General features: G+C 40.2%; 1 protein-coding gene across 1 annotated transcript; it reads right to left on the bottom strand.

The window, feature by feature from the left end:
• Window positions 1-26,654: 26,654 nt before the first annotated feature.
• On the bottom strand, window positions 26,655-31,406 carry ID4 (inhibitor of DNA binding 4). Its single transcript, XM_053602792.1, has 3 exons — window positions 30,577-31,406; window positions 30,141-30,199; window positions 26,655-29,600 (listed from the first exon to the last, which is right to left on the bottom strand). The coding sequence occupies exons 1-2, from the start codon at window positions 31,015-31,017 to the stop codon at window positions 30,155-30,157; spliced, it is 486 nt and encodes a 161-aa protein (XP_053458767.1). The 5' UTR covers window positions 31,018-31,406; the 3' UTR covers window positions 26,655-29,600; window positions 30,141-30,154.
• Between the last annotated feature and the right edge of the window lie 40,683 nt (window positions 31,407-72,089).

A 72,089-nucleotide genomic window follows, 5' to 3' on the forward strand; every position in this document is an offset into this window, starting at 1 on the left:
TTTATTCTTTTCCTCTTCCTCTTCTGTCTTTAAAAATATATATATAATCACATTATTTATTTAAGAAATAATGTCTATTATGTCTACAGCCTGCCAGACCAAGGATGGCTGGTACCTGGAGGCTCCATACTGTCCTCGGACTGCCAGGTGGGGCAGGCCACCTGGGCAGATGCAGCAGCAGGAGATGGGGGTGAGCAGAGGAGGCTGGTGGCTGGATGTGTCAGGAGTGCCAACATCAGATCCCCGACTTGACTCAGAGTTAGGAATCTAGTCCCCTACAGAGAGCAGGACTGGATGGGACCAGTCCTCAACTGGCTGAGACCCCAGCTCTTTGCCAAGGACAGGAAAGCCCCTGCTGTTGATGCTACTGCTCACTGTCCAGCAGGGTGATTGATCAGCGCTATCTCAGCTTCTGGCCTCTGCTCCTGACATTGCAGTTGGTCTGCGAAAAGAACTGGCCTCTAGCCTTCAGGGGTCCAGCATCCAAATGTATCTTCGTGCTAAAGTTAGAAGAGGATAGAGGGTTTCGACAAAATAGGAAATAGAAAGAAGAATGCAGGTGGCCTGTGATTCTCAGAACTCTGCTACCTAGCTCACCTGTGTCCCTGCAAAAGGGTGCTCGGATTATCCTGTGTGAGTGCGTGGACGTGCATGTACGTGGAGGTAGCTCGGGCTTGATGGCTTTTCTGATGCCACTGAAGACTCACAACATAGCCATTCTCTGCATCAGGGGGCCGTGGCTGGGCTTCAGGGAGTCTGTGAGTCTCTGACATTGTAAGCACTAGAGCATGTTTTTTTTGTTTTTTAGCAAAGAGGGGTCCACAGCATTCTTTAGATGCCCGAACAACTTATGACCCATGGAGCTTGAGAATAGCCCCAGAAAGAGAAATAAGACTCTGGGAGCCAGCTGTGTGACAGAGGGAGGCCTTTCTTCATGTCACCTCCTGCCTTAACTTCAGTTTCCGCTCTTTTCTTAAAGCTCTCTTCTCGCATTTTCTCCCTTCTATTCTCTCAGAAATCCATTATAGAACACAGAGAAGTCAATAACACAGGGCCTGACATGACTCAAACAACTTTGGGGACTAGTATATACCATGCCAATGATTTTCATTTACACTATCTTAATTTTCATAACCAGGCTAGGAGGAAGGTCTTAGTCCTCCCTTCTCACTGACACAAAACAAAACAAAATAAATTGAGGCTCAGAGAGGTAAAGTGACTTGTCCAAAGACATACAGCAAGTAAACATCACAGCTGGAGCACAAAACCTTTCCCCCTGATGCCGGGGACAGCAAGCTCTCTTTCTACTCCCTCATAGTCCTGCCAGGCTGGAACCTGCAGACACAGACCACAATGACCAGAGATTTACCCAGGATGTTTTCAATACTGCTGATAATTCTTCATTAGCCACAGAAGTTACCACATCTTACATTGTTGCTTCTTTAAAATATACAGAAACTGAGGCCATTATCAATAATGTCTACAAGTACAGGTGACGGGATTTCTTGATCTTTGTTTCTCCTGAGGCCTTTAAACAAATGACAAGGATGAAGAACAGCTATTTAAAAATTAAAATCCAGTGTACGAAAATCTGTGTTGATAATCTTGGAATTTGTCTGTGTCTCGCTGGTTTAGCCGGTATCCAAATCCCGCATGAAGGGAGGGTCTACCCCCGCTGAGAATTGAGGGTGTTATCTGATCCTTCAAGGTGAAAAAAACACTATGGCTTCTCTCACCTGGAGACTTCAGGCATTTTGCTTTTCTTGAGAGGTTGCTTTGGTCTGACTTATCTGAATAGTCTTCTCATTCTGAGCCTTGTTTTGAATGGTGTTATTCTGATCATAAAGGAGCTGATATTTCTGCAGCACAGCCATTTACGAATTTTATGGAAATAGTGCTATAAAAAACAATTTTCAGCAGGGCAAAGCCTCCTTCCGTTCAATGGGCTCCTCAAACACACACTTTTCTTTTTCTTTTTTTTTTTTTCTGTGTGCAGAGCACCTTTATTTTACTTCTCGCCTCTCCTCTTCCTTCACCTTCTGCAGGAATGCTGTATAATAGAAACAGAGATCTAGTTTAGGATCAGAGAATTTTGCCCCATTCAGTGATCTTCCCGTCTCTTTTTCGCTCCCTTCCCACCCGGCATTTCTTTTCTGCTGTGCAGGGCTGCTAAAAGCCCCAACAAACATCTGAAGAGCTGTGATACCTCCAGTAAGTCCTCGTTCTGTTATGAGCTCGCAAGACACACAATGCCGGTGCCGCTCAGTAATCTCCCTGTCAAGCCGCCTCTCTCCCTTCCCATCCTCATTCCAGGAGCCTATTAAATTAATGAGATAGAAGTCAGTGCTTCAGCGGGCGACATGTTATTGGTGTACAGCGCGGGTGCTGTTACCGTGTGCCTGTTTTCTCTCCTGGGACATTTAATTTCCGCTTCTCAAATGAGCTGCGAAGCTGTGAGGCCTGGCAGTGTTCGTTCTCGGCACTCTGTGATGCAGATAATGAGGGTACTGATAGGTGCCTAGGAGACTTCAGCGGTTCCAAGCGCAGCCATGGTCTGATAATGCTTTATGCCAGCAGTGTCACAGCGGAGCCACTATCATCCCTCAAGGAATGGTTCATCTTTATGTGTAATACAGCAGCTGTCACCTAAATGGCTAATGGGGAAGCAAAGTAGAACCTTAGTGCTAGTAATCTTTGTCACTTAATAATTTTAAAGGTATCAGACTTCGGAGGCTCCTGCAAGTTCTAGTAAAAGTGCACTTGCCAATTTTATGTTGTTTGTGGTGGATTAAATGTAAATTGAGAAATCCGTGGTGCTGTTCTGTGCAAATCTGATTTAGTATAATTTGAATAGCCAAGTAATTAAAATGTATTATAGGTATAAGATGCTGGGATGGTGGAGTGCCTGCGTTTAAGAGGAAGATTTATTGGGCTCGCAGCATCCACAGTGAACCTTCCACAACCACATTAGCTAACATCTGTTGGAAAATGTCGAGATGCAGGGCAGAAGACATGCACACGAAATAGATACTTTCTAGAGTTGGAACGACAAACCGGAAATGTGGTGCAGCCCTTGCAAGTTAAATTACTCAGTAATGGGTCTAGCGTCTGCAAGGCACATGTGTGCACACAAGAGGGGTATGTGAGTATATGAAGGGGCATGTGTGTGTACACACAGGTACATACCAACATGCATCCTTTCTAATTAACATCCAACCCTGCACAGTGGGAATTGAAGATTGATTGGATGGAAGGAGCATGGCAATAATAATAGGGCAGCTAATACAGACGATGTCTGTGTTGACATGGCACCATTAGTGTTTCCTGGCAGATTATTTTGTTTGCTTTGCCTAAGTGCACAAGATTATAGGAGGTGATTTGGTAGGCTAGGGCACTGGATTCTGAAGGGAAGCCAAGCTAATTTCAATCACACCTACAATCAGACTGTTAATCTTTGGGGAGTTACTGCACCTGTGCTGGCAAAGGTTAAGAGGCAAGAGATTCTAGAAGGCATACATAGAGCAATTGTCCAGAGGAAGGGGTAGTGATGGAAGGGATCCATAATTCCCTTAGGGGATAAATCAAAGGACATTTGGAAATTTGAAAAATGTCGTTATAGGTAAGTGCAAGATATACTGCCCAGACAAACATAAAACATATTACAAGCAAATATTGGGTGTAGACAGTCAAGAGTATTCAGATGCATGGGAACCATGGGGAGGGAGAGTACACATCGCAGTCTTCTTTCTTCATGGTTGAGTGGCTTGGGACTATTGCCAAATGCAGGTGCTACTACGTGAAACAGAACTATATGGCGAAGAGGCACTGGGGCTCTTGGATGCTATGTGACATTTGCCCCTCCTGTTTGACTCTGGACTGTTCTGCTTTGCCTTTCCTGAAACTTTGGTCCTATGGAGCAAACCTAATGAGAAGTTTCAACCACATAATCACCTTTCCTTAAAAGACTAATCCTATCCGGCTGAACTCACTTACCGGGGAGCCCTAGCTTACTAAGCATTAGGGGTCCACTGGTAGAAACGTTTTGTTTAGAATCCTTAAGCCTCCATATTATTCACAGCACATCTCAAAAGGATGCAATGATAGCTGACTGTTTTGAATAAATATGTAGATTTTAAATAAGGTTTTTAACAGCACCCTCTGGTTTGTGATGTCTGAGCCAAATACAGGTATTGACACAAGTGCTGGAAACATTTACTAACACCTGCAGGCTGTCTCCTCCGTCATTGTCTCTCAAGTAAGAGAAGAAACACAAATACAACAGTGTCATCAAAAGACATTAGCCTGGTAATGCAAACATCGTCAACGGTTGCTTTCGTCTAATATAATAATAACATGATATTCAAGGGACATTAAAGTTGGTCACATTTCTTTGGTATTCATTAGAAAAGTATTAATCACCAAGAGCTCTCTGGGGGATGCTTTTGGATGTAATTCATAAGCTCTATGAAAAATCCATTTGAATTCAGCATTCATTGAAGTCCACTTAATATAAAATGTTATATTTTAGGTCAGATCTTCATTTCTTTGCCATTTCAATAGGAGGCACTCTATTTGTACTTTGAAAATCATTGAAAAGATGGTTTTTCTGAGGTGGGAGCTTGAAAGTCAATATTGTCAGCGTGATAAAAAAAAAAAAAAAGGAAGCTAACATATCAAATGTCTGAGTCCTTCTCTGATTTATTCAAACCAAAGGTTTTGCCACACATGGAGAGCAGAGGTAATGACCGTGCATCTGTTGCTGTAATACACTGAGCAGGGAAGAACTAGCTATGTGCAATTCAATAAAGTATATTTAGCATATTTTCATTGCACCAAATATCAGCTGATCCACCTCTTATTAGTATAAATGGCATAGATTAGTGTCAGGCATTTTCAACAGTGAAGAAATTACAGGAGTCTGCAAGGCTCATTAAGTTCTGGCTGCATGTTAACGAGGGGCCAGGCCTTATTAATAAGAAGAGGAAAAGATAAAACTAAGCTGTGAGGGAAAAAAAGGAACAAAACACTCCTTTAAAAATTCTCGAATATTTAAAAATGGAGACGACTGCCCTGGGAGATTCATTTCTTTCCTAATCTCCTAGGCATTTGTGAAGATGTCTATTTGCCTATATTGTTATTATTTTTTGCCACGTGTAAACAATGTTTCAGTTCATGTCAAATACATACGGAGCCCATGCTATTTTGAATGGGCGATATGGTTGCCAACTTTAGCTTTTGAACAGCTGATCTGAAGCAGAGTTCAGATGTTATGTTTATAGCTTCTTTTTTCTCATCACCATCAGTTCATGAAGGGAGGTAAACCTGCCTGCCTCAGCCTGGAGAAATGAAAGGATTTGTGTCTTTTACCTGCTTGCACATCTGGCTATGTTGGACAATCTGGGAGGCAGTCGCCACAGAACCATACTTCCTTGGGAAGAAAGGTCAGAAAGAGATTTTCTGTGATAGTCCACCTGAGCAAGGCAGAGGAGGACTTTCTCTGTGAGCCTAAAGGTCAGTGTGATAAATTCTGATTGAAAACAAAAATATAACTCTGTTATTAGCATTTTCTGACCAATTAAAATGCTCAGAAATAAATCAATAGAGCCTCACATCAGAGCACAGAGAAAAAGTGAGAGCCACATGGAGCGCTGTAGAAACAAGGGTCCTGGCTAGAAGCTGTGCTGATTTGAAACCTTGTTGGAGGGCAAAGGAGAGCAAAGGGAAGCTCTCCTGGCTCAATACATGCTAGGTGCTTTTGAAAAAAAGAGAAGAAAAAATAGTTATTTGTTACTGAGTCTTTAAAAACTATGTATATCCTGTGTGTGTGTGTCCATGGAGCAATTTTATTGCCAAGACTTTAAAAGCAACACCAGAATGTAAATGTAAATTGGTGGCTCTTAATGCAAAAATTAAAACTGTTCATGTTTTGCATTTCTGCAGAGTCTTTTAGCCCAGGATTTTTCAATGTTTCTTTTAGGCTGCGTTGTTAAAAAATGGTACGTTTTACATGAAAGGAAAGATAAATGTGCTAAAGTAATAGTCCATTGTTGAACAGTCAACAGTAATTAATTTAGAATTTCAGGTTGTTTTGAGTCATCCTTCATTATGTTTATAATATAATTCCCAAAGCTTAGAAATTGCATTTCTTTTACCCTCATTCTGATTCACCTATTGATTTCTCCCACTGTGCTCAAAATGAAAGTTAAATGAACTTGACTCGAGGTTTGTTTTGAACCACCAGGATCAGGAGCATCCTTACAGTTCCAGAAGCACTGCCATTTTTGGTAGATGGCAATAGCCAGGGGAGCTGGACAGGTCTAAGCACCAGACCCATTTGGTGACTGCAACATGTCTGTATCAAGTGCACCAGCAGGGAAATGCTTGGATTCTGGGCTGAAAAGTGATAGGTATTTAAGGCCCTTTGAATTATGCTTTGTCTCAAACTGTTTGGATGATGGAGACAAGGGTGATTGTCATCCTATATCTGTGTTAATAGCAACAACAACAAGACTTTCTTTCCTTTCTCTACTTCAGCTAGGCTGTCTTCACATACCAATAATTTGTTGCAAGTTATTATAGATATACAATAATACGTGTAGAAGTGTTTCCTCTAATAAATATGGTGTGTATACACACACCCACACATATTGGAATATATTCTTATATAGGCACTGTGGGTTTTAGGCATTGGATAAGGCATTTTCTAAGATAGTTAAATTTCTGAGATAGCAATTTTAAAAATAAGAATTATAAGAATGTATCTGTTTTAACCATATCAGTTTCATGGAGGCAACTTCTGTGAAACAACGGCACCCAAGTTTCTCACAGAGTCAATTTGAAGAGAGCAATCGTTTCTCTTTTCTTTTTTATCTTTAATAGGGAGACATAGAAATATTTTCTGGTCATCACCTTTCAAAGGAGTCACTAGTAGAATTGGAATCTGTCTCAGGAATCTTTGCAAAGCTCAAACCTCCAAAATTCCCATCCTGAAAGATCGTGTGTATTACTTGGTTTTCAAAAGTGACAAGACGTACATTAAAAAAATATTTCTCTTATTGTTACATTTCAGGCACGTTTACTGTTAGCTGCTTGGCTTCATTATGTACCATAGTCTGAATCTACAAATCAAGTATAATTAGACTTAGCGAACTGATTGGATTTCTAATTAAGCTACATTGGAAACAATGCACAATCAGTAAATATTCTGACTAGGTACATTTTAAAGAGCAACTCTTGGGCTTTTTGCTGATGACTAGACACCAGTGTCATTAAATTTGTTGGTGGCAAGCAAATTTTAAAGCTAAAATAGAGGCAATTAGTAAAGATCTTGAAATATTTAATCACGTTTGTCCAATTAGTGTGCAATTAGGCAGTGGTGTGGCGTGGGACAGGCATTCTGCTTCAATGCTTGGTGCAGAAGGATCCCTTTGAAATTTTGCTGTTTAGTTTATTGATATATAAAAAGGAAGTTATGGTTGTAATTTCCAATTTAAAAAAAATACTGTGCAGATGGTCTGACTATATATTTAACAATGTTAAACAAATCCAAACAAGGGAAGCATGTTACCTGAAATTACACAGCTGTGATCTGTGAATAAGCTCTGGATCATGGTAGATTACAGCTGTGCTTATCTCGATCATTGAAACCGCCAGGCATTTTATACTGGAGGAATTGGGAACCTGATAAGCTTGCCCAACAGGTCTTAAAATGATTGGCAGCTTCTTACTTCCCCAAGTGTGTGCTTCCTGGTGGTTAGCTAGGCTCCTCTGAATTCCAGTGGTTTTGATTTTAAGCAGAAGGGGAGATGGCAAGAGATCCTGTAAAAAGTTGATTTGGGGAGGTGGGTAAGCTGCCCAGCAACACGACCTGGTGTTCTCACTGCAAACCGACTGCTCCTGTCTACTGAGTGGGAGTCTAAGGGAGAAAGAATGTCTTTTATTTTCAACACTTAACTGGATTTTCCCAGTTGTAAAGACAGTGGGCCACTCTTTTTACTCGGCTGGAAAGCAAAGGGTATTTTCCTGATATTTTTCTTTAGATGATCTTCAGAAAGGCACTATCATTCCACTTGAAGAGGGCTGTGGAAGAGCCACAGCACCCCCTGTGTCTCCGCCAAAGGTCAGACCCAGAGCTAAATGACCTTTAAGATGCCCAGGAAAGTGTCATTCCTGGAGTCATTGGATGAGGCTGAACAGGGGAGAGAGCCTGAGAGGAACCTGATGTGTGTACCCAGGTAATCTGTGAAAGAAATGTTCCCATTTTCTTCTGGGGTATTGACTTCATTCTCAGCTCAATTGAAATATCTCAATACATCATTTTAACTGGTTCATAAGTTTAAAAGATGTCATAAGTAAACTTGTTTTTCTAGACCTTGGTAACCTAGTAGGTTGAAGGGTATTGGATCTCAGGAGTCTAAGGAGGATTTCCGGATGTGGAGCCAGTTCTCCCAGGTAGATTGGCATTTCACACTACCAGATGTAAGCATGTTCTGTTTGGATAACTTCTAGAAATCACTGAGAGGAAATCCCCTAGGTATCTACAGAGGCAGAAGACAAAAGAAAAGTGAAATTTTAAATGTCCTTGAAAAACTGACAGGTGAATTTATGTGGAGGATGGGGCTGAGGGTTCAAAAGAATATAATACCTTATGATAGGGTTACTGGGAATTTAGTTTAACAAGGCTTCATCATATGTATCTTCCTATCACTTTTTCCCCTTAATTTTAAAGGCATTTTTTTCCCTACCTAACTTACTAGAAGCAGTTTAAGCCAGACATTTTGAAATCCTAGAGTAGAATTAAATTCTGTATCAAGATTTAATTAAATTCTTAACTAAATCCTGTATTTAGAATTTTTATAAATTTTCATTCCTAAATAGAGCAAATTATAAGTTTAAAAAGTTATAATATTAGTGAGCAAGTTAGTCATGGATTACACCTCTACCTAGTTCTTACTGGATCAGGAATCTGATTCTAGACTGAAGCAGTCTCATGCTGGGGATGGTCATGGTAGAGTCTGGAGGAAGTCCAGCCACCAGTGCCTTCTGCCATCTAAGCTGGTAGGAGGGGAAACTCTGTTGACTCCTAGTATATATGGCAGAATGAAAACTTAGATGAGTTTGGTAAGTCAAATAATTTTGTGTTGGGCACAGTCATGCTGTGCTTTGTGGTCTTTTCCAGTATTCCTGATGCCGCCCCCTCGGGGTCTCCACCTCCCTGTGCCTTTTCCATGCTCCACTCCTACAACCTGATCTCAGGAAGTCTTGTGGACAGAACTGGCTAGACTAGGCAAGTCTAAAATACAGGATACTTAGTTAAAATTGAATTTCAGATAAGGTTAAGAATACTTTTTAAATATATATATATATATCTCCCAAATATTGCATGGGACATATAAGACAGACATATACTAAAAATTGTTGTTTATCTGGAATTCAAACTTACCTGGGCATCCTGTATTTAATCTAGCAACTGTATTTCTGAAACACATTCACACTAAGATATAGGTAATTGAGAAAAGCATCATCTTTCTCTCTCAAAAGCATCTTTGTGTCAATCAGAAACTTAGGTGAAAGGTGTATAGACTGATCTTCAGATTTCAGGTATCCTTTAAGATACTGGCTTTCTGTCTTAGCTGCATAGTGGAATAACCTGGGGAGTTTTTAAACCTCTCCCTGGCCAGGCCAAAACCCAGCCTAATTAAATCAAACTCTCCAGGGGTGAGACCTAGGCATCTGTGTTGTTTAAAGCTCTCTGGTGATTCCAATATGGAGACAAGTTTATGAACCCCTGAACTAAGGAGGAGTTCTCAACTATGGCTGCACATTAGAGCCACCTAGGGAATTAGAAGACATACTCATGTCTGGACCCCAAACCAAGAGGTTCTGAATTAATTGATCTGGATGGGAGCCTGGCATCCATAATTTTTAAACCTCCCTGCGTGATGAAGAACCACTGAGTTAGAGAATACACAGAAGGGTCTTTTGAAGACCGACGGGTCATCCTTGCACTCTATAAAATTACACCAGAGTCCTATCTGCCACACATAAAGCCATTCGTGATGCTCCATTGCTGCAAAAGAGGTCTCATCTTCCCCTAAGGGCTCAAACTTATCTTCTGCCCAGTGAAAATCAGGGCCTTACATTTCAAGGATGCTTTGGATGCCCATAACAGTTGCCTCAACAACAACAAAAAAAGGTGACTGTGTGATATTGAAGCTAATTTTTAAAAAAGAATAAAGTGTATCTTACTTGGCTAGATGTGTAATCAGTCAGGGAATTGCCATGAAATAAATGATTATTAGGCGATCCAGAAGACTTGAAGGTTGAACTTGAGAAAAATGGTCAAGGGAAAACAATTCCACAAAATGTTTGAGTGGGATGGCAATGAAGAATTAAGAAGGAGCAAGAGTGAGACCTCATCTCTACTAAAAGTAGAAAAAATTATCCAGGTGTGATAGTGCCCACCAGTAGTCCCAGCCATCCAGGAGGCTGAGGCAGGAGGATGCCCTGAGTCCAGGAGTCTGAGTTTGCAGTGACTACAATGACATCGCTGCACTGTAGCCTGGGTGAGACTGTGTCTCAAATATATATAGGTGTGTGTGTATATACGTATATACTCACGTATACATATATGTGTGGGTGTACATATGTGTGTGTGTGTGTACATATGTACAATCCAGTGGAACCCCAATTAAGCTTATTTTGGCAGGAGACTTTTTCTTGGCCATAAACTGAAGCAAACCCTAAGAATTTGACATGTGTGGGTGACAGGCAGCAACTCCAGCGCAGCCGGCTGCACATCATACTGACAAATGCTGTTGAGTAAACTGACGTGAGACGGCTGATAGACATCAGCTCCACAGCGTTTTGTGCCCCGTGTGCCCCTACAGCAAAACGTATTTGTCCATCTGTCAGAGATCGTGTGGTTTAGAAAATGGGAGTCCCTTCAAGGCCCCAGCTGTGACAAGAGTCAGGAAGTAAAAACAGTGTTGGTGGAGGTCAGCTGCTGGGGCGGCCATAGAACAGGTACCAAAGCCCCATCCAAGGGTGGGAACAGACTAGGAGCCGGGCAAAGGTCAAGGACTGATTGAAAGAAGGTGCTAAGCCCTGATGTGTGTGAATGTGTGTGTGTGCCCGTGTGTGCCCATGTGTGCTTGTGTGTGCTTGTGTGTGTCCATGTGTCCCTGTGTCCCTGTGTGTCCTTGTGTGCATGTGCCCATGTGTGCCTATGTATCCATGTGCATGCATGTGTGTGTCCATGTGTGTTTGTGCATGCATGCGTGCATCTGTGTGCATGTGTGTCCATGTGCTTGCAGGTGCATATGTGTGTGCATCCATGTGTGTCCGTGTGTGCATGTGTGTGCATATGTGTGTGTGTGTATGTGTGTTGAGGATGATCTGGGAACTGGGTAAGCAGGAGTCAAGCAGCAGGTAAAATAAGAAAAGCTGAGAAATGCGCATTGAAGCTCCACCTTCTACCTTCTCCTAGGCAGAGATGAATCTAGAAGTAAACCAGGCCCCTTTGCAGTGCCTGCTCACCCAGAATCTCTGGTCATGGCTGCCTTGCTCAGAGCCCATTACATAGCGAGGGAAGGGCAGAAAACCCTCAGACCAGACAGTGCCCCTGAGCCTGTTCAGAAGAAGACAAGCTGAACCAATCAGATTTTCTCCTGGAAATATGAACTAAAACATTCTAAGTCACGTATTCAGATGGTTGGGAAGGGGACTGCTCCTGGCAGACCTGGGGCAGGAGGCCATGGTACGTTGTTTAAGGGAATTGGAGACTGTGATGAAACAAAGGCAGCCAATTACAGAAAAAAGAGAAAATGGCAGAGATATGCTGAGAAATGAAAAGATGCGGAAAGAAAAAGATAAAGCGCCTGTGAGAGGAAGAGCAGCTGATCCCTAGAGCTGCCTGGATTCCTAAAGAGCTTAGCTGTTCCTGGTCCAGCGCCAGCCTGTGAGTGTCCCTGCAATATTCAGAGCCTTTGTGTTTGTATTCTGAGTGGAACCCTCTTGCTTTAACCATAGCACCTGACTAAAACAGAAGGACAAGGCAGTTTACAGTTCCCAGTGTGTAGAGTTGATAGTCAAGGAGCACGTGAGAAAATCCCCTCTTTTTCAACATCCTTAGTGGATCCCCCAGAGACAGAAGTACTGTAATGGGGCTCTGGGCCGCTTCTCAGGGCTATTTGTTCTCCAGCTCTTCAGAGTTCCCTCCACCCCACCACACCCACTATTTTCCTGACTTGTAAATGTCCTATCAGCTCTCCAGCTATAGGTTGCTACAATTTATAATCTTACAATCATATTTATTTTAAAGCCTTTGTTGATTTAAGACCCAATCCCAAGTAGAATGCCTACTCAGATGGCCTCGGACAGTGACTCAGGTATCTGCAGGGCTGACTCTTGGGTTTATAGAAGAAGAGAGGTTTATGTCATCTTGGACTTACCCTCTGCGTCTAACCTTTAAAACATGGATGGCAACTATAACTGTGGGGAATGAAATGAATTGACAAATGCAAAGCAATTGGAAGGGTGCCCAGTAATTGGGGAATTGTAAGCCCTCCTGGTATGTGAGCCTATGTTACACATCACCTTCTATTCTCAGGGTCTACTATTCTTTGCATAAATAACACTCCCCCAAACTCAGTTACCAATTAAAGGAGAAGGTGTCCCTTTTGGGTTTGCTTAAGGTCTGTGACCTGATGCCCTCATTGTGCTTCAGCCCTTCAAAGAGGGAAACAACTTCTTCCTTCCAGTGCTGAAGCTTGGCTTGCATTATGTCTCTTGTCTGGAAGACAGTGTTCTCATAGAGGTTTCCATTTTATTTTTGACTTATTAGGAACAGCGTCCCAGCTTTGTTACCCAAACCATTTGGAATTCTGACGAAGGGATGTTCAGGCTACACCGAGTGAGATTATCTTGGGAATTCTACACTTGAAATGGAGAAAGACTATCAGCCTCCCTCTTTTAACCTAATGGTAAATTTGGGCAGCTTGGCCATTCTGTGGAGCTCAGAATGAAGCCATACTGAATGATGTATGCCTTGGTTATCCTCTGGACCACTAGAAAGAGCAAAAGCCAAACAAAAGAAAATGACCCATCACAGCAATAGTATCAGCAAAATAATGACCACTTAGCATGTACACCAACCCAAAGCAAGGCAGTATGTTGACTGCTTTATGAAAATGATCTTTAATCTTTCAACGAATCTGTTTGGTGTATGTTTTCAAATTTATTTTTATTGATGAGGAAACCAAAGGCTCAAGAATTTAAATGACTTTTCTAAGCTGAATAGTTAGTAAGTAACAAAGCAGAGGCCTGATCCCATGTCTGTCTGCCGACGAAGCCCAGGCTCTCTGCTTCCACTCTGCGTCGGACCTGATAACGCACAGGTTCATGGTTTGGTGGTTGTGTAGAAGTTTTAGGCTACAGACGTGCAAGCCCCATTCTAGAGCCTGAGACAGAACCACAACAAAGAGGGAAACAGACTTTAGGAATAAACAGAGGTACATTGAATTCATTTTTGCTCCCCGCTTTTTTAGTGTTCCGTTTTAAGGAGAGTGATAAGCAAGGGCTGGGCACGGTGGCTCTGGCCTGTAATCCCAGCACTCTGGGAGGCCAAGGTGGGTGGATTGCCTGAGCCTGGGAGTTGGAGACCAGCCTGAGCAAGAGTGAGACCCTGGCTGCATTAAAAATAGAAAAAGTAGCCCAGTGCTGTGGCAGGTGCCTGTAGTCCTAGCTACTTGGGAGTCGGAGGCAGGTGGATAGCTTACGCCCAAGAGTTTGAGGTTTCTGTGAACTATGACACCACCACAGCACTCTAGACCCAGGGTGACAGAATGAGACCCTTTCTCAAAGAAGAAAAAAAAAGGGACAATGATAAACAATTGAGCAAGTTCTTCTTTTTAGACAAACTGATTCTAAATGAAATAATCAAGCTTATATTTGGAAAATCTGAAAGCGTCACAACAGACATTTAAAAACAAAGCAAGTCATTAATGAGAAATATATTTAGATGCAGTTTGTGTGAATTTTGCTTGTCTTTGAGAATTCTCTGTGTTTCCTGAGGCCCCTTCAAGTAAATGATGGCTCTCTGGAGGGTGGAGAAAGTTGAGCAGGAATCTTTGCATCTCCTCCCCACCTCCCCTCTTCTCTCCCCATCCCATATTCCTGCATTTTTGTTACACGCTTTTGGAAAGGAGAGAGTGGTCACATGATTCAGCTTAAATCTGATTTGTGGAAGCGTGTAGTTAAGAGGGAGAGGGGAAATCACTTTCTTTCTAAAAGACAGATGCTTGACGTAGCTCTGTGGTTTGGTCACCGGGCTTCCTCGGTGTGACCTTTCCAGGACACTGAACACAGTGCCCGTAAGTGTCACGGGTTCTGCTGGTCCAGACTTTTTTGTGGGAGATATTTGTACATCAAAGCTGATCTCTCATTCAGCCATGGCTGAATCTGGTGTGGCACTCGCGGGCGACTTTGATAAGAAAGGGGAGAGAAGATGGCTTTCTCCTTCCCCCTCCCCCTGCCCCAGTCCCCCACTTCCTGGCACTGCTGCCACCCCCTCCCATGTTGTACGAAACCATGTGGATTTGCTGAACAGGTCTGTAAAATTAATTATACCGTGAGTGCTTGGTAACCAATGAATTGTAAATTGTACATTATTAAAACAGCATCAGAGCTCTGACTGATCTATTATTCTTCAGGGAATGAATGAAGATAAGAGCCTTTATGCATTTTAGAGGTCTTTCTTGCCACCATGCAGCAGTCATGGAGAGAAAATATGGAGTAGTTTTTATGTGTTTTGTTTTGTTTTTCTGCAAGTAGGATCAAATAGAAAGAGTATCATTTTTTTTCCCTGTTATTAAATTGTTATATGTGCTCTCACACGCCTGTTTGTAGCATCTAATAGGGTTCTGGACACTCAATAAATGTTATTCCGCAGTGACTGTGATAATATGTATCCATATATGCTCATCCACAAACCCAGCGCCATGTCAAGCTAATGCGAACAGGAGATCTATGATGTGACATGGCACCATCATAAAATAAATTGTGTTGATGTAGAGCTTCTCTGCAAAAGCTCAGGGAGAAATTCAGAGTAAACAGTAGGAAACATAAAAAAACATTGGCTGAGTATGTACCAGGGGCCAGTGTGGCTTCAGTTGAAACAGAAGAATCTGGAAGAAATGGTTTTTCTTGTCTCTTCCTCCTAGACACAACAGGATCACCCCTGGGAGTTGCTTATGAACCTCTCTTTTTACTCAACTATCTTCCCTGTGCAGAATTTGTCAGCATCTTGCTACCTGCCATGATGATTCCTTCCAGGCACATCACACAGTTCTCCATGGAAACTTCCTTTTTCTATAACTGACCAAGCCTGCAGTCCCCGGGACTGTAACTGCCAGTCAGCCAGGCAGCATTGCCCTTAGAAGCAGGCTTTCTAGTTAAGAGAACCCAAACAGAGATACCAGGCAAATCGCATACCAGTCTACCTCCAAAACAAACAAACAGTTAAAATGCACCGCTGCAGTGGGAACTAGGATACCCCTGGGTTATCCCTTGGTGTTGGAGAGGACGAGCTACATAATTGTGGGGCCTGTGCAAGAAGAAAAGGCAGGTCTCTTTTAAAAAAATTATTACAAATTTCAAGACAGTAGTAGCAGAGCATTAAATTAAGAGCCGGCCTGTCTGTGTGCAGGACTTTGTTCACATGCTCAGGTTGTACACCTAGGACGCTGGTTGTTGGGCAGAGGGACATTTGCCCAGTGGTTTGTGAGGGCTTCTGTATTTTGGTACATTTTATGTTACCTGATTGACCCATAAGACAATTTCAGTGCTGCTTCTGTTGGGAGAAGGGCAGTACCATCCATCCCTTTTCCCGCTAGGAGCTACAGTGAGATCACCCCTCCCTCTCCATGGCCAGGGGACAGCTATTTGCAATATGGGACCACAAGGGCAAAGAGGCTGAGGTGGAGTGATATTTTATGATCTTGTCTGAAAAGGCTATGAGGGGTGGGATGGTGCACAAAGAAGCCTGTGGGAGACAGGCACACAGACCAAGAGATGGACATCACAAAACCAGAAATCAGTTTCCTGATAGGACTTATTCTCAGCTGTAGCCATTGCATGACTTCTCCCAGCACTATGTTGTTGCGGCCTCCTTGCCCTCCAGATGATTTCCATGATGTTGGGGAAAAGATAGTGATGGTGTCTTTTTATTTGTGAGAACCTCTTCTTTCATGTATTCATTAGGTACAAGGAAACAGGAGAGGAGATGTTCAGGGGGCTTGAGGATTGGAGGTGGATGTCATCAACTAAGGGGTGTGGGGAGAAGGGTTGGGGAAAGAGCCATTGTGCTTCTGAACATTGGAGAATGAACCCATCTCAGCAGAGAGCAGCTGGTGGAGTGTTCAGCAGGAGGGCTGAGGCTGGATGAAAGCTGTGTGAACGAGCTGTGCCCAGCTTGGCACACTTCACTTCCTGCAATGGTTTCCCACGTGCCTGAGACCCTGGCACACCTTTGAGAACCTCAACCTTTCTGTTGTCCTGGAAGGATGGACATGTTGCACTGGACTGGCTCACAGAATCGATTCTAGCATGTTTCTTTCGTTCAAGATCTTTAGCAGCAGAATTTTGTATGTGGGCACTTTAGGGGAATGAATAGATCAGCCCTAGGGGTCAATCATTTATGTGATACATTTGGTTAAGATAAGAAGAAATTATTCACAATAGCCAAGATATGGAAACAATGTAAATGTCCATCCACAGATAAGTGAATAAATAAAAGGTGGTCTAGGGCAGCACCCGTAGCTCAGTGGGTAGGGCGCTGGTCACATACACCCAGGCTGGCAGGTTCAAAGCTGGTCTGGGCCAGCTAAAACAACAATGACAATTGCAACAACAAAAAATAGCTGGGCATTGTGGCGGGCGCCTGTAGTCCCAGCTATTTGGGAGGCTGAGGCAAGAGAATTACTTACGTTCAAGAGTTTGTTGTTGCTGTGAGCTGTGATGCCGTGGGACTCTACTCAGGGCAACAGCTTGAGACTCTGTCTCAAAAAATAAAATAAAATAAAATAAATAAATAAAATAAAAGGTGGTCTAAACACACAATGGAATACTATTCAGCCTTTAAAAAAGAAGGACATCTTGTCATCTGTGACAACATGGATGAACCTGGAGGACATTGTGTAAAGTGAAATAAGCCAGACACACAAAAATAAATTGTGTGTGACCTTCTAGATGTGGAATCTAGAAAAGGAGAACTCAGAACAGTGGAGATTAGAAGGGTGGTTGGGGGGATGGGGGGGAAGGGTGAGATTTTGGTCAAAAGGATGCAGAGTCTCAGTTACGTGGGATGAATAAGTTCTGGAGAGCCAACGTCCAGCCTGATGATATAGTAATGACGCTATACTGCGTACTTGACATTTGCTAAGAGGGTAGATCTTCAGTGTTCTTACCAGACACACAAATCACACACACACAGTAAGGAAGCAAGGTGCTGACATGTTAGTTTGATTGTGATAATCATCTCACAATGTGTTCATGTATCAACGCATCAAGCCATATACCTTAAATATATACAATTTGGATGTGTCAATTTACTTCAATAAAGCTGAAAAAAGAAAAGAAAAAGTAACAGCATGTCTTATACTTCCTCTACTATTTTAGAGCTGAGTTTTGCTTTTGCAAAACCACCGAGAAAGTAGTACTCCAAAAGGGAGTCAAAGTACTATTCTAGCAGGCGCTGGATTAGCCAGATGGTAAAAGCGGCCCCCAGACAAGGAAAGGAGGCTGTCTTCAGGCAACAGGCCCTGCGTGTGAGTGCAGTGTGTCCGAAAATTCAAAAGAGGGCAGCAGATAACTTGCACTGCCTGTAGGACCAGGCAAGCGTGTAACCTGAGGAATGTCGGCAGGAAAATTTGCTGGGTTTTCAAAACTCCCGTCCTGCCAGGGTTAGCTGAACCAGATATTCGTGTTTCTAGAGCTGTGTGTTTAAATGCAAAAGCAAATATTTGATTAATGGGACCTAATGAGCTTTGGTGATGTTGAGGAGCAAGTGTGGGCAGATTGCCTATGGCAGCCTCATGCCACGTTATTTAGTGATCTAAAACCCTGAGATGGTGGTGTCAGTCACGTTAGGGCCGAGTGAGTATGTGGGAAATAGCCACGGAGTGGGAGGCAAAGAGGATGCCTATCTGAGTTTACAGATTCTCTGCAATGAGCCAGAACTCTCGTCACAAAGTGTAGGCAGATTCTTTTCTACCTGGTACCTTTTTCAGGAAAAAGTAGGAAGTGATTCTCTTTGAGTTTTTCCAGTGCTTCTAGAAGAAAGTTTGTGTTGGGAAGGACAAGTCCTAGCTCCTTGGGGATTCAGGGAGTTTGAGGATAGAGAAGAGGCCTGAATCTCTTGGGTTAAAAACACCAACTGTAACCTGCTCCTGCAGTGTGTTGGGATTTCATCCTGAGAATCACCTTTGAGACTTCATGATCCATTTTCCTGAAAAGGTAATAGTAGGCTGTGGACCCCAAACACAGCTTCACAAAGTTCTTTTGGCAGGGGAGGAACAGAGAACAGAATGTCATCTCATTTTTAAAATAAATCTTGAAATGATGTTGCAAAGCATATGAGATCTGTGGTAGTCTTTTTTATTTAGCCTACTTTTAAGTAATGACTTTAATTCTTTTTTTTAACTAAAAAAAGCATTTTAGAATTGTTTTTACCTATCAAGTAAGTATCAAACCACATATGCAGTCTAAAAGATGTTGCCCCTAAAAGTTGAACCCTCTGTTTATTGGGAACACATTTTTGATTTCTAGAAAGAATTAAAAATGTTTTTTACTCCATAAATAAGTTTGATTACTTAAATTGTGAAGAGATTCTACAGTGCTAAAACTTGGGAAAATGCACATTACCTTTAATTTTACAACTTTGAAATTAACACATACTATGCTATGGAGATACACACCTGATACGAGATAAAGGGTTTCTAAAAAACGTACCCTAAAATTTTGGACTCATTTAATATTAAACAATTACTACACAGCTGAGTTAATAAGCCCCTTAATAGACTTTGGCAAACAGAGGATTCTCTTCATATGTATAATAATAAAAACCAGACTTGGCAAGAGCTCACGGGTCTACAGTGATTGTGTATTTCTTTGTATTCTCTAAAATATTGAGGCAGGAGATTATTTTTTACTGGTGTTTCTCATGCCATGAAATTAGAACTACAAATTGATAAACAAATTGATAGGGTCTCTAGTGCCTGTAGGATCATTTGGGACTTCTGGGGCTTTTGTAGGTAAGTATCTTGGAGTCTCCTTGTAGAATAATGTAGCCCTGAGTGATCACCTCAAAATAACTAGATGAAAAGACACATTTCTCTTTCCAGAATAGTCTCTAGAGTTTCAAAAAAATAGTTTTATTCCCTTAAGAACGTAGCCCTCTCAGGAATAATTCTAGTCGAATTACAAATAGAAAAAGAATGGCTGTGTTTACAGAATTTTTAGGAGAGGAAAATGATCTATAAGAGAAAAGACACATATGCATCAGAGCAAATAGGAATTTTTAAAAAGAAACAACTCTTAAAATAAATGCTACAAAAAAGAACCACGTGATAAAAATAAATGATTCTATGATCTAGTGAACTTAATAAAGTCTCCTTGAATGCAATTTGGAAGGCCCGAGTTTTGCTGGCCGCTCTGCCCCAATCTTAAGTCATCTGACACAAGGCACATTTTAAAATGTCACAGCCTTAATTTCATTTTCAGTAAAATGAAGGAATTCCATTGTACTTCAAAATTCTATTATTTTCTGATTCACTGAAGTATTGCAGTGGACACAGTGAATTCCCAAATACTGTTATCTCTACCCTGTTGAATTAATGCCAGCTTTAGTTTTATAGGGAAGTATAGCAACCAGAAATTATAAGTATAAATTACAAAAGGTTCCTTTTCTAAACCAGGTAGAAATGTGCAAATGTTATGCTGTTTTCAACCTTAATCTGACTCTTAATTACCACCTGGTATACTGCGTATCACCCTGGTAATAGATATTTGGCATAAAATTGTTGCTCTACCAGGAGAATACGATTAGGGTAGCCAGATGACTTGGCCCTGAACGTGAGCATTTATGTGTATAGTTGTTCCCTCCATTTCCGTCCTCAGCCTCTATCTCAGTTCTGTAGCACTTAGCTGTATATCAGAAAATAGATCAAAAAGCAAAGAAGCATCCTGCGTGTCCCTGCTAACAGCAAAATCAACAGATATAAGGCCCCTTTTTAGTTTCCTGTAAACCATCACTGGTTTCCTTCTGCCTTCTTGCTACTACAGTTGTTTCTTGCTCAAGACTCTCGTCTTCCCCCAAAGCCTCCTTCTTTCATCAACATTTATGTCATTTGTGTCTTTGGTGTGTGGAGAACTTCAGGGTTATTCTAGAGAGAAATAAATGAAACAGGAAATAGCTTCTCCACTGGGAAGTGTTTGTGCATTGTTGAAATCTTTGTCCACCTTGTGGAGTGAGAACACACACACATATGCCCTGCCCCTCCGTTCTCCTTAACCCCATTTTCCTACTGGGTGACACATTGCCTACGGGGAAGTACATTTAATCATTCCTGACCCTATGCAGAAAGCATGTGACTTGCTGAAACCCTATCTCCTTGATGCAATAAGATGATTGGGGAGGGACAGGAATAATTCCAGGAGAGGAGCTAACAAATGGTGAAGAGCTCATTTGCCTGATACTCTGTCCTATTGTAAGAGAAAGTTTAAATAAGGCTCAGAGAGGTCACAAAACTTGCCTGAGGCCACACAGTAAGTGTCAGAGCTCAAACTCCATTTCTACAAACTTACTGTTTTTTTTTCTTTTTATAAAATATCTTATTCAATTTTAGATGAATTGAAGCTATTCTTTTCTTCATTGTTTTTCAATTCATAAAAATTATATACAATTCCACCAAGATAAAATGTGTTATATGAAATTAAGGTACAATTGTACCATATCCTAATCTTGCATGTATTTGGCATTTTAGTGTTGGATGGCCATGAATTAGTGCAGTTCTAAGGCAAACACAACAGTTGGGGGTAATGCCATTTAGCCTATTTTTCTACATTGTGTTATAGGCAATCCCTTAGAAGCATATAATATACTAGGGGAAATGAAATATTATTTTCTCAATTTGCTTTTCCAGAAGAATACCATTAAAGCAATCCTGCTCATGGCTGCCTGCACAAGCATTCCTTCTCCAAACACTTTTTAGGTCATCACAGAGATGTAATGAGAGGAATGATTTGGAATGACAGATAAGGATGTGGAAAATTTCTTTATTTTAGATAAAGAAAATTATTTATAATATGATTTAATGTGAAAGCAAAGTTGGCTTTTATGAATGTTTTGATGCATAGCAAGATTGGAATGGAAATCAAGGGTTCCAAGGGATCAACTTTTTAACCTGTGACCTGTCCCAGGGATCCCGTTCCATATTCCCACATGGGAAGCGGCTTCCTTCTGGGCACCCTTTACCAGCTTCCTTCTTCCCACTAGCTGTTATTGCTACTGCTGTTGCTATTATATTAACCTTTCCTCTTTACTTGGTAGGAGTTCCTAGAAAATTGGTGATTGGTGTCCAAGAGTAGGAGAAACACGCTGTGTGTGGCATAACAGTATTAGTTTAAACGTACATATCATTTCATAGCTTACAATACCGTTTCTCAAAATGGGATTCCTGGGAGACTTGCTTAGGGTTCATCAGGGAAAACTTCCAGGGAAGACTTCTGAGCCCTCCCTAGACCTGATGAATCAGAGTTTCAGTGGTGAGGAAAAGAAGATTGGTGGAACTCAGGAATCTATGAGTTCACAATCTCTCCAGATGATTTTTATGTATACCAAGAGTATAAACATTGTTTTATAAAATATTTTCATATATGTTACTTTTCACCTTTGTGAGCTAGGTTATTATAATGATATACCCATTTTACAGATGTGGCAATTGGAGTGCGGGAAAGTTACTTGCGGGGACACGGTTAATAGTACAGAGCTCATCAGGTCTAGCAAGGGCTCAGAAGTCTGCACTGGAGGTTTTCCCTGATGAACCTGAAGCTCTGACTCAAACCCAAGTCTCCTGGTTTGACCTGACTTTTTGTGCCTTCCCTTCCCCACAGCACACTGTTTCCATAGACTTAAGGGTGATACTGCACACACAAATGTGGTGATATAATTATGGGAGACGATATAGGCTGAAATTCTTTCATGAATTGTGCTTTTGGTGTCATATTTAAAAATTCATCACCAACCCAAGATCATGTAGCTTTTTCTCCTTACATTTTCTTCTAGAATTTTCATAGTTTTTTCACTTTACCTCAGGTCCATGAGGCATTTTGAGATAACCTTTGTGAAAGGCATAAGGTCTATTTCTAAATTCATTGTGGACATCCGATTGTTCCAGCCCCATTTGTTGAAAAAACTATAGTTTCTTCATTGAATTGCCTTTGCTCGTTTGTGAAAGAGCTTTGCAAATCTTCATCCTTGTTAGAAAAGTACTTTACCTCTGTTCTCTTTTTTAATAGGTATCCAGAGCAGTCCAGCATTTAATAATTATTTGCTTAAGATTTTACCCCGCCTTGTTAGGAAAGAACTCGAGGCGAGTTGTAGATTAGAACACAGAGCAAGATAAACCACAGACAAGATAAACTGCCATAGGATCCATTCATACGGAGTTTTTGTGGCCCTGGTTTAGAAACAGAGAAACCAGGTTCTAGACTTGACTCCATTACTCCTTTTGAGCTTCTGCCTCCCCTCACTGGGAAATGACAGGAATGTTACCAGACATACTTCAGGTTTCTAGTTATATGATTCTATTTCTAGCACCCCAGACAAGGGTAGGAGTAATGAGAACGTCTATCTGTAAAAGGCTTCCCCATTCATGAAGCAAGCTTGCCCTTTCTGGGCTGACTCAGGAGGATTCACTGCATTTATTGTAGCTGACCTATCCTTCATCACTTCACCAACCCATGAGAGCAGAGGCCTGAGACACACATGTATGGACTTGGCCGTACAGTTTTTCCCAAGTCCCCCTTGCCTGCTGCATCCGTTCAGACCCATCACAACCACGCCAGTGGTAGTCATCCCTCCTTGCTCACATTTTCATCTCAGGCACTGACGCATCTTTGTTTATTTATCCCACTGAGGGTCAGTGATGCTTCTTTCTTTCCTGGGAATGCCCTGGTCGGCCTGGCCTCTTGTCTCCCCTTCTCAGTTTCTCCTTCCAACTCTATTTGCCTGAGGCTGATCACACTCCTTCCTTCTCAAGAACTTGCGGCTTATCTATCTTCCAAGTTGAAGGCAGCCAAAGGCTTTTAAAGATAATGAATATCTCTCAGCTGCAATTTTGAGCTGCAAAGGATTTGCAAGATTCTCACTGGCACAGAGAGTTACAGGAATGTTCTCCTAATACTTGTGGTCTGGAATCTTTGGAGGGTCAGGGATCTACCAGGAAAACAGGCATGCGAAAATAATTATAAAATAGCATGGAGGGGTGATGAAGGGTATTTTAGGGGTGAAGAGCACAGATATCAAATAATTTTTGCCAATGAGATAACAGTAAAGTCTTGAAGCACGGTTAGGCAAGAGTTTAGCTAAGTTCGCTAAGATTGGGAGTGGAGGGACCAGGGATCCAAACAGGGGTAACACCACGTGCAAAGGAAGGGTGCGTGAAAGAGAAGTCCACTTTAGACGTGGCTGGGTTAGCACTTTCCCACAGGGAGGCAAGGCTGACTTAGCAGGTTTGGCTGTCCAGACAGGTGCCCTCTGCTCCACCCCCTTCTTCTACAGTCCTTGTGTGTCCTCCCTAATGCCCCACCGGAAATCAATCATGCTTTGTCAAGACTCAGGAGATAAGCATGCTTTGCTGCCTAGCACACCCAGGACAAGATCTTAGCATAAAATGCATTCTTGAAGACAGCTAACTGTGGGGGAGGAAAAGGACTGGCGGGAAACACAGCTCAGGTCACAGGGGCCTTGTATACTGGTCTAAAGAACTGCACTGCTCTGTGTGGTCTGAGGGGACTGTCAAGGAGTCATGCAGCTAGATTCACTTTGAAAAGGGGAAGAAAGATGATGGGAGGAAACTGGATTAGGAGCAGACAAGCCCAGAAACCAGATGGACAGGGCACAGACTGACAGAGAGGTAGTGATGCTGGGAACCCAGAAGGATCTTGGAGAATTTCAGCAGGAGTTTTTGTGCTCTATTGAGTGTGATGGGGCAAGAGGCAGTCACACTCATTCCCGGGTTTGTGATCTCAGCAATGACAGGTTCCATTAGCCAAGGTGAGAACCCAGAAAGAGTGGCAGTTTTGAGGGAGACCATCAAATCCATTTGCTGCTTTATAGAGAGGGAGAGGACTAGAAGACAGTAAGATACATTGGTCTAAAGCTCAGTTGCAATTCAGTACAGATGAAAGGGCTAAGGAGTAACTGAGAGCTCTGGGAAGAGCCTGTCCTAAGGAGGAATGCTTGATTTAGTTCAACAAATACTATGTACTCTACAAGGCCTGGGTTAGGCTCCGCAAGACATGCAAAGAAAAATCATACATTCTTCTACTTTACGAGGCCAACTTTGTTTTAACTACAGCCACGGACTAAGGTTTAACAGGTATGAAATGTGTTTCTAGGAATTATTTGTGAGGGAAAGTGTAAAATTTCAGTCCGTTCAGTTTATGTCTGTTTCCCTGGCTTTTTCTGAGGTTCACGTACAAATAAGTACTTCTCCCTTTTCTTTCTGCCCTCCCTCCTTCCTTCCTTCCAGTTTTTTGTGACGTTAAAACCAAATTCTAGGATATGGTATAAACATAAAAATTGATTTGCTTGTTTCTTATTTTAACCAACCCTGCCTTATACTGAAACATAACATGTTTGGTTATAACGGTCTTAAAAAAATGGAAGATGTATCTTTATGGAAATTCCTAATCTTTGGAATGAAAAAGTTGTGGGAAATGGAGGAAAGTTAATATAGTTTACTTAAATATATTTTAGAGTGAAAATCCCTTTTGAAAAATATTTTTCTGTATGTTGACTATTTTTAGGTACACAAACACAACTAGCGACTCTCACTGGACTGATAAGATTATGAAAAAAGTAGTAAATATTTAAGAAAATGTTTTAAGTATTTCAGAAAACATTTAAACTAAGAAAATAAGAAACATACTATGAATTGGCACAAAGAACTGTAGATCTGTAATACTTTTCCTTTGAGAATTAAACTTTGGAATAAAAGATAAAATTTAAAAAGTTGGCTTTTATATGCATGCCAAAAGCACTGATCAGCATTTTATATCATAAAGAATCGAGAAACAATAACTAAAAGCAAATAACAGCATATTGCTTCACCAGGAATTTGCATATTTTGCCAATACTTATAGAATCTCTTAGAAAATTATTCTCTAAAGTATGAGATTGTTCATTGGAAAAAATTTCAGACACCACTGGATTCATGTAGAAATTTGTCTTGGTTCTCTTATTAAAACATCTTACAGTCAATTCCTCTTTAGTCATATTTTAGCCAATGGAATATAGGTAAGATATTTTGTTCTTCTTTCCCCAGAAACGGGTATTTTTTACTTTGCTATGGACTCAGAGGGGCTGTTCAAGTTACCTTCAATTTTCTACAGCTCTCTTTCCATACCCCATGTGTGAATTTACTGTGATGACTTCTGAATGATGAAACTAATTTCAGCAGTCTCACCAACGACTTGCTTTGCTTTGGTAAGTATAGAAAACCTTCGGCAATGTGGTTCAGATTTAAATTTTAGCACTTAGGCAAAACTTCTCAGAAGGAACCAGGATATGAATAAGTATGAAGTAAGCCCTTGAATGCAAAACATATTTCTAAAACGCCATTGAAAATTTGAGAGAATTTTCAATTAAGTATGTATGACTGCAGGTTGTCTCCCTGGAACAAATTAGTTCCCTTTTGTAAGGGTTTTCTGTATCTTTGAAATTATTGATTGAATCAGTATTCAAGGTAGAACTATAAGTAAAGTTACAATTCTAAAACCTTTTGGGCAATAGTTCTAATTAATAGAAGTAATATTTTAGCCAAATGCATGGGGTTGTAATTGAAAAACATCACCTGGGTCGCATACCTACTAAGAGCAGCCCTGTTAACATGGATTCTGAGGTGGCTAAATTAATTTCCTTGACTTGCATAGCCGAAGTGGGAAAGATTTTCCTTCTTCAGGAACCTAGAGGGTTTGATGTTTGGCCCTGTTGAAACCCAGGAGCTATCTGAGCTGATTAACGTATGTATAATTCAAGTACAGCAGTTAGAAAGGCAGAGCCAGTCTTATTTGGCTCTGTACTACTATGAAATAATTTCTTTCTGTCTGCATTGTTTTTTAAATCTAGTTTTCCCTGGACATCATCCTGCTGCCTTCTTTTAGAATATTGCTTCATTTCTTAGCAGGCACTAAAGAGTAGAAAAGCTTTCCCCAGCATTCAAACCAGATTTTGTTTCCATTCATATCACCATTTTCATCACATGGTAAGAAAACACTGTAAATAATTGAGGTGATCCATCAAGAGACCCATTCTTGATAATGAAAAATTGCATAACTCAGTAAAAGTCAATTAAAAACCACAAACTTCAGAACCTTTTTCTCAGTGAAGATTTATTGTTATAGACGACATCTAATACAATAGATTTGTGGGGTCAAAATTTTTTAAAGTTCTAAAAATGCAGTTAAAGCTTGACAATAAATGAGTAAGATTTATACAATATCAAAGTGTATTAGTTCTTTGAAATTAAAAGGTTTTTTTTTCTCTCTTTAACATGAGATTTCTGAGGTGTTAACATTTCATAATAACCTTAGAAATAACATCCACTGTGTAGGATACTTTTTTTCCTTTGAGGATTTTAAACGAGTCTTACTCTTTGGTTATGCCTGTACAACAAAAAGTCTCTGAATTAAATGAGAGGTCAGGATATTTTTCTTTGCTAAACTAAATATCTGAGTAATTAGAACTACCCAGATAAAGATTCAAAATATTTTTGTCATCTGGTTGCTAGCCAACATTTTAGTGGAATGTAGCATCTTGTACAACTGCATATTATTTTTTAAAAAACAATGACTTTATTTCTTTAAAGACATCAAATGCTGCTTCAGTCGCCAAGGGGAAAATGCCAACTCTCTGAAATGTAGTATCTGTTAACACTGTTCTTTTAGTTTTTAATGCCCCCCAAATAAATTTAACTAAGGAGCAAACTCTATCTCCAAAACCTAAAAATATCCATTTGTTTTGAAGTTCATAGTCCACCAGTGAAAGGTTTAAAACTGTGTCCACAGGCTTAGGTAGGGCTCAGCAGTCAGGCATGACAGATGCATAATTCTAACCAGCAGCGCACATGTGACATGCTTCTTACTGAAATTAAACTGCCAAATAGAAAGGAAGAATTGTGCCCTTTTTAATAACAAAGAATGCAATCGTAAGAATTCTTCAGATTTGGAATTCCAGCAGTGTTCTAGTGTTTTCTTCTTGATGTGTGACAAGAATGAGTAATATCAAAAATAAAAACAAACCTCATCTAAACAAGGAGTCCTTTGACTTTGTAAGGTTCAACATCAAATATACCAAATTCCTAAAATATCCAAGACCAGTAAAATATCAGAGCTAAGGGGATAACATGCTGGGAATGGGACAGATTTTTAAGCCTTTTGATTTTAACCTACTAGCATTAATTTTGTTCATTTCTGTTCAGACATTGCCACTTCAAGTACTATGGACTGTGGAATTTCATATTCATATAAATATTTGAATTAGACCTCATAAAAAGTCCCTTGGGTCTTTAATACTTTTATTCTCGTATAATCTGAAACAAATCCTTTCCCTTAAAAAATCAAACAGATTTACACACAGTTGACTATTTACAAAGCACCCAATTAAATCCTACTTAATTCTTTTGCTCTAAAAATTCCACCTAAGTTGTATGTAAAGTACCCATCACATTAAATGCATAATGTTCACAAACCCTGGCAGTCCTATCTAACCTAGAAAATGTTACCTTATATAAGGAGAGTAAAAAAAAGTTAAGTATAAGGTTTTAAAGAAATGAAACCAGAAATCACAGTACAAGACAGATAAATCTACTTTAATATTCACATGTAAAAGTTACACATCACAAGAGATTGGACAGTAGCTTAGCGGTAACTAACATAGCTATAGTGAAAATCATTTTTATAAAAAAATAATCTAGATGCAGTCATCAGAATTTTTGGTCTACTTAAGTTAATGTTTGAAGATCGACTTTTATCCCTGCTTGAAGGATTTTCCATTATGCCTTTTTATTTTTTTCCCACTGTTGCCTATTAATATTCTTTGGAGGAAGGAAAGCAGAAAAGTGTTCATATCCAAGAGTTTGTCCTTTGGTAGCAAGCAGAGAACATTTTTCATTTCTATGATTTAAATAATCTGTACAGACATGAAACTTAGTGACATTAAGCTTTAGTGTAAAATGAAGAGTGATAAGCAATTTTTTTCACTTTGATAGAACAATGGATTTCATAAACGCCTTTAGGATCCAAGCCTTTCCTCATCCCACAAGCAGTATCATTAGAATCCATTTTGACCTCAGTCAAAAACCAGAACACTCTTTATGTATTACACTATAAAACCCTGTACTTAAGAACTGATCAGGTATATTTTCAACATGTATGCTTCAAATACAAAGATTTCAATCTAAGTTAAAGAAAACACATTTGAATGGACTCAGAACAAGTTTATTTTGTGATTAAACATCTCATGCAATCATGCAAGACCACTAGCTATAACTGTTACTTCCGAGTCTATAACAGTGGGCAAAACAAAAATTAAAAACCAGGCCAAACAGAAAAGACATTCAAGATATCAAGAGCTCTTCAATTGAGCTGAAAAATAATTTTCCAAAAGAAATATTCCCATAGATTAAAAAAACACACACATAATATTTACAAAAAAATATTTAATTAAAAATCTTATAATTACAGTAGTCTATTAAAGCATATACTTTCTCACACTTATAGAACATCTCTATATATACATGGTATGAAATGTCACTCAGTTATCTATACAATATGTAACATTCTTGCAGGGAAAAGAAAGTTCCCTGCCCCGTTATAATCATCTATTTTAAACAATAGATGTAAAAAAAAAAATATCTACAATGCTCTGTTATATTAGTAAAGCTTCAAAACAAAAATTGAGCCCCTTGGTCACAACGTAGGCTTCTACAGTCTGATCTACCCTTGATCTTCTAGTCATCAGTTCTGTCACACGTAAGCTTCAAAGTTTAACTGCACCTCCAAAAAACACAGAAATGTACAATTCACAGCAGTTATAAATGAAGAGACAAAAGACAGTATGTATGCAGAATGTTCACGAACGTGCAAAAAAAAAAAGGATGAAGGTTGTATTTTTCTTTCCTCTCTCTCTTGGAATGACGAATGAAAACGTTTCTAGATTTGTTGATGTTTTTTCCTTTCCTCCGGTGGCTTTTTCTCTAACTTCTGCTCTTCCCCCTCCCTCTCTAGTGCTCCTGGCTCGGGCTCAGGCTGCCGCACACCTGTGGAAGAGGAATGAATAGAGGGGGTGTGTGAACCTTCTCGCTGCAGACTAACTGGCGCCACCGACCAAACTCAAGACACGCTTGATCAACAACCCAAAACAAACCACCAGGTCAGACAACACCGGAGCCCGCGGCCAGGCTCCGCGCCGAGCCGGCAGCTGCGCGTCCCCAGGAAGCTGGGAGAGGAGACCCCCTCCCGGGACCCTGGCCGCGTCTCCCCCTGTGGGTGTCAGACTGCACCGGGGAACAACAGGGCAGCTCCCACGCCCACGAAGTGCCCTCTCTCTCCGGTTAGGGAGGGTCGGAAGAGCCCACTTGTCACCAGGGGAGAAACGGGGGCGGCGGGGACCAGAGCCGATTAGTCACCACTGAGAGTGAACCCGAGTTCTAAAGTGAAGTGTGGGTTCACTTGCGATTTGTGTGGCAGGGATAGAGACCATGTCTGTTTCCTCGGGAGTTTGCCCTCACCGCGGAGCCTGGCAGCGGAAGCCCCCGGCACTGGCAACCCGCCACCCGAGACGGGAAATGCGCGCTCACCTGGACAGCGCGGCTCAGCGGCACAGAATGCTGTCGCCCTGCTTGTTCACCGCGCCGGCCTGGAACAGCAACCGAACACCAAGGCAAAGGTTAGCAGCGCAAACAACGCACTAGTCACGGTCCCGGGTTCGTCCTCAGGCACCAGGCTAGAGCGCCAACGCCCCCACGCCACTTGGTAGCCTGGGGGGCCCTCCGGGCTCGGCTCGAGTTGACAGCCCGGGATGCGCATAGTCCGGAGTCCCGCCCTGCGTGTTCTCTCGCCCGCACTGGCGGAGCCCTACCGGCCACCGGCTGCCCGGGTCGCCCAGGGAAGAAGGGGGGGGGCTGTCATTCTTGGCCGGCCCCCGCCCGGAGGAGGGTGAGCTCCGGGTCCGGTCACCCCGCTACCGCCCCCGACCCGCGCGGCGCCCGCCCCTAGCCGGCGCCAGCCTCTCACCGGGTCGGTGTTGAGCGCCGTGAGCGGGGTCCGCGGCGGCGCCGCCGGACAGGTCCCGGCCGGGTGGTGCGGCGGCGCGGGCGGCGGTGGCTGCCTCAGCAGAGCTGGGTGCGTCTCCAGGGCCAGCTGCAGGTCCAGGATGTAGTCGATAACGTGCTGCAGGATCTCCACTTTGCTGACTTTCTTGTTCGGTGGGATGGTGGGCACCAGCTTCCGCAGGCGGCTGTAGCAGTCGTTCATATCGCACTGCAGACACAGCGCCGGTTCGTCTGCCGCCGCCTCGGCCGCCTTGCAGCGCGCTGCCGCCGCCGCCGCCGCCGCGGCCGCCGAGCCGCCCAGGCTGTGGCCGTGCTCCGCCAGGCAACGCAGCGCCAGCTCGCCGCCGCCGCAGCCCGACGGCGCCTTGCGGCCCGAGGGGCGCACCGGGCTCACCGCCTTCATCGCGCGCGCCCTGTGTCCTGCGCGAGCGGACCCGCTGGGCGAGCTAAGGAGGCAGGAAAGGTCGCCCGCGGCCCGCTCGGCTTCCTTTTCCTTCTTGCCTGGCGCGCTCGGGGCACTGCGATGCTCCCAGCGATCCGGAGCCCAACAGTTGACGGGAGGGTCACTCTGGGTTTGCGAGGGGATCTCTGCTCAGCGGGCGACCGTCGGCCCGAACTAAAGGCAAGAAAAATTAAAAAAAAAAACACCAGAAAAGTAGCCCACCCGGGTCCCCTAGTCACTCCCTTCGGAGGTCCGACTGAGCGCGGCGCCGCCGAGCTCCCCTAGCCGGAGATCTCCGCACTCTGGTATTACTCACAGCCGCGCCTCCTCCACTACGGTCTGGCCCAGCCCGCCGCGCAGCTGTATTTATAGAGCCGCGCGTTCGGGGGCGGGGCCAGGTCGCAGCGCTAGCCAGCGGAGTCCGGCTGGGCGCGCGAGCGGGTGCGCGGAGGGAGGAGGCGAGGGCGGGCTTCGGGCGCCGCTGAGAGGCGGGGAGCTGGGCAACCCGAGTGGAGGAGTGGGCGGGGGTCGGGAGTGGCCAGCCAATCAGGAGAGCAGTGCTACCTCAGGGAAGGACGCTCGGACCAATGGGAAAGGCACTCCGTTCCGTCAACGCTGGGGGTAGGGGTTCTGAGAAAAGAGAGCTGGGTGGGAGTCGGGCCAGGCTGGTGTGTGCCCGAGGGAGGGGAAAAGAGAGAAGTTCCTGTGAAGAACTGCGGGAATGTGCGGCTGGAATTCGCTCCCCCCTTCCCGCCTAGGCTGCCGAGGGAGCGCTGGGCCCTGCCACTTCTAATAGCGCGGCGCCCAGGGACCCTCCGCCACCCATCCCTCCATCCCTAGAAGTCCAGTGCCTTAAGACAGACGCACTGCTCAATAAGGCACGTTTCTTCTGTCCTTTATTTCCTTCCTCTGTTTTATTATTCGCCTTTTCACATTTGCGGAAACCATAATGACAGAATGGAATGTGTAGCCTTTCCGTTTTTTTTTTTTTTTTTAATAACGCGGAAGCTTAGCAAAAGTATTAAAAAAAAAAAAAAAGGAAAAGAATACCAAATCGAATTCAGGGAGAAAAGCGATATCAATAAAACAGAAACGTGGTGGTGGGGTTTTATTGATTTTCTTTTACCCATCTAGATGCAAAAATGGGCTCAAGAAATGCGTTTGCCTTGCACATTAAATTAGAGCACGTAAAGATTAAAAATGCATGGACGTGGAGTATTTAAAATTCCACCATATAATATTAATCCGTTTTATGTAAAATTCATACCTGTAACTTAATTTAGGCCATTAATGCACTGCTTCACGTATTAGTCAGCGTACCCCTCTTTAAATAAAGTGATGAGAATGTCCAGAGTCTCCTTTGGCAACAAAGGATTAAAATTCACACTTCCACTCTCTGGGGTCCGCTTGGTCCCCACCCTGCAAAAAAGGCCTATTAATTAGGGGCATTTTTGTGTTTAGATTTCTAATGGAAAAGCTGTCCTTCTTCAAAACAAAATTGTACAATGAACTCTGGTAGAGCATTGTGTGTACCCTTCAAAAAAAAAAAACTGAACCATTCAGATGAGAAATAAGCATAAAACTTAGTCAGTGGGGGAATGAATTTTCAGCACTTCACTCTGCAAACCTTTCCACCTTTAGCCACACTTGGAGCTGAATTAACCCAAGAATTTTCTTCTTTCTTGTACATGACATGGACTGGTGCCTTCATTTTCATAGATAATTGCAAGAAAGAGACTTGAACTTAATTTTTTCCTGTCCTATGTATGTACTTCATTTTCTTCCTACTCCCTTCCCGGGACTGAAATACCTGCACCAAGCATATATTTTGTTTAGCCATGTGCAGACTTTATTTAATGCTCATTTCACAGGTAGATGTAATAACCCTTTTCTAATCCTTATATATTACTGCCTGGAATAATTGTAAACAACTGACATTCTCATTCATTTATGTGCATACATAGATGGTCTGCATACACATTATCAAGACAATCAGAATTATAAAAACTGAAAGAAGGACTTTCTTTTAAAGACAGGCATAGTCATACATATTCTTAAATTAATGCAAATACATAGGAGAGAATATTGTGGTTTTAGATAGAAAGTTAGGAGAAGGAGCCCTAGGGAGTATAAACTATTATCTTGGAGTTATACAATCAGAGGTGATGATGATAAATGAATAAATGTTAGATGTTTTGTTCCATTGGTTTCTCTTTCCTAGTGTTTTAAAAAGTGCTTACAAATTAAAAACCCAAGATTTTTCTCTGTTAGGCAAATTTAACTATGCTAATACATGTCCAAGGTACACTCACATCTAAATCTTTACATATCCTGACTTGATTAAAATTAAAATTTCTTTTAAATATGTGACAGAGGAATGCTCTTATTCATCTTTTTAGAATTTGCTAAGTCCCAGAGAACCATTCCCTGGATGTGGCAAGTGTCAAATGCCTAAGTTTTAGGTTTTGTTGGAGGTGCTCTGTGCAACTGGCTTAAAGTGGAAAGACTAAGTTACTTTGTGTGGGGGGGATGGGGGGAGGTTCAAAGAAAAGTACCTGTGCCATGTTATCAAGAACATTCAGGAAAAATGTGATCCCTAAATCCTGCTGGTGAAGGAGGTAGAAACAGTTATTGTATTCCTTATTTTAAAGGTTAGAAGGCATGAAGGCATTAAAGAATTAAAGTGCTACATAAACTGTTACACAAAGGGAATAAGGAATATCATCCTGCACTTTTGGGCCCGTAAAACCAGAGAGCACTAGAAGCTACTCAATTTTATGTTTTTGTGTACTTAGCCATAGATAAACTTAAGTGACCTCAACGCTGAAGTCGTGAAAGACTCCCAGCAAGAATAGTTCAGAACAAGAGCTTACTCAGCAATGATCAGATTTTGGACAAACCTTATAAGTTACATTATTTCTATTGTGCAGAGAAGAAACTTTTAGCTTGTGACTCTTTCTTTACATCCAAGAGCTTCACTTGCACTTGTGAAAAATAAGATGGGCTAGCCCAAAGCCCTTTGCCACGGAAGTACTAGAGATTCCCCAAAGTTGCCTGGAATGCAACACTCATAGGAGAATCTCTAGGAAGCCCTGGTGTCCTGAGCCGTGTATATACCCTTTCTCCAGACACAGAGGTCTGCAGCCCTCTCTTGGGATGCATTCTCCATGCTAATCAGACCCTTGCTGAACTCACAATCACCCTGTGTTTACATGAAGCGAGGGTATCAAAGCATATTGTACTATTCAGCCCAAATGCATTTTCAGGACTTGATACTTTTTTTTTCCATGGCCTCCAAGGAAACAGTGGGTGGGCTCAGACACACAGATAAACACGAGTGTTCCCATGTCTTGGTCACGCTGTAGATGTTAGTGATCACTGAAGGAGCCACGTGCGTTCTTAAGGGGCATAAGAACCCACTATGTACCCTGTAGCAGGAATGTCCCTTCCTCTAAAGGAATAAACCGGGCAATGTGGCAATACAAGCTCAAGGCTGTTTTATCAGGCACTGAGTGTTACAAATTTACTTGCGCTACCCTTGGATTGCTGATACCAGTCCCGGAAACACTGATAACCTCATGGTTTGCTACGTCTTAGAAAAGGCTTATAGGAAGAGGACATTGTATAACGAATGTGGCTGGGCAGATGCAGCCATCAACATGCTTTTTTCCTCAAGAGTTTTAAAAGGTAGTCTGTTTAAATAAGAAATACATGACTTTTGGCTGGACATGGTAGCTCACACCTGTATCCCAGCACTTTGGGAAGCCAAGGAGGGAGGATCTCTAGAGGCCAGGACTTCTAGATCAGCTTAAGCACCAGAGTAAGACTCCTTTCCTTACAAAAAAAATTAGCTACTCCTGGTGGTGTACACCTGTAGTCCCAGCTACTCAGGAGACTGAGGCAGCAGGATCACTTGAACCCAGGAATTTGAGGTTACACTAAACTGTGATGCCACTGTATTCCAGCCTGGGAAACAGAGGGAGACCCTGTCTTAAAAAAAAAAAGTAGGTGACCTTTAAAAAGCCCTCTTTAGACAGATTAAACACAGAAAATGGAAATAAATAAATTTTTTTTTAACCTTAGGAGATATAAAGAACAAAGGCTCTGAAGTCAGATAGTTGGGCTCCCATTGTGGCTTCTTTGCTCACTAGTTTTATATCATTAAGCTGAATTCTTAACTTCCTGTCCCTTTCCTATTTGAAATGAAGATAAAAAGTTTGTTTTATAAGATACACACATATACATATGGCCTATATAACAAAATTGTATAAATTTCTTAAAACAGTATTTGGCACATAATAAATGGTCAACGTTAAAATTTATTTTCATTTTTGGCAAATATCTCTCAGTCTGTGGCTTGCCTTTTCATTCACTTCATAATCTCTTTTAAGAACAGAAGTTTTTAATTTTGATGACATCCAATTTAGCAATTTTTTCTTTTATGAATCATGCTTTTGGTATTTGGTATCTATCTAAGAGATCTTTTATAACTCAAGGTAATAAAATTTTTCTCCTAGAATTTTTATTCTTTTTTGGAAAAGTTAGTTTTGTTTTTTGTTTTTTACTTTTCTTCCTCTTTATTTTTTTATTTTTTGTTGTTGGGGATTCATTGAGGGTACAATAAGCCAGGTTACACTGATTGCAATTGTTAGGTAAAGTCCCTCTTGCAATCATGTCTTGCCCCCATAAAGTGTGACACACACCAAGGCCCCACCCCCTCCCTCCATCCCTCTTTCTGCTTTTCCTCCCCCCCATAACCTTAATTGTCATTAATTGTCCTCATATCAAAATTGAGTACATAGGATTCATGCTTCTCCATTCTTGTGATGCTTTACTAAGAATAATGTCTTTCACGTCCATCCAGGTTAATACGAAGGATGTAAAGTCTCCATTTTTTTTAATAGCTGAATAGTATTCCATGGTATACATATACCACAGCTTGTTAATCCATTCCTGGGTTGGTGGGCATTTAGGCTGTTTCCACATTTTGGCGATTGTAAATTGAGCTGCAATAAACAGTCTAGTACAAGTGTCCTTATGATAAAAGAATTTCTTTCCTTCTGGGTAGATGCCCAGTAATGGGATTGCAGGATCAAATGGGAGGTCTAGCTTGAGTGCTTTGAGGTTTCTCCATACTTCCTTCCAGAAAGGTTGTACTAGTTTGCAGTCCCACCAGCAGTGTGCAAGTGTTCCCTTCTCTCCACATCCACGCCAGCATCTGCAGTTTTGAGATTTTGTGATGTGGGCCATTCTCACTGGGGTTAGATGATATCTCAGGGTTGTTTTGATTTGCATTTCTCTAATATATAGAGATGATGAACATTTTTTCATGTGTTTGTTAGCCATTCGTCTGTCATCTTTAGAGAAGGTTCTATTCATGTCTCTTGCCCATTAATATATGGGATTGTTGGCTTTTTTCATGTGGATTAATTTGAGTTCTCTATAGATCCTAGTTATCAAGCTTTTGTCTGTATGAAAATATGCAAATATCCTTTCCCATTGTGTAGGTTGTCTCTCTGCTTTGGTTATTGTCTCCTTAGCTGTACAGAAGCTTTTCAGTTTAATGAAGTCCCATTTGTTTATTTTTGTTGTTGTTGCGATTGCCATGGCAGTCTTCTTCATGAAGTCTTTCCCCAGGCCAATGTCTTCCAGTGTTTTTCCTATGCTTTCTTTGAGGATTTTTATTGTTTCATGCCTTAAATTTAAGTCCTTTATCCATCTTGAATCAATTTTTGTGAGTGGGGAAAGGTGTGGGTCCAGTTTCAGTCTTTTACATGTAGACATCCAGTTTTCCCAACACCATTTATTGAATATTTCCCCCAAGGTAAGTTCTTGTTTGGTTTATCAAAGATTAGGTGGTTGTAAGATGTTAGTTTCATTTCTTGGTTTTTAATTCGATTCCAAGTGTCTATGTCTCTGTTTTTGTGCCAGTACCATGCTGTCTTGACCAATATGGCTTTGTAGTACAGCCTAAAATCTGGTATGCTGATGCCTCCAGCTTTATTTTTATTACTAAGAACTACCTTAGCTATACGGGTTTTTTTCCACTTCCATACAAAACGCAGAATCATTGAAAGTACAATGTTGGTATTTTGATAGGAATGGCATTGAATAGGTAGATTGCTTTGGGAAGTATAGACATTTTAACAATGTTGATTCTTCCCATCCATGAGCATAGTATGTTCTTCCATTTGTTAATATCCTCTGCTATTTCCTTTCTGAGGATTTTCATAATTTTCTTTATAGAGGTCCTTTACCTCCTTCGTTAGGTATATTCCTAGGTATTTCATTTTCTTTGAGACTATGGTGAAGGGAGTTGTGTCCTTAATTAGCTTCTCATCTTGACTGTTATTGGTGTACACAAAGGCTACTGACTTGTGGACATTGATTTTATATCCTGAAACATTACTGTATTTTTTGATGACTTCTAGGAGTCTTGTGGTTGAGTCTTTGGGGTTCTCTAAGTATAAGATCATGTCGTCAGCAAAGAGGGAGAGTTTGACCTCCTCTGCTCCCATTTGGATTCCCTTTATTTCCTTGTCTTGCCTAATTGTATTGGCTAGAACTTCCAGCACTATGTTGAATAGTAAAGGTGACAGAGGACAACCTTGTCTGGTTCCAGTTCTAAGAGGAAAAGCTTTCAGTTTTACTCCATTCAGTAAAATATTAGTTGTGGGTTTGTCATAGATAGCTTCAACCAGTTTTAGAAATATGCCACCTATGCCTATACTCTTCAGTGTTCTAATTAGAAAAGGATGCTGGATTTTATCAAATGCTTTTTCTGCATCTATTGAGAGGATCATGTGATCTTTATTTTTGCCTCTGTTAATATGGTGGATAACGTTTATAGACTTGTGTATGTTAAACCAGCCTTGCATCCCTGGGATGAAGCCTACTTGATCATGATGAATGACTTTTTTGATGATAAGCTGTAATCTATTGGCTAGGATTTTGTTGAGAATTTTTGCATCTATATGCAAGAGTGAGATTGGTCTGAAATTCTCCTTTTTGTTTGGGTCTTTTCCTGGTTTTCATATCAGGGTGATGTTTGCTTCATAGAATGTGTTGGGGAAGATTCCTTCTTCCTCAATTTTTTGGAATAATTTCTGCAGTACAGGAATAAGCTCTTCCTTGAAGGTTTGATAGAATTCTGGTGTGAAGCCATCTGTACTAGGGCATTTTTTGGTTGAAATCTTTTTTATTGTTTCTTTGATCTCAGTGCTTGAAATTGGTCTGTTCAGGAGCTCTATTTCTTCCTGGCTGAGTCTAGGGAGAGCGTTTGATTCCAAACAATCATCCATTTCCTTCACATTGTCAAATTTCTGGGCATAGAGTTTCTGGTAGTATTCAGAGATGATCTCTTGTATCTCTGTGGGATCAGTTGTTATTTCCCCTTTGTTATTTCTGATTGAGGTTACTAGAGATTTTACTTTTCTATTCCTCGTTAGTCTGGCCAATGGTTTACCTATTTTATTTATTTTTTCAAAAAAACCAACTCCTTATTTCATTAATTTTCTGAATGATTCTTTTGTTTTCAATTTCATTGATCTCTGATTTGATTTTGGATATTTCTTTTCTTCTACTGAGTTTAGGCTTAGATTGTTCTTCTTTTTCCAATTCCATAAGATCTCTTGTGAGATTGTTGATGTGCTCTCTTTCTGTTTTTCGAATGTAGGCATCTAAAGCGATGAATTTTCCTCTCAAAACTGCTTTTGCAGTATGCCACAGATTTTGGTAGCTTGTGTCTTCATTGTTATTGTGCTCAAGGAAGTTAATGATTTCCTGTTTTATTTCTTCCTTCACCCATCTGTTATTCAACAGAAGATTGTTTAATTTCCACACCTTTGTGTGGGTTCAAGCGTTTTTGTTACAGTTGAGTTCCACCTTTAGTGCCTTATGGTCTGAGGAGATACAAGGTAAAATTTCAATTCTTTTGATTCTGTTGATATTTGTTTTGTGTCCCAGGATATGATCAATTTTGGAGAATGTTCCATGGGGTGATGAGAAGAATGTATATTCTTTATCTTTGGGATGGAGTGTTCTATATGCGTCTATCAAGCACAGTTGTTCTAGGGTCTCATTTAAATCTCTTATATCTTTGTTTAATTTCTGTTTAGAGGATCTGTCCAGCTCTGTAAAGGAGTGTTAAGGTCCCCTGTTATTATGGTATTATCAGATATCATATTGCTCAGACTGAGTAAGGTCTGTTTCAAGAATCTGGGAGCATTTAAACTGGGTGCATAAATATTCAGAATTGAAACATCTTCTTGTTGTATTTTTCCCTTGACCAATATAAAGTGACCATCTTTGTCTTTTTTGACTTTAGTTGCTTTAAATCCACATGAATCTGAAAATAAGATTGCAACTCCTCTTTTCTTCTGAATGCCATTTGCCTGAAAAATTGTCTTCCAACCCTTGACTCAGAGCTTTAATTTGTCTTTTGAAGCCAGGTGTGTTTCTTGGAGATAGCAAATGGATGGCTTGTAGTTTTTAATCCAGTCAGCCAATCTATGTCTCTTCAATGGGGAGTTCAAGCCATTAACATTTATTGAGATAATTGATAAGTGTGGTAGTATTCTCTTCATCTTATTTTGTGAGAGTCCATTGCTTAGTTTTATCTTTTGCATCAGTGTGGAGGTTAGATCCTGTCCTTTAATTTCTGAGTTCTTACTTTGCTGCTGATCCATTGTGGTGCTCAGTGTTCAGAACAGGTTGAAGTATTTCCTGTAGAGCTGGTCTTGTTGTGGCAAATTTCCTCAATGTTTGTATATCCGTAAATGTTTTGATTTCTCTGTCAATTTTTAAGCTTAGCTTAGCAGGGTACAGAATTCTGGGCTAGAAATTGTTCTGTTTTAGTAGATTAAAGGTAGATAACCATTGTCTTCTTGCTTGGAAAGTTTCATTAGAGAAGTCTGTGGTCACTCTGATGGATTTGCCCCTGTAGGTCAACTGGCGCTTACTCCTGGCAGCTTGCAGAATCTTTTCTTTTGTCTTGACGTTGGACAGGTTCATCACAATGTGTCTTGGAGAAACTCAGAGTTGAGGCGACCTGGGGTCCGATATCCCTCTGAAAGCAGTGTGTCAGAATCTTTGGTGATATTTGGGAAATTTTCTTTTATAATATTCTCTAGTATGGCTTCCATTCCTCTGGGGCATTTTTCTTCCCCTTCTGGAATTCCTATAACTCGTATGTTGGAACGCTTCATAAAGTCCCATAATTCTGACAGTGAACGTTCTGCTTTCTCTCTCTTCTTTTCTGCCTCTTTTACTATCTGAGTTATCTCAAGAACTTTGTCTTCTACCTCTGAAATTCTTTCTTCTGCATGGTCTAACCTGTTGCTGATACTTTCCATTGCATCTTTAAGTTCCCTAATTGACTGTTTCAGTTCCTTCAGCTCTGCTATATCCTTTTTATATTCTTCGTATCATTTATCTCTTATTTGATTCTGTTTTTGGATTTCCTTTTGTTTATTTTCCACTTTATTAGCTGTTTCTTTCATTGTTTCCATCATTTCTTTCATTGTTTTCATCATGTGTATTTTAAATTCCCTTTCTGTCATTCCTAACATTTCTTTATAGGTGGAATCCTCTGCAGTAGCTACCTCATGGTCCCTTGGCGGGGTTGTTCTGGACTGGTTCTTCATGATGCCTGGAGTTTTCTGCTGATTCTTCCTCATGAGTGATTTCTTTTATCTGTTTCCTTGCCCTAATTTTCCTTTCACTTCCTCTTCCTCTTTAAGTTCTCGTGCCTGTGGACTAAGGGTTCAATGAGTTCTTTTGGTACGTTACCAGAAGGGTGAGACGGTTGAAGAGCAAGAAAGGGATGAAAGAAAGGAGGACTGAGTGAAAAGAAAAAAAAAATAGAGAAAGGAGAGGGGGTGGATTAAAGGAATATTGAGAAAAAAAGAGAGGCACAGAAAGAAGGAGACAGAGCAATATAGGTGTACAGTAGGGTACTTTGACACAACCTTTAAAAAAAACCACCTTCTGGTGGTGTCCAGTTGGGTGGTTCCCTTGAGGTCAGCAATTCTTTGCTAACCTGATCAGACACAGTACCCCACCTCCACCAAGTAGAGAGGAAAGACAAAAATGCTATAAATGAAACCCAAACAAGCAAACAGAAAACTTTATGGGATAAAATTGGGTGAAAAACCAAATAATAGCAGTAGAAACACTAGCAAAAATGAAGTTCTAGTTATTAAAAAAGGCAGCCATGGGAAATTATAATTAAACTAGAAAAATTGAGAAAGAAAAAAGATCTGTATGAAAAAGGTTGAACTTAAAAAACAAAACAACATCAACAACGTCAAAATAAACAAAAAAAAAACCAAACAAAACAAACAAAAATAATAAAAAATAAATAAAAACACAACCAAAAACAAAGCAGTATGTATATGTTGTTGAATATTGTCTGGGCAACACGTGGTCTTCTGGGGTATGAGATGTTAATCACAGTTCTGATATGACTGTAGGCTGCTGATTTCTCAAACCCCAGCAGGTAGACACCCTAAATCTCTCTTCAACCCACTTAAAAGGCACTTTGAACTTGTAAACTTGCTGAGCAGAAGCTTTCCCAGGAAAGTGCTTGTCGCTGGAATCACTGCTGTAGTGGCTATCCACTTACCCAGTGTGCCAAAACAGGTCTTACTCTGCCCCTGACGGTTATGGCTGCAAGGCGGCTCAGACCCCACCCTTAGGCTATTCAGTCACTAGGTTACTAGCTTCCACCCGATTCTAGCTCTGTGACCCTGAGGGCAGAGCTTGCTGGGGCAGATCACTCACCATGGCTCCCTGTGGCCCACAGTCAAACACTATTAGCTCCATCTGGTTCAGCGGCTCAGACTGGGGCCCTAGACAACGGCCAAAGTTCTCCACACTCCCGCTCAGGCTCTCCCCAAGGCAGTTCAACTGAGTGCCAAGTCCAAAGACACAAAAACAGTTCACAGGTAAGGCCTTTCCGGTTTGCAGTCTCGCTGCTACTGAAGTTACAGTTGTGGGCGGGTTTAGACCGATTGAACACACACAACCAATTGCCGGTTTTCCACTGTTTTAGTCCTCCTCTTGGGGTCCAGAAGTCTCTCGCTGACTCCCTGTATCCTCACAGGGGTGATGATAGGCAGATCCCACCAGCCAGAGATGCCTGAAGTCCTATCTCCCCAGACTCACGGTGCCCAGATGCAAGGAAGCTGTTACTCAGCCGCCATCTTGCTCTCCTCTAGGAAAAAGTTAGTTTTATGATGTGGAGCTTATGTAGTCACACAGGTCCTATACTCGGAAGGGCTCCATGTTTGAGTTAGCGCTCTTATGATCTTAGTAATTTTTGAACAAGGGGACCTGCATTTCCATTTTGCACTGGGGCCCACAAGATGGGGATGTGGCCAGTCCTTGTTTTATGTTTGTATGTAGGTCTAGCATCCATCTTGAAAGTCATTTCTGTGTGTGGTGCCAGATGTAGATTAAAGTTAACATTTTTGCCTACATGCAGCCAATTGTTTCAGCCCCCTTTGTTGAAAAGACTATCCTTTTCCACTGAATTGCCTTTGTAACTTGTCAAAAATTGGTTGTGTACAGTGTATATGCATGGGTCTATTTTTGTCCTCTGAAATCTGTTCCATTGGTCTATTTGTCTGTTTTTATGCCATAACTATACTATCCTGATTACTATAGCTTTAAACTAAGTCTTGAAATCAGATGGTGTTGAGCCATTGATCCTCTGACTCTGTTCTTTTTCAAAGCTGCTTTGGCTCTTAGGGTATATTGTATTTCTATATAAATGTGAAAATCAGTTTGTGGATTTTTTCATATGTGGACTTGTATCTAAAACATGTAAAGAACCCACACCCAGAATACTATACAGGGTGGCCATCATTAAATGGCACATGAACGTTATGGCCACCCTGTATCTAAAGGACTTTCAAAACACAATCATAAGGGAACAAGTCAATCTAAAATATAGGCAAAAGACTTAAGCTGACAGTCCATTCAATTAGAAATAAAAATTGCTAATGAGCACATGAGAACATGGGCAACATCATTAGTCATTTGGGACATACAAATCAAAGCTACAATGAGATACGACCACACAACTGTCAGACCTGCTTCAATTAAAGACTGAATATAACAAGGTGTCGGTGAGTATATGGAACAACTGGAACTCCGGCCCACTGTTGCTGGGGATGCAAACTGAGGAAAACTACTTTGGAAAACAGTTTGGCAGCTTCTGAGAAAGTTAAATATACACATGTCATATGACCCATCCAGTCTACTCCTACATATTTACCGAAGAGAAATTAAACCATCTACTCAAGGGCCACAAAGGGGCATGAGAATGATGGATGTGTTTATTATCTTATTAATTCTGTATCACCTTGCTGTCAGGTATCACAGTGTTATCTGAATGGGGGGAGATACTCTCTATGAGGCATGAGACATATACTGATTTACTATTGTAGCTATCATGGTTATCCATTAATATATTTCATCATTTGTTGGGAATAGACTATACTAAACACTCCATTCACTCCTCTTTGTCTTGTATGGTTCTGGTGTTACATGGATTCAAGTCTCCAAGGAGGACGCAATCTGATTATTTGAAATGTGTTTTTCCATGTGCAAAACTGAAAGCATAGTATGCACTCCTGCCTCTGTGCTTCACTGCAGTTGTCGCTGCTGCTGCGGCCTCAGTTATCCCAAATTGGCAGCTGGCACGGGGTGAACATCACTGGGTAGGAAAGATAACAAACCTCATCATTCCATATTCATTCCATTTTGAGAATGGTCTACCTTTTTTTTTTGTCCTCTCCAGTTTTCTCTTAGTTAAAAAAAATAAACAATCTGATAAGATTAAATATATTCTACTGCTATCTCCAGAGCAGGGAGCAGAAATTCCCAGTGGGTACCCTATTTTTACCTATAAAATTTCATAGCTCAACCTGTGTTAAGTACAGCTTCTCCATCTAGCAAGGGAAGGGATTCAGGTGGATAAAGTGAGGATTAACTGCTTTTGAAAGTCCCAGGAGAACGACATTAAATATGCAACAGGGGATAATGTGCCAACATCTAGTAGGTATTAGACACTCACTAGATACTAAGTGTGCACTGATGTCCACGCCATATGGAAAGGGGTTTGTAATAGGTAATAGGTAACCTGGTTATGAAGGTGCCAAAGAGATCAAGTTCTTGCTTTAGCTCACGTTATCCTCTAGTAGAGACATTCTAGATAAGAATTATTATTTCTTATAAAATTCATCACAATAGATATTGATATTCATCTGTCTGCTACACTTTTTCCTTGAGGAGATAACACCCAAGCAAAGTCATCACTAAAAACTATTCTGCTCACAGCATAGGCCCTTGCTAGATTCACACTACTTAAAATGTTTTCATTATATTTCTTTCCCTTAAAGTGAATACAAAATAATTACAAAATACAGAAAAAAAACATAATTAAATGTGTTTTAATTACTTAGAAGAAAAATGCTAAATGAACAGTAAATTTCTTCACATCTTGGAACTGAATACTGAATATGGGTCCATCACAGTAAATCTGCCCTCAGTGAGGAAAAAAAACCTTCCCATTTTGTTCATATCTAGGTCAGGGTTTCTGAGAACTGATACAGTGTTTAAGAAACAGTTGTCTTTCTTTCTCCAAAGAGGAATTTTTGAGACATTTTCATATACCCCACACAGTTGTTATTGGTTGTTGGACAGGCCATGATTTCAGTGAACTTTGTAGGTGCTGTGGGAAATGACTGTTTAATGCAGAGGAACAGAGTGAAAACTCCCTTGCATGTGAAATAACTGAACTAGTACATTTTTTGTACTAGCAAAAAATGTGTAACAAATCACTGAAGGTATTAAAAATGCAGAATTAAAGGAAAAAAAGGACTGGGTTAACGTTGAACTTTATCAGTTTGGTAGTTCTTTATTAAAATACTCCAGTTTAAACAAAACCATCTCTTTGGAAGGGATTTCAGGTAGAATTAAATCAAAGGTATATTCCTTTTTTTTTTTTTTTTATTGTTGGGGATTCATTGAGGGTACAATAAGCCAGGTTACACTGATTGCAATTGTTAGGTAAAGTCCCTCTTGCAATCATGTCTTGCCCCCATAAAGTGTGACACACACCAAGGCCCCACCCACCTCCCTCCTTCCCTCTTTCTGTTTCCCCCCCCAACCATAATTGTCATTAATTGTCCTCATATCAAAATTGAGTACATAGGATTCATGCTTCTCCATTCTTGTGATGCTTTACTAAGAATGTCTTCCACGTCCATCCAGGTTAATACGAAGGATGTAAAGTCTCCATTTTTTTTAATAGCTGAATAGTATTCCATGGTATACATATACCACAGCTTGTTAATCCATTCCTGGGTTGGTGGGCATTTAGGCTGTTTCCACATTTTGGCGATTGTAAATTGAGCTGCAATAAACAGTCTAGTACAAGTGTCCTTATGATAAAAGAATTTCTTTCCTTCTGGGTAGATGCCCAGTAATGGGATTGCAGGATCAAATGGGAGGTCTAGCTTGAGTGCTTTGAGGTTTCTCCATACTTCCTTCCAGAAAGGTTGTACTAGTTTGCAGTCCCACCAGCAGTGTGCAAGTGTTCCCTTCTCTCCACATCCACGCCAGCATCTGCAGTTTTGAGATTTTGTGATGTGGGCCATTCTCACTGGGGTTAGATGATATCTCAGGGTTGTTTTGATTTGCATTTCTCTAATATATAGAGATGATGAACATTTTTTCATGTGTTTGTTAGCCATTCGTCTGTCGTCTTTAGAGAAAGTTCTATTCATGTCTCTTGCCCATTGATATATGGGATTGTTGGCTTTTTTCATGTGGATTAATTTGAGTTCTCTGTAGATCCTAGTTATCAAGCTTTTGTCTGATTGAAAATATGCAAATATCCTTTCCCATTGTGTAGGTTGTCTCTCTGCTTTGGTTATTGTCTCCTTAGCTGTACAGAAGCTTTTCAGTTTAATGAAGTCCCATTTGTTTATTTTTGTTGTTGTTGCGATTGCCATGGCAGTCTTCTTCATGAAGTCTTTCCCCAGGCCAATATCTTCCAGTGTTTTTCTTATGCTTTCTTGGAGGATTTTTATTGTTTCATGCCTTAAGTTTAAGTCCTTTATCCATCTTGAATCAATTTTTGTGAGTGGGGAAAGGTGTGGGTCCAGTTTCAGTCTTTTACATGTAGACATCCAGTTCTCCCAACACCATTTTTTGAATAGGGAGTGTTTCACCCAAGGTATGTTCTTGTTTGGTTTATCAAAGATTAGGTGATTGTCAAATGTTAGTTTCATTTTTTGGTTTTCAATTCGATTCCAAGTGTCTATGTCTCTGTTTTTGTGCCAGTACCATGCTGTCTTGAGCACTATGGCTTTGTAGTACAGACTAAAATCTGGTATGCTGATGCCCCCAGCTTTATTTTTGTTACAGAGAACTGCCTTAGCTATACGGGGTTTTTTACGGTTCCATACAAAACGCAGAATCGTTTTTTCCAAATCTTGAAAGTACGATGTTGGTATTTTGACAGGAATGGCATTGAATAGGTAGATTGCTTTGGGAAGTATAGACATTTTAACAATGTTGATTCTTCCCATCCATGAGCATGGTATGTTCTTCCATTTGTTAATATCCTCTGCTATTTCCTTTCTGAGGATTTCATAGTTTTCTTTATAGAGGTCCTTTACCTCCTTCGTTAGGTATATTCCTAGGTATTTCATTTTCTTTGAGACTATGGTGAAGGGAGTTGTGTCCTTAATTAGCTTCTCATCTTGACTGTTATTGGTGTACACAAAGGCTACTGACTTGTGGACATTGATTTTATATCCTGAAACATTACTGTATTTTTTGATGACTTCTAGGAGTCTTGTGGTTGAGTCTTTGGGGTTCTCTAAGTATAAGATCATGTCGTCAGCAAAGAGGGAGAGTTTGACCTCCTCTGCTCCCATTTGGATTCCCTTTATTTCCTTGTCTTGCCTAATTGTATTGGCTAGAACTTCCAGCACTACGTTGAATAGTAAAGGTGACAGAGGACAACCTTGTCTGGTTCCAGTTCTAAGAGGAAAAGCTTTCAGTTTTACTCCATTCAGTAAAATATTAGTTGTGGGTTTGTCATAGATAGCTTCAACCAGTTTTAGAAATATGCCACCTATGCCTATACTCTTCAGTGTTCTAATTAGAAAAGGATGCTGGATTTTATCAAATGCTTTTTCTGCATCTATTGAGAGGATCATGTGATCTTTATTTTTGCCTCTGTTAATATGGTGGATAACGTTTATAGACTTGTGTATGTTAAACCAGCCTTGCATCCCTGGGATGAAGCCTACTTGATCATGATGAATGACTTTTTTGATGATAAGCTGTAATCTATTGGCTAGGATTTTGTTGAGAATTTTTGCATCTATATGCAAGAGTGAGATTGGTCTGAAATTCTCCTTTTTGTTTGGGTCTTTTCCTGGTTTTGGTATCAGGGTGATGTTTGCTTCATAGAATGTGTTGGGGAAGATTTCTTCTTCCTCAATTTTTTGGAATAATTTCTGCAGTACAGGAATAAGCTCTTCCTTGAAGGTTTGATAGAATTCTGGAGTGAAGCCATCTGGACCAGGGCATTTTTTGGTTGGAAGCTTTTTTATTGTTTCTTTGATCTCAGTGCTTGAAATTGGTCTGTTCAGGAGCTCTATTTCTTCCTGGCTGAGTCTAGGGAGAGGGTGTGATTCCAAATATTGATCCACTTCTTTCACATTGTCAAATTTCTGGGCACAGAGTTTCTGGTAATATTCAGAGATGATCTCTTGTATCTCTGTGGGATCAGTTGTTATTTCCCCTTTATCATTTCTGATGGAGGTTAGTAGAGATTTTACTTTTCTGTTCCTCGTTAGTCTGGCCAATGGTTTATCTATTTTATTTATTTTTCCAAAAGACCAACTCCTTGTTTCATTAATTTTCTGAATGATTCTTTTGTTTTCAATTTCATTAATCTCTGATTTGATTTTGGATATTTCTTTTCTTCTACTGAGTTTAGGCTTAGATTGTTCTTCTTTTTCCAATTCCATAAGATCTCTTGTGAGATTGTTGATGTGCTCTCTTTCTGTTTTTCGAATGTAGGCATCTAAAGCGATGAATTTTCCTCTCAAAACTGCTTTTGCAGTATGCCACAGATTTTGGTGGCTTGTGTCTTCATTGTTGTTATGCTTAAGGAAGTTAATGATTTCCTGTTTTATTTCTTCCTGCACCCATCTGTTATTCAACAGAAGATTGTTTAATTTCCATGCCTTTGGGTGGGGTCGAGCATTTTTGTTAGAGTTGAGTTCCACCTTTAGTGCCTTATGGTCTGAGAAGATACAAGGTAAAATTTCAATTCTTTTGATTCTGTTGATATTTGTTTTGTGTCCCAGGATATGATCAATTTTGGAGAATGTTCCATGGGGTGATGAGAAGAATGTATATTCTTTATCTTTGGGATGGAGTGTTCTATATGCGTCTGTCAAGCACAGTTGTTCTAGGGTCTCATTTAAATCTCTTATATCCTTGTTTAATTTCTGTTTAGAGGATCTGTCCAGCTCTGTAAGAGGAGTGTTAAGTTCCCCTGTTATTATGGTATTATCAGATATCATATTGCTCAGACTGAGTAAGGTCTGTTTCAAGAATCTGGGAGCATTTAAATTGGGTGCATAAATATTTAGAATTGAAACATCTTCTTGTTGTATTTTTCCCTTGACCAATATAAAGTGACCATCTTTGTCTTTTTTGACTTTAGTTGCTTTAAATCCACGTGAATCTGAAAATAAGATTGCAACTCCTCTTTTCTTCTGAATTCCATTTGCCTGAAAAATTGTCTTCCAACCCTTGACTCGGAGCGTTAACTTGTCTTTTGAAGCCAGGTGTGTTTCTTGCAGACAGCAAATGGATGGCTTGTGTTTTTTAATCCAGTCAACCAATCTATGTCTCTTCAGTGGGGAATTCAGCCATTAATATTTATTGAGATAATTGATAAGTGTGGTAGTATTCTATTCATCTTATTTTGTGAGAGTCCATTGCTTAGTTTTATCTTTTGCATCAGTGTGGAGGTTTGGTTCTGTCCTTTAATTTCTGAGTTCTTACTTTGCTGCAGATCCATTGTGGTGGTCAGTGTGCAGAACAGGTTGAAGTATTTCCTTTAGAGCTGGTCTTGTTGTGGCGAATTTCCTCAATGTTTGTATATCCGTAAATGATTTGATTTCTCCATCAATTTTGAAGCTTAGCTTAGCAGGGTACAGAATTCTGGGCTGGAAATTGTTCTGTTTAAGTAGATTAAAGGTAGATGACCATTGTCTTCTTGCTTGGAAAGTTTCATTAGAGAAGTCTGCGGTCACTCTGATGGATTTGCCCCTGTAGGTCAACTGGCGCTTACTCCTGGCAGCTTGCAGAATCTTTTCTTTTGTCTTGACTTTGGACAGGTTCATCACAATGTGTCTTGGAGAAGCTCAGTTAGATTTGAGGCGACTGGGGGTCCGATAGCCCTCTGAAAGCAGTGTGTCCGAATCTTTGGTGATATTTGGGAAATTTTCTTTTATAATATTCTAAATAAATGGAATGGAATAGTATGTGTTCCATTCCTCTGGGGCATTCTTCTTCCCCTTCTGGAATTCCTATAACTCGTATATTGGAACGCTTGAAAAAGTCCCATAATTCTGACAGTGATCATTCTGCTTTCTCTCTCTTCTTTTCTGCCTCTTTTACTATCTGAGTTATCTCAAAAACTTTGTCTTCTACCTCTGAAATTCTTTCTTCTGCATGGTCTAACCTGTTGCTGATACTTTCCATTGCATCTTTAAGTTCCCTGATTGACTGATTCATTTCCTTCAGCTCTGCTATATCCTTTTTATATTCTTTATATCGTTCATCTCTGATTTGATTCTGTTTTTGGATTTCCTTTTGGTTATTTTCCACTTTATTAGCAGTTTCCTTCATTGTTTCCATCATTTCTTTCATTGTTTTCAACATGTGTATTCTAAATTCCCTTTCTGTCATTCCTAACATTTCTGTATATGTGGAAACCTCTGCAGTAGCTACCTCATGGTCCCTTGGCGGGGTTGTTCTGGACTGGTTCTTCATGTTGCCTGGAGTTTTCTGCTGATTCTTCCTCATGAGTGATTTCTTTTATCTGTTTCCTTGCCCTAATTTTCCTTTTACTTCCTCTTGCTCTTTAAGTTCTCGTGCCTGTGGAAGTTGTGGGCGGGTTTAGACGGATTGAACACACGCGACCACTTGCCGGTTTTCCACTGTTTTAGTCCTCCTCTTGGGGTCCAGAAGTCTCTCCCTGACTCCCTGTATCCTCTCAGGGGTGATGATTGGAGGATCCCACCAGCCAGAGATGCCTGGAGTCCTATATCCCCAGACTCACGGTGCCCAGATGCAAGGAAGCTGTTACTCGGCTGCCATCTTGCTTCAAAGGTATATTCTTTAAAGACTAAAAGTATCTGAAATATCTTTTCTTAAAATGTAACTGACAGAAAAATCTAAGTTTAGTAAAGCACTTGGTCTGATGGAAACTTATGTACCATTTAAAAAACATCTTGTTCATTAAGCCAACATTAATATGTGATTCTCTTTAAGTTGTGTTTTTATAGCAAGTAAAATAAGTGTCATGCAAAATAAAACAAATACTGTGAGAACATTGCAAAAATACAGCATATATTGTCATTAAGCCTAGCGGGTTTAGGATTGAAGTTATATGATATCAAAGTAATTTGCTGAAAATATTTTTAACATTGGTAATCCATTGTTCTGTCTTTATCAGGAACCTACAATCTGTAATAAATAGAATGATTTTGCTCTTTGGCAGATTGTTAAATGGGCAATGTTTGGCTCTTATCAGCATTGTGCATTACCAGTCTCTTTAGAAATGTCAACTCTAGTCTTTGGTGGAAACAGCTTAAAGAAAGGTAATGCTTTCTATATCCAACTTCTGGGAAAAAACATCCTCACATATCACTGACATGATGTAAGACCTCTATGTTGCCCAGTTCGGTGGCTCATGGCTGTAATCCTAGCACTCTGGGAAGCCAAGGCTCTGAGCAAGAGAAGACCCTGTCTCTAGAAAAAGTAGCCAGGTGTTGTGGTGGGTGCCTGTAGTCCCAGCTACTCAGAAGGCTGAGGCAAAAGGATCGATTGCTAAAGCCCAAGAGTTTGAGGTTGCTGTGAGCTATGATGCCATGGCATGGCGCTCTACTAAGGGTGATAAAGTGAGACTGTCTGAGAGGAAAAAAAAAAGCCCTCTACATTATGAATTCTACCAAATGTAACTCTTCGGCCCTACTTTTAAAGTCTAACTGATCCTTCTCCAAAACTGTTTCAATTCAGTTAAAGTTGATTTGAACAAATTCTGCACATACATATTGTAAGTGTAGAATTTGTTCAAATCAAAAAATGGTTTAACCAGGGCGGCGCCTGTGGCTCAGTGAGTAGGGCGCTGGCCCCATGTGCCAAAGGTGGCGGGTTCAAACCCGGCCCGGGCAAACTGCAACAAAAAAATAGCCGGGTGTTGTGGTGGGCGCCTGTAGTCCCAGCTACTCGGGAGGCTGAGGCAGGAGAATCACGTAAGCCCAAGAGTTAGAGGTTGCTGTGAGCTGTGTGACGCCACGGCACTCTACCGAGGGTGATACAGTGAGACTCTGTCTCTACAAAAAAAAAAAAAAATGGTTTAACCAAATTAAAAATCAATTAATGGAATACAATGTGTTTTGTACAATAATACTGAGATCAATAGGCCACATTAGGGGCAAAAACTAAGCCTAAATCAAAGGAAATTTCACAGAAGAATTACTAGAGCTGGATCTTGAGAGATGACTTCATCAGTAAAAAAGATGTTCCAGGTAGTGTAAAGAGCATGTGCAGAAGCTTGGAGGTGTGACTTGCAAGGTTCTCCCCCTTGTTTTTTTTCTTTTCTTTTCAGACAGAGTTTCACTTTATCTCCCTGGGAAGGGTGCCACAGAGTCATAGCTCACAGCAATCTTAAACATCTTAAACTCTTGGCCTTGAGCCTTCCTCTTGCCTCAGTGTCCTTAGCAGCTGAGACTACAGGCATCCACCACTACACCTGGCTACTTTTTCTATTTTTAGTAGTGATGAGGTCATGCTCTTGCTCAGGCTGGTCTCAAACTCCTCAGCTCAAGCAATCCGCCTGCCTTGGCCTTTCAGAGTGCTAGGATTACAGGCGTGAACCACCACACCTTAGGGTTCTCCCTTGCTGTTCTTTCTGCTTTAATTGAAACATTTCACCTTCATTTCTTTAATTCAATTAGTAGTTTTCCTCATCTCATGATAGTCTTTTCCTCTGAAACACTTTCCACTCACCTTTCATCCAATCCACAATCATTGACTCTTTCAATAAACACGGTAGGACTTAACAATACATAGTTCTTCATCCAGGGAACCATCTATCATTAATTCTTTGGCCACAGAGAGCAGTTTTATAATCCAGGTAGTCAGGAATATATCAGTCAATTTCTGAAAGGACATGAAATAGTAATACAAGTGCAGTCCTCCTCCATCTGGCCATAGCATGTTTGCTGAGCCAAAAGGCTCCTGAGTCATCTTTCTATTTGTCCTGGTGAACCAAAGAAGATTGTCTATAACTTTATTAAAATGGTGGTTCTATGATATTTATGGCAGGTGTCATAAAGGGACCTCCTTTCTTCTGACTTGAAAGCCTAAAAAAAGTATTACCTGTCTTATGTCTTGATCAAACTTTTTCAAACTTTAAATTTAAGAAACAAATACATATATGGGATTTCATCAAGCCTCAGGGTACAGGAAGATAATTCAAGGCAGATTTTTTTTTTTTTTTTAAGACAGAGTCTCTGTAGCCCTGAGTAAAGTACCATGACATCATAGCTCACAGCAACCTCAAACTCTTGGTATCAAGCGTTCCTCTTGCCTCAGCCTCCCGAGTAGCTGGGACGACATGTGTGTGCCATGACACTTGGCTAGTTTTTCTATTTTTGGTAGAGATGGGGCCTTGCTCTTGCTCAAGCTGGTCTCAAACTCCTGCCCTCAGATGATTCACCTGCCCTGGCCTCCCAGAGTGCTAAGATCACAGGCATGAGCCACTGTGCCTGGCCAAGGCAGATATTTTTGAGAGTTATTTGTACAGAAACTTCAGAAGTTAACACACTATGAGTGGGAATGAACTGAGGAGGGAACAAGTGGGGATGGATGATGGTAATGATGATAATGGTGACAGTATCTTGTAGCTGCCATTTATTAAATTGTACTAGGTTCAATAAATTTATTTACTATTGACTGACTATATACTAACCACTTCACATATAGATATATTTCACCTCACAACAATCCTAAGAGATATTATTTCAAAATGAAAGATGGAGTGAAATCAGTCAGCAGTAGCCATCAGTAAAGTAAATGTAGATAGGAACTTTAAAAGACCAAAGAAGTTGATCAAAGGCAAGGAGATTAAAAACCTATATCTATATTGATGGGTATTGATATACAGGATACTCACTTTTAGAAGTCTAGCCATTTATAAATACTATTCACGGGCATGTTATATTTTCAAACTTACTATCAAGCCAGGCATGGTTGGGGTGGGGGAGGAATTGTCAAAAAATAAATACAAAAAACCCAAGATGAGCAGGGTAAACTGGTTTCCCAAATATAGCTTCATAGGAGAAAAAGGAGGAGCAGAGTTTACCCAGCCAAGTTTTACTCTGGAGAACTTCCAGTAGAGTGTAACCACTGTAGCTTTGGCATTGATGTTGATCACAGCTAGCAAAGCGGAGTTTTCTGACAATGAAAACTCTTTACAGAGTTTGGTGGCAATAGCATGATCTCACTTCCTCAAAGACCTCAAAATTCAACAGAATTATCAATCATGAAAATTATCAATCATGAAGCACTCTGGTGCTTCATTTTAAAACTAAAGTTACATATATCACATCCTTTTATGAAGCTGAACTAAATAATTCTCTAATTCATAATTTATCTGAAGATAAAAATCAGTTAATCTGGGGGAAAAACTCATGCTTTGTAATCTGCAAGATAATTCTGAAAAAAACTCATCGGTCTCACCTCTGGAGCAGTATTGAGATCGAGACCTACTATGGCTGCCGGGCTCACTCTACCCCTGACTGGGTGAGGCTCATCTCCTCTGCTCCAGCTTTCTCCTCAATGCAGCAAGAGCCCAGGACTGTCAGACTTGTATGGTTCTGCTCAACTCCAGGATTATATGTTTCTAATTAAGAAATTAAAAGATTGATATGGGGATCTTGTTTTCAAACAAATGTAGATTGCAGGCCAGTATGATTGGCCTACCCCACCAATGACAACAATTTCCTCAAAAGAGTTTTTAAGCAACGGTCTGTAGGATACTGAAAGACATGGGAGAAGATCCTCCTGCCACTGCGTCAAGAAGCTTCTGTAAAATGCAAGGACGAAAGTAAGGAGGAGGCTCCTGCAAGCATACAGGCTTAGGCCGGGGTGATCGGGCAGAGTTGTCAAGAAGTAATTAGTTATTTTGAAGGTATGGTCAGTGGGATTTGCCTACAGAGTGAATGTGGGTTGTAGAGAAGAGTTAAAAATTCCATAGTCTTTGGTCTTAACAATGGAAAAACAGAGTTGAAATTTGTTGATGAGGAATCCCATGTGACGGGCAGGGTTGGAGGAAGAACAGTATAGTTCTGAACACCTGCATTTGGGAAACCTACTGAACATTCATGTGGCGATGGCTGAGTAGAACACAGACCACTAGTGTTCAGAGATGTTTTGGATAGAGATACAAATTCGGCAATGATAATCTCCCTATAAAACCACAGGAATGGATAATGTCTTCTTGAAAGAGAGTATAGCTAGAGAAGGAGTTCAAGAACCAAGTTCTGTCTCCCTTCGATGTTCGGAGATTGGGGAGAAGAGGAGGAGGAGGCTGCCAGACAGGAAGAGAGGCCAGCTGAGAAAGATAGGTCAAAGAAAGAAGTTTCAAGGAGCAAGAAGTTCCTCAGTTAGGGCAAATGCTATTAATGTGCTACAGCTGGAAGGTAATTTCAAAAACAAGGAAAAGGCCCATTAGAAATGGAGGATGCTTTATCAAGTTTACATTGTGCCCTTGGACTACAAGGAGAGAGAGACTTTTAAATTTGAAGTATTTACAGTATAAATAGAGACATATCAATTTGGGTAAAAATATTATTACCTGCTTTTAAAGTCGTCTGCTAATGTACCATTTAGTAATTTCTTCTTTGAAGAAATCTTCATTTTCTTTGTTTTTTTTTTTTTTTTTGTAGAGACAGAGTCTCACTTTATGGCCCTCGGTAGAGTGCCGTGGCATCACGCAGCTCACAGCAACCTCCAACTCCTGGGCTTAAGTGATTCTCTTGCCTCAGTTTCCCGAGTAGCTGGGACTACAGGCGTCCGCCACAATGCCCGGCTATTTTTTTGGTTGCAATTCAGCCAGGGCCGGGTTTGAATCCGCCACCCTCGGTATATGGGGCCAGAGCCTTACCGACTGAGCCACAGGCGCCGCCCGAAATCTTCATTTTCTGTGACCTCAGGAAGTTGACACAGCTACCCAAAGTGCCTTCTTTTCTGGCCAGGTGAGGTGGATCGTGCCTCTAATCCTAGCACTCTTAGGAAGCTGAGGCATGTGGATTGTTTGAGCTCAGGCTTGGAAACCGGCCTGAGTAAGAATAAGACCCTACCTCTACTAAAACAAACAACAGCAACAACAAAGAAAACAAAACAACCTCCACCTTCTCCCCCAATTAGCCACATGTGAATCCCTGTAGTCCCACCTACTTGGGAGCACAGGAGTTTGAAGTTGCTGTGAGCCAAGGTGCCAGTAACAGAGTGAAAGACTCTGTCACAAAATGAAAAACAAAGCAAAACAAACAAAATCAAGACAAAAACAAAGTGCCTACTTTCCCAGTGGAAGAATGCATTGTAGATGAATCTGTTCCCAAGGTCTCTAAGTGAAAAAAGAATTTTCTCCTTTTTTAACTCATCATTTAAAAGCATTCCTGGGTTTCCCTAGTAAATAGGATAATTGAAATGAATGAATGAACTCTAGCAGAGTGCCTGTGGATGCAGGGACACACTGCAGACCTCATTTCACAAGGGTCTTTAAGGCGTGCCCCTGGCTCTCTGAGCATCCTCTCCACAAGGATGCTGAGGTCTATGATTTAAACCTTGTCTTATCTGCTACCCCACTTTCATCTCTGACTACACACCAGAGAGCATTTAGGTGTTTGCTAGGTAGCCTGTGAAGTCACCTGTGTTTTCTCACTTCTCTAACTGCCAACAGGAAACAGCCTGGCAACTCGCAAACTTGGTTATGGGTCTAGTCTTCTCACTTGCCTGGTCACTTTGTGGGGTCAACTAAAATTCTTCCCACATAGGTCGTCCTTCCTTTTTGATCCTTTTTCTTGTGGATTTCGGAACCTCCTCATGTATAGGAATGATATTTTTACATATTCTTGGAAAGAATGTACTTCTTGGTAGTTTTAAGGAGAAGAGGCCCCTCTATTAGCCAGTGGTCTTGGAGAAGAAGGGATCAGACTGTAACTTTGCTATTAGGCTTAGATTCTCTACAGCACAGATCCGGCAGCTAGTTCACCTAATTATCTGATTATTTCAAGTCATTTGGATTTAAAACATTTTTGGTTCTCAGTTATGTAGATTGTATTTATAAAGGCACAAACTGTGGAAGTAACCTGGTGAGAGATACTTCCTGCTATGTTAAGCTGTGCACCATTTACCTGACATTACTTGGAAACATCTGCTTATCATAACACAAGTTAGCATTTCATTCTGTTTCCACAGTCACGTACATTGAATGCCATGTAATGACAGTACATTGAATATTTCCTACATTCCCAGTTTAATACAATTAAATGTTAATTTAGAACAATAAAAAAATAATTTTTTTGTATTTACTCCCTAAATTTTCTACAACAAACATAAATTCCTGGTACAAAAATGAAAAAATAATATACTGTCAAAGAATTTCTACTGTAAATGTTTTCGTTTTTTTGTATTTTGCTGTTCTTTGTTTAATATTATTATTCAAAGAATATAGATTACTTCCCAGTGACTTTTACAGCTTAATGAGGGATCCTGGGAATATCAGTTCTAAGTGAAGACAATGAGGATAAAAAACAAGATACATGTGAATTTTCCCTAGAATATACATATAAATATAAAATCTAGGAAGTCTGGAAGGCAAAGAGGAGCACAGAAGGATGTTTGTAAAGGAAGTCTTTGATAACCTGGCATAATGAGGTACCTAAGATATATCAGGTTGTAATAATACATCATTGGCAGTTTTTGAGTGAATCTGATTTCTCTGTAAGTCATACATGCTCTGAACATAATTCTTATCATCTTGCAACTTTTTCAAACATAATAGCTTTATTTGGAACTATTTTAGGTGTGCAGAAAAGTTGCTGAAATGTAATAGATTCCAACAATTCCTATATACCCTTTACCCAGTTTCCCCAGGTATTCACATCTTACGTAAATATGGTATATTTTTGGTGATTAGTAACTTAGTTAGATTACCATTAACTAAGATAGAGACTTCATTTGGATTTCACCAGCTTTACCATTAATATACTTTTTCTACTCCACAATACAATCTTGGATATCAAATTGCATATAGAACTCTAAGTTTTGAGAAAAATTAGGACCAGAGTTAGAGCTATAAAGAGCTCAGACCCAGTAGACAGCAATTGAGATTTGCAATCGGGAATAGTAGAGGGAGATAGCACAGATGCAAGCCTTAGAATGTTGATTTCAAAGATGTAGCCATAATTAATGTTTTAGTTTAAGCAATTTATATATAAGTTTCTGATGCTACTGTCAGGGTATCTTGTATTTTCCTTTATTATCAGGATCCAGTAAGGGTTCTTCTAAATCAAATTATATTGAAAAGCCTGTTAACTATGATATAATTCTCAAGTGAATAACAGTATCTCAGAAATTAGCAACAGCATCTCAATGAAAGTGTGTATATCATATCCTAGGATATGATTTGTTTACATATATAGGGGGTATCTTATGTATCTAATCTTCTAACAAGTTATCCCTTTGCCCTTGAACTGTAACCACATTAATTATCACAATGCTTATTTAACTCATGCATTTAATTACCTAAAACATATGCAGTGAGAACCAATTGTGTGCTAAGCACTGTACTGGGCTGAGCTATATGGACCAGGGGTGTCCAACCTGTGGCCTATGGGCCACAGGGAGATTATTTGAGGATTGTTTTGCTTATCTATGGTGTCAAATATTGCAAAAAATATGCATGGAACTTTTCTTTTGCTCATCAGCTTTCATTGGTATTTGTGTATTTAATGTGTGGGCCAAGACAACTCTAATTTATTATTTTTTTTTTTTGAGACAGAGTCTTACTCTGTTGGCACTGGCTGGAATGCCATTGTGTCATAGTTCACAGCATTCTCAAACTCCTGGGTGCAAGCAGTCCTCTTGCCTCAGCCTCCAGTGTCTGGGAGGTGCTTACTGCCTGGCTAATTTTTCTATTTGTAGTAGAGATGGGGCAGGGGAGGGGCAGGAGGGTGCCATAAGTCTCACTCTTGCTAGGGCTGGTCTTGAACTCCTGAGCTCAAGCAATCCACCACCTTCACCTCCCAGAGTGCTAGGATTACAGGAGTGAGTCACTGCACCTGGCCCTAAGACAATTCTTATTCTTTCAACGTGTGGCAGAAAAGAAAAAAAAGCTGAACATCACTGGATTAGGCAGTCTTTTGGATGAACCCAGACCCCATGTAGTAGATAATTGGTGCTATTGGAGGCATTCAGAAAGTGCTATGGGAAAAAGCATAGAAGGTAAGCATGAGGCAAAGGAAACTCATGCAAAAGACATGAAGACAAGACGTGCTATGGTGGTCTTCTAAGTGGACCACCTGCAGCACATGCCTGCCTTGGAGGCAGGAACCACAGATTGATGTTGAGTGGGGGCTTAGAATGACAAAGGCCTTGAATGCCAGCCAAGGGGTCTAAATTTATCATGAAAAGGATGGGAAATCTGTGCTAATATTTGCACCTTGGAGAGGTCAGTGTAGACAGTGGATTGCTGGAGGAAAAAAATATGAGGCAGGGAAACCAGAGTGAACTTTTGGAGTAGAATGGTTCAGGCAAGAAAACACAAAGAACTTCTTTTTCTTGGTTACTTGTACAACACTTACATCATCCTTTTTAAGAGCAGACTGAAATGCTGCTTCCTCTGAGAAACCTTTCCTTTTGCACTCCTTAGACTACCTAGTCACTTATTCCCATAGCTTTTGGTTCATAACATTTATAATATTCAGTGTTGTAAGGACTGTTTTTCATGTCTGTCTCCCTACCACGATGACTTTCTCTAGGTCAGGACCTGTGTCTTATTCATCTGGGCATCTTTAGTGTTTAGGACAGTGCCTGGTACATGGCATCTGCTCAAATATTTGATAAGTGAGAAATGGAATGAATATTTGCCAGTCATGGATAGAATGTATAAGGAGGTTGACTCTTTCCCCCAAAACTTAAAAATCACTCTTATCCAAATTAATTTTTGCAAAATTCCATGCACAGCCATTTAATTAGTTCAATTGAGAAAACAAGGAAATGAGGCTCAATTATGGAAGAAATTATAACTCTTTAAGCAATTGATGTGGATTAGAATTACTTGGTCATATCGTAGATAATCAAAATTTGTGAGTTAGCCAGTGAAAAAGAGAAATATGTATGAATGCAAACTTGGTTCAGAATATATTACAAAAAAAGATATTGTGTGATTTATCCCAACTATCACATTTGAATTAAAATTTCTTTAGTTAGTTCTGCAGGTTATCAGTGGGCTAAGCAAAACCTGTGTTGCTGCTGGGTGCTAATTAATTTTCTGGAAAAGAACTTGAATTAGTTTATGTGGATCTCTGTTGTCTGGTTTGTAATTAGTCACTCGAAACAGAGGTCACAAAAGCAAATGCCCAAAGGGGCCAGATAAGTAGCAGAAATTAACCAAGGTGGTATAAGAAGCCAAGATGTTGGAAAGATGCTGGTGAACTGCATTTTGCCTGATTCATCTCAAAGTGGCAGCCATTCTTTTGATTCAACAGATTTCTGACACGCAAGAACTTGGAGTGAATTTGCCGTAAATTGTAATTGTTTAAAATGAGAAACCACATATCTGTTTTAATTGAAATTATGTTTTTATTGATGATGAGTAAAAGTAACTAATGCTGTATGAGTAAATCCTCTTTCAGCAATAACAGACTAGGTTGTTTTGGATGAACCTTCTCATTGAGAGCTGCTAGTGATGTTGGACTAAATATTTTTTTAAAATCTGAAAGGTGTTGTAGAGCCAAGAAGGCAATTGAATTGTGAAGTCAAGAGCAAAAAGATAAAAGTCCATGGAGGTGAATCTGGTATTTGGATTTGCTTTTCTCCTAAAAGTGACTGCTAATTTTGACATCTATGGCTTAGAATATAAAAACTAAGAGAGCTTTGGACAGAATCGTGGAGGTGGGGGTCCAAAAATTGGAGATCAATGCTTGGCAAGGGGCAGAGATCTTGGTAAATACCTTAGGCAGTTTAGATCCAAGAGGGCTATGCCTAGGGATAATGCTGAGCTAGAACTAGACCAATTCTTATAGGAATACAGGTGAGCCAATTTGCTGATTAGATTAAGATATTTGGGGTTACCAGTGCTTCCAAACTAGCTGTCTGCCAAAAGCATATGTACACTCTCTGTGGAAGAATATAGCATCATCCAGAGAGTCTCTTCACAATTTTCACATACAGTGGCTGGCAAGGGAAAATAACCAGGCAAACAAGAAGACAGGGTGTGACCAAAAGCCAAAAGAAAAACAGGCAAGACAAACAGAACTTCAGTGGGATCCAGATAATGATATTTTCAAACACAGACTAAGAAAACCACCACCCATATTTCAAGAAATTGAAAGACAATTAAAAATTTCACAAATAACCAAAAACAATAATGATGGGCCCATGTATACTTTCAGAATTAAAACACTGTATGGGCTATAAAAAACATACCGAGATCAGATTTTGAGTGCTGCTCTGAACACTCTGAGTATGGAGGTAGCATAATGACACCAGGCAGTAAACTACAGACCGACTTCACTTACAGTATAGTAGTAAGTATTTGGCAAAAATGATACAATTATTTTTTATGGACCATAACAGATAGTAAAGATTACAAATATCAAAAAGTGTTAAGAGAATTGAGGCACTTCGATTAGCTTCAAAAATGAATCTTCAGTAGCTCTTATGAATATGAATTAACCAATCAAAATTTCCAATCCAAAATCACAACTGAAAAGTTTTGGCAGGAAATGCTGAGAGGCATAATAATAGTTTCTGTAGTCCACGAAATCATATAGATCTAGGTTTGACTCCTGCATCGTCTTCTTACCAGGTAAATGACCTTGGATCAGTTATGACGTTCTTTAACCTTCAGAATCCTGATTTCTAAAATATGTGGATAGAAATTGATTTGTTGTGGTTGTTAAGAAAATTAGAAAATACATTTAAAATTCCCAAGCATAGTAGGCCCTTACAGCACGCATGATAGTCTACTTACAGAGATAATGGCAGAGAGAGAGGGTCTCTACTCCTCTCTGTACCACCCAGAGCTCTTTCCACTTCATTGCCTTCAATCACACACGTTTCTTTGTTCTCTCTCCTTATACTTTTATTTTTATTTTGAGAAAAAGAGAATCTCATCTTGTGTAATTAATTATCATCAGGAAATGAGTACATTTTAAAACATTACTGACTTAAATTTATTCTGACAGTACCAAAAAATGACCTTTCTCCTGTTCTTCTCACAATGTGTCAAGAATAAAATATCAGTAAGGTTTGTCTGTTCAAACTAAAACTCTATTAGGTTTTTACTTCTTTACCAAGGAGAAAGGATTATAGCTTTATATTTGTGTGGTTGATAGCTTCCCTTGTGACAAGGAAGATATCTTAGCAGAGTCTTGAGTCATCAGCAAGACCCCCAACTGATTCAGTAAATGTGCGGAATCCTGGCAGAGGAAAGCTTTCAAATTCATTATCTAAGCCTTTATTTTGGGACTACTTTCCTTTCTGTAATACCTTCTTCTTATAAGCGTAAATTTCTATTATACTTTAACACATTGAAAGACAAATACAATGAAATATGCAAAACTTAAAAATACAGTATTACAAATTATTTTGAAATACCCCTCTCCTGGATGAAAAGCTATTTAATACCTATCATTTGTCAATTCATTTTCACTAGATTTTGAAACATTAAAGAACAATTTTTATATCCAAAAATATATGAACATTTGCAATTTTCAGTCTATGGAGTTCAAATATTAGTACCTACAAGAATTTTGATGTGTTTCCTTATCTTCATATGAATAATAAATTGAACCTTTGTTCTTTACTTACAACTATTTAGACACAATGTACCTGATCTTTATTTGTGTATTTTCTGCCTTGATTTTAACATCTCCTTTTTATAAGGATGGTTTTCCTCCAAGTTAACATCAGAAAAAAAATAGTAGCATTATTAGTAGTATTATTAAAGAATGGAGTTGTATTATTATCTACACAAAGATGATAGTTTGTCTTATAACATTTTTTCTAAATGTCAGGGCAAACACTATTGAACTGAATATTCCTACAAAAATTTTTATTAACTTATGTAAACAAAATATATTTACCAGTTTTATTTATCATCTTTACTGCCTCTTGCTTTTTCCCTATTGGAAATAAATTTTAATTCAATAGCTATGCATTGACCACTTATTAAAACTAGGTTCTGTACTCTGGCCATCTTCATCTGGAAGATGTTAGCATGAGTAAATCCCTATACTCAAGCAGTTCATGAGTTCAGATGGCCTGGACACTTGCAGTGTCCTGAGGGTTTCAGAGTAGACAAGCTCACAGATTAGTTTGTCTTTTTCTTCTTATCCTTCTCCTTCTTTTCAAGTAAACTTTATTTTTTAGAACTGTTTTAGACTTAGACATTGGAAAGATTGTACACAGAGATTCCACATATTCCACATCTAGTTTCCCCTATTACTAACATCTTACCTGAGTATGGTATATGTCTATAATTAATAAACCAATACTAACGCATTAACTAAAATGTGTACTTTATTCAGATTTCCTTAGTTTTCTCCTAATGTCCTTTATCTCTTCCCATACAGAATACCAAATTACATTTAGTCATCATGTCTCCTTAAGGTTCCTCTTGATTGTGATACTTTCTCAGATTCTCCTTGTTTTTTATTATCCTGATAATTTTGAGAAGTAATTCGCTTTTGCTTGAAAAAAAAAAATAAAAGAACTTGGTCATATGCTGAGAATCATACCCTGTGGTTATTTGTCTACATGAGGCAGGATTCCCACTCAATTTAGCAAATCCTCTGGTGCAGGCTGTGAAGACATTGTTCCACATGACTCCAGCAGCGTCTCAGCATTGTAGTTCTCCTCTGAGCACACTCACTCACCTGATTCTGCAGGCAGCAGCTGTATTTGCAAACCATTTTCCTGGCTCTGACCTGTGATGTTTGGCCTCTCCAAATCTGTTCCAGGCCACCTCAGTCTCTTCCGCTTCCAAGTAATTTCTTTAGACCAAAGGTCCTAATTGCTTCTTTTAACTAGCAATGTGGTCCACATTTTTATCAAGGAGAAATCTTGTATCTCCTTACTCAAGAGCAGAGAGAACTCAGTCTTCTAAAACCACAATCTTGCTTGGTCTCTGCTTCCTGGAGAGGAGGGCAGTTGTTTGCATTCCATTCTTCTTCTGGAACTCCTAACAATTCCTAAGGCAGCAAAGAAAAGACAAAACAGTTCAGTTTACATTTCAAAATAGATTGTTCATATTCTGCTAGACATAATCACAATAGCACAGTTAGCATGACTATCAGAGGTGTGGACAAGATGCTACAGGAGCCTAGAAGAGAGAGAACAACATCTATTTCTTTGGAAAAGGGAGAGAGCAGAAAGAAAAAGGGAGCAGCAGAGCGTGTAAGGCTTCTCACAGGTGATATCTGAATCGAGTCTTCAGTAGTGTGTGGCAGGCAGTGCCAGGATCCCAGGTAGAAGTAATAGCCTCAGTACAGAAGCAGAGGCGCAAAATAACGTCTTATGTTTAAAGAACTGCCAGTAACTCTGAACTGGTAGAGTGTAAAGGGACCATAAGGGAGTGGTAGGAGATGAGATTGGAGAGATAAGCTGAAATCACTCAGACTGGAAAGTGCTTTTCATGTCACCGTGGAGTCTAAGAATGCAGTTGAATGTGGTGACGTTAGATCACCTTGCTAGCAAAGAAGTGGATTTAAGTAGACCAGAAAGGATTAGGATGAGAAGGTCAGAAGATAGTGTACTCAGGGAAGAGGTCTGTCATCTCAGATGCGGCCATGAAAATGGGCTGGTTAAAAAAAAAAAAGCACGGTTAGCTATTTTTTTTTTTTAAATTAAGATGTTCTTAGCTTACTGAGTTGGTCAGGTGACTAGGAGTTGGCAAGGCAAGATTTAAGACTAGGTGACATGAAACCTGAAAACTGGCTGTTTGGACTGATCCTCTTTGGTCAAAGAGAAGTCCAGGAGGCTATTTGCCCTCTAGTGGCAACCACAAAACATTTTCTATTTGCTAGAAACAGGGCTAGAACATACTGTGCAGAAAAGATCAGCTCAGGAAGCCAGTGGTCACTATACTCCTATTATTCAAAAGCTATTTGAATTAGTATCTAGACTTGAAAATCTAGCTTAATACACAAGCCTAATATTAATTAGGTGAAACAGGAGAAAGATTCGTTTCATAATAAAAATCTATCATACCTATGACTGGATCATATAACTCTCATTGCAATGATTTAACACAACTTTTCAATATCATGTTTAGTAGGATATGATTGGGATGTAGCATTGTATCATAAATCACATTTTTATCTAAGATTTTTAACTTGTGATTTATTTTAATGTACAAAATAGATGTTTGAAGGTGCAAAGATCAGTTTCCCTTTGTATCTGAGAATCTATTTTAGGCTCTCTGATATGTTTACTTAGATTGGACACCTGCCCTCTAGAGAATTCTGGCCACCTAATTTAGCATTATAGAGTTTCCAGTTCATTTGTTTATTTTCATTTTCTTTTTTTCCACATAAGTGGTTTATATCCTATCAAGGCGCCTTTAGTATCAGTTTTCAATCTTTCAAATGTACAGTCTTCTGAGAAGTAATGCTTTCTTTCTGCTGCCTTTGCTGTTAAAGGCATTTCACAGAAACATCTCATTATTTATTTATAAGGGTAAGTCTTCAGAATAAGGTAACATTACCACTGGTCTACTATTGCCTCTATGCACATGAATACATTCATAATTGATAGAATAGTCTATACTGGTTTTGCAGAGAGAACAAACCTAAGGTCAGATCTCTGGGATAGCAAATCATGTCATTAGTTTTGTTAAAAAATAAATAAGGGGCATAAGTTAAAAATTATCTGCAAGAAGCTATGTACATAGGCTCTGAAGAGGTAAGGCTGGGTGCAGGAAAGGAGAGAGCAAACTGTGAAGAAAACAAGTTCAGAAGAATAGTTTGAACCAGGCCTTGCTAAGAAAGTGTTTTTTGTTTTCTGAGTTGTCTCTCTTGTTGGAGCAGGTTAATGATTGACCACTGTGTTAGCCTGTTCCTGCTGGCAGTTAGGGCTGCAAAGAAACTGAAAGTCTTTGAAACAGTGGGATTAAACTGCTTTAGGAAATTCTGAGTTGAAGAACATCAAACAGGCAGGTGGAGTTTTTTTCCTGAAATGCTTCTGTCCAGGTTTCCTCCTCTTGGTGGTAAAATTGATCGTATTAGGGAGTTCTCTTCCATAGAATGGAGGACTAATGATTAAAATGAAGACTTATTGACATAAAGATGTTATTCACCCTACTTGCCCAAGAGAGAGGGAAAAGCAAGTGACAAAATATATGCATAGTACAATGCCATTGCTATAAAAAGTACATATGTGTAAATATATTAATTTATTCACATGTAGAAAATCACCTAGACTTGTTCTGTAACAGGGATTGTCTCAGGTTGGTGGGACGTGAGTAATTTTAGTTCTCCCACATTCATGTTTTTAGTTATTATATTTGTAAAAATAATTTTTTAAGACAATGAATAGATGTTTTTCTTTTTTTTTTTTACAAAGACCTTATTCCCAAATATGCAAATGTTTTCTTAAAACAGAAAAAGATAGAAATAAATTAAAAAAAGATATTACCTTGTAGGTAGCTTACTGTTGGTAAACACTTAACAATTAACTTGGATTTAAAAACATATAAGTTCTCTAAGAACTAGAAAAAATAAAGATGAATGCTAATCTGATTTCAAAGTGGCATAGACTTTTATGTGTTAAAGCAAACAAACAAAAAATGAAAGATCAGTTTATTTTATTACTTTATTTTTAAGGGGTTAATTTTTTTTTTCAGATTAATACAAGAATACATACAATTAGGTTACATTGTTTGCACTTGTTAAGAAAAGTCCTACTTGTATTTGAGAGCTTCACACAAAAGATGTGCCATATACTGCTCCCTTATTCCTTAGGTAGGAGCTTACTGAGCTCCATCCTCCCCTTCCTCGCCCTCATTACATAATTTAAAACTTCAGTAGGTTTTTAAGAGGAAGTAATATTTAAATAGAGCTTAAAGTTACATACCAAACTTGACAAAATATTCACAATACAAAGGGCAAATTAAAAATACAGTGCCTGGAACAAGGTAAATGTTTAATAAATATGTCATTAATAGTATGTAATTTATTACTAACTAGTTAAGAAAGATAAAAATTCTTTAAAGTTTGACAAAGGAAATGAAGAAGCACATCTCTAATCCAGTGGTTCTCAACCTTCCTAATGCTGCGACCCTGTAATACAGTTCCTCATGTTGTGGTGACCCCCAACCATAAAGTTTTCAACCATTTTCATTGCTACTTATGGTTGGGGGGTCACCATAATATGAGGAACTGTATTAGAAGGTCGTGGCATTAGGAAGGTTGATAACCACTGCTTTAATCATATAATTGGCTAAAAAAAAATGATAAAGTTCAAACTATATAATAGTCATAGAAATACATGCTAAAATAATAGATATACAATGTCTTATGCATGAAATGAACAAAGATTTATGAAGAGTAAAAAGATATTTTCCACTACTGGAAAAGTTTCAGAGAAATAGGTACTTTTATATCATGCAAGTAAGAAAATGAACCAGTAGTAACTTTCTAGAAGGTAATCTTTCAGAAAAAATCTTAAAAATATTTCCACTATTCAACCCAAAGATTTCATGCTTAGGAATTTATCTTAAGGAAACAATCAGAAATGTTATCATATAATCTTTAAAGACTGCATAATTTTGCTTGTAGAGATATATGCTACAGATAAACTTCATACGGGCAAAATGACACATACTGTGCAAGGTTACTTATGCAGTTGTAATATAAGATTGGGAACAACCTACATTACCATCAACAGCAGTAAGATAAATAAATTACGATACTTTCAAACACTAGGATATTACAGAGGAATAACAAAATGAAAACAGAATGTCACTAATATAGAAAGATACCTTCCAAATATTTTTAAATTAAAAAAGTTATGAAACAATTTAAAAATGGGAGAAAATGGAATGTATTTGCCTATATATTCACAAAATATTCTCAAAGAAATTAATAATAGTGGCTTCTGTGGGGTGTAAGAGGAAAATCAGGCAGATATATTGAAGAGTGGGAAGGAGAATATTTTCTTTTATTTGATTTTTTAATCATTTAAATTCATTAGTCATTTGAAAAGAAAAACCCTAAATAAAAATTGAATTAAAGAAGTATAGAATGCACCTGCTAGATAGTATGAAAAGGTCAAGTACTTTTTAAATGTCCAAACTGTATAAATGCATTATCTGAAATTTACTGTGCTTATCCTTTCCTCCTTGGAAGATACAGAAAATGCTTTCCTTCTCTTGACATCTTCCTACCCTGTTTCCCCGAAAATAAGACATCCTCTGAAAATAAGACCTACTTACAGGAAAGATAAGACGTTCCCTGAAAATAAGACCTAGCACATCTTTGGGAGCATAACTTAAAATAAGACACTGTCTTATTTTCGGGGAAACGGGGTAGCTAAAAAAGTACCTGACACATAGTAGGTACTCAGTTAATTTTAGATCAATAAATAATCAAGTTAAAAACCAAAGAAAAGGCTACAAGTTCTCCTCACATTCATGATCTCCCCCAGCAAATAACTAAAATTATTTTTCAGAGAAAACTCAAAAGTTCCAATGGTTCAAGTAGTTATTTTAAGTATTCTTTCACTAGCTCTAATCCTAAAAGGCTGTTAAAGTAGATTATTATAGCAAAGATAAAATCAAGTACAATAACTGCACTGCCACACTATGGTTCCACATAGGTTCATAAAGTAGGTTTATCATTTCCATCCAGTAATGTTCCAAATCACTGCTCCTTTTCTTGTCAATGAGAGATATCAGGATATGTTCACGACCAAGCCATGACAGTTAATGAGGGATGGAAGACATTGAGCCTAGAGAATGTGCTATAAACCATCAAAATCCACCACAAAACCCACCCAGTATTAAAAATGATCTAGTGCTAGTATAATAGTTAACACTGGGGGAAATGTTCAGGGGCAGAAATGAAGCCTACAAAGTGAGCTGGTGACTGTATATATTAGATTAGTGATTCTCAACACTGGCTGCACATTATCACCACCTGGGGAGCCTTTCAAAATACTGATGCCAAGGCTCCACTCCCAGAGATTCTGATTAAATTCCTGTGGGTGAAGCTCAGGAATTCCTATTAAAAAAAAAGTGATGCTGATGTCAGGTCAGGTTTGAAAATGCTATATTGGACCACAGAAAGAATGGAGGGAAGTTTTTCATTTTCTTACAGGGAAAGATGACTTGATCAGCTGGTTCTTGCCATTATAATTTATGCAAATATAAAATTTTCCAAATTAAATGCTTCCCCTTATTTCATTTCCCTATCCCAGACTTCACTCAAAACTCCAGAGTTGAACTATTACTGTTTCCTACAGTTCTCTTTCTTTTGCTTTCCATTCTTCCCTAGTTATACTCACGTTGGACAACAATGACAGGTGTTTTTCTTCTATCGGGGGGCTTTGGTATTTATATTTACAGTGTAAGTTTCTCTGATTTAGCTTCCACTCTGAGCTTATTTAATGAAACTGTACTGCCACTCAGTTTCCTCTTCTACACCAGATTAACTGGGACCAACAACCTCTAAGGTCCTCTTACTAACACCAGTAATCCAGTCTCATCTTTTGTACTTCTCCCCCAGTTTTCCTTAACTGAACTGAGACAAAATAAATCCTCTTCCTTCTCTACTTATTCCTTGGACCTTTGTCTTGAATGCAATTTTTATTTATGCTGTTTCCTGTGCTTTTTGATCAGCCTCAGCCAATCATATGCTCAATCTCCTGGCTCAAGCTCACCTCCTCCACAGGCTTTCAAGAAATGACACCACTTTACATCTGGCATATTTTTACGTTATGCTTTATTTGGTACTGTATAGTCAAGTTCCTTTTGATTGGAAGTGTGGTCCAGGGTCAGCAGTTATCAACATTTGGGCTCTTGTTGGTAATGCAGACTCCCAAGTTCAACATGCATTTCAACCAGATGCCTGCGACTAAATACACATCAAATGCTGGGATTGAACTGGTCTATAGCAGCTTACTTTTGTTTTCTAGATTATTTTCTTGTTTGCATAAAAGTTTTTAGGATGAAGAATCCTATCTTTAAAATTTTTTAATTCAATTAAAACTTCTAGTACATACTACTCATATAGCAGGACTCTGATCAGTTTGTTGACTGAATGTCATGTGTACCAAATACAATTATAGGAATAGTAAACTAAACATTTCCTTTTAAAGGTTGATAAATACAGTGATAAACTCCTAGAACTTCAGGGAGCTTAAGAGAACATTTCGCCAGATCTCATTTTACAGATAAAGAAAGGGAGGCTGCCAGGGGAAAGTGACTGCAGCAGGAAGGGCTGATTTAATGACATCGTCTGTAATCCGGTTTCAAGGCGTCACCAGACTTGAACAACGGCCAAAACCAAGCAAGCACCCAAAAAGTTGTTGAAGAGTTTAAGTGAACTCTTTTCACCCAAGCTTTTACTCAAAGATTATTTGCTTTCGCATTGTAGATTATCCATCAACAACTTCCAGTCTTTACCAACATGTGAGAGAGCACTAGACTTTGGGAGCAGTGATCATAACTCAGTGCTTGGCCTCCAGGTAAGCACCGTGTGATCGCAAGACAGGACAGAGGAAAAGCAAAACATAAACGCACAAAAACCTGGGAGTCTTTTACAGCCATTTACCTTCTAGAAACTAAAAAGCACTGTATAGCCCAACATTATAGAATAACGAAGTACAGTTGGCTCCAATCCCCAATCAAGAGTTTTTCACCTACTTTCTTCCCTGTTCAATTTTGATCTCCTCTGAGCACCCTGGTCCTTTTGTTTTTTTTTGCAATAGATACCCAACACCTAGTACAATGCCAAGCGCACCCTAAGGCCTCGGTGAATTCATCAACACCTTCATCATCTATTTTATCTACGAGGACACGTTTTATTTCCTTTACCCGTTTTGAATTAAGTGCCACAGTCACATTAAGTGGAAAACAAATCATCTCTAACTGACCCCAGACCCCCAGCTCGGGGGCCTCCCCGCAGAGCGCGCGCCGGCGGGTGAAACTGTCAGCGAGCTACGGACGCGGTGCTGCGCAGTGGCCAGGGCGCTAGGAGCACGGAGCACCGACTACCGAGCCGGCCGGCGCTCTCCGGCGTCCTGCTGCCGCAGGCCGCTCAGGGCAGGGCGGGGCGGGGCTGGCGGGACCGCGCGGAGGCAGCTCCCGCCCTCGGGGCCGCGCGGCTGCGGGTGCATTCCTGCACCCTGCTCCAGCGCGGCGCTCCCTCCCCCCCACAGCTGATTCATTGGCTCGGCCGCCCAGACTGCCTGGCGCCGGCAGCGTGACGTCACCCATTCACGGAGCCCGCCTCCCCCCTTTGCTGGCGCCGGCCGGGCGGTCGCCCTGGCAACGCAGACGCCAGCGAGCATAATGACTTCCAGCTGGAGCAGCGCGGCCAGCCTGCGAGCTCGCTTGCTGGCTGCGGGCTTAAGAGCGCCAGAGTGGTTTCCCACCACCTCCTCCCCCCAACCCCGCTCTCTTTTTTTTTTCTACTCCTGTGGGTTCCCCCTGCCCAGAAATGAACTCGGCTGGAGTTTTCTAGGGCTCGGCTCCCAGTCCCTTGCTCAGTCGCCCTCTCCCTGGGCTTCGTGTTTTGCTGGGCAGCATCCCGTGCTAGGCGAGGCAGACGTTCTGGCGGTTGGGTCCGGCCCTCGCAGCGCTAACACCTGCAGAGTTGAGGTTCCTGCCAAAAGGCGTAACGCAAAGGAGGAAAAATCCATTGTCGTAATAGCGAAAATGATAAACCTCAGCTGTCTCATAGAAGAATGTCTGAGTAGGTGTTGATTACCTCCCACAATCACAGAACAACTTTCTTTAAAAGAATTCGCACTATCACCTGTTAAAATGCGATCGTTCCTTATTTTGCTTTTAAATTAGAACTTCCCGACAGTTAGGCACTTTTAAGAACGTTTCCAAATGGATAAATCATTCCAGAACATAAAACAAATCTAGGAAGTCGTAATACTGGAAATCAGAGCATGTGTGAGGGTCATATGGGGGCGGGGAGAGAAAGACAGCGGAGGGAAGACATCGGTGGTCTTGGGGCAAAGCAAGTTGTTCACTCCTATCCCAAAACCTTTAAATCTTGAAGGTGGTGGAGAAGGAGATATAGATGTTGATCAGAGTTGTGTGGGAAGTAATTTCTTACCCTTAATTTTCATTTGTGTGTCTGTGCGCGCGCTGGCGCGCGACAGATTTCGTATTTCAAAGCAGCTGCATTTTTGGAAGTTAAGTCCACAGTGACAACTAAGTGAAACCCTCCTGGTGG

This window comes from Nycticebus coucang, chromosome 9, assembly GCF_027406575.1.
Source record: "Nycticebus coucang isolate mNycCou1 chromosome 9, mNycCou1.pri, whole genome shotgun sequence".
In the NCBI taxonomy this organism is placed as follows: Eukaryota; Metazoa; Chordata; class Mammalia; order Primates; family Lorisidae; genus Nycticebus; species Nycticebus coucang.

What these genes read in the sequence shown, in the direction of transcription:
- ID4 (XM_053602792.1), bottom strand. Translation starts at nt 31,017, where the DNA reads ATGAAGGCGGTGAGCCCGGTGCGCCCCTCGGGCCGCAAGGCGCCGTCG. An exon ending in CGGCGCTCAACACCGACCCG is followed by an intron (nt 30,200 to 30,576) that starts GTGAGAGGCTGG and finishes TTGCTGTTCCAG; the next exon opens with GCCGGCGCGGTGAACAAGCA.